This window comes from Lygodium microphyllum, chromosome 29 (genome assembly GCF_053477565.2).
Source record: "Lygodium microphyllum isolate KBCC chromosome 29, Lygodium_microphyllum_v1.1.10, whole genome shotgun sequence".
In the NCBI taxonomy this organism is placed as follows: Eukaryota; Viridiplantae; Streptophyta; class Polypodiopsida; order Schizaeales; family Lygodiaceae; genus Lygodium; species Lygodium microphyllum.
Genome location: NC_141163.1, coordinates 66,754,180 through 66,826,268, shown reverse-complemented (window position 1 = coordinate 66,826,268; position 72,089 = coordinate 66,754,180). Strand labels below are relative to the sequence as shown.

General features: G+C 42.6%; 1 protein-coding gene across 6 annotated transcripts; it reads right to left on the bottom strand.

Annotated features, from left to right (window-relative positions):
* Positions 1 to 15,232: 15,232 nt before the first annotated feature.
* Positions 15,233 to 52,405, bottom strand: LOC148010735 (O-fucosyltransferase 15-like). Of its 6 annotated transcripts, none has more exons than XM_087672243.1 (11): positions 52,039 to 52,405; positions 51,596 to 51,957; positions 42,430 to 42,519; positions 42,239 to 42,338; positions 42,076 to 42,152; positions 41,774 to 41,862; positions 27,483 to 27,603; positions 27,201 to 27,344; positions 17,740 to 18,143; positions 16,064 to 16,304; positions 15,233 to 15,935 (listed from the first exon to the last, which is right to left on the bottom strand). In XM_087672243.1, exons 1-11 carry the CDS (start codon positions 52,106 to 52,108, stop codon positions 15,603 to 15,605), a joined length of 2,031 nt encoding a protein of 676 aa, XP_087528369.1. In that variant the 5' UTR covers positions 52,109 to 52,405; the 3' UTR covers positions 15,233 to 15,602. The 6 variants fall into 6 exon arrangements, 4 of the variants coding, with proteins under 4 accessions (XP_087528369.1, XP_087528370.1, XP_087528371.1 ...); XR_015689605.1 differs by lacking the exons at positions 15,233 to 15,935; positions 16,064 to 16,304 and adding exons at positions 16,363 to 16,943; positions 17,046 to 17,154; XR_015689604.1 differs by lacking the exons at positions 15,233 to 15,935; positions 16,064 to 16,304 and adding exons at positions 16,363 to 16,943; positions 17,060 to 17,154.
* Positions 52,406 to 72,089: the final 19,684 nt, after the last annotated feature.

The following is a 72,089-nucleotide window of genomic DNA, read 5'->3' as shown; positions in this document are numbered from 1 at the left end:
CATATCATCCAACACAAAGGAATCACTCACCACATCAAAATAGTTGATCGAGAATCATATGCTTCACCTAAACCTTGTATAATACCTACATGTACAAAAAAAACATTTGCATGAATCCCTTTTAACAAAACTACTTGCACAAATCCCTTTTAGCAAAAAATATCTAGATAACTGCATGAATAGAAGCAATACAAAATAGGGCCAATTTACCTATAAGCCGATCTGCTAAAGATAAGATTGAACCATTTCTAATCAAAACCCATTGCAAATGATGGACATAAGAAAACATCAATCATATCAAACATAAAAGTCACCAATTAAATGAATAAATTTTGACACCACAAAATATGGCAGATTTACCTGTAAATTGAGCTACACAATCTCTACTCTACCTTGTGTTAAGTGTTGCAACAATAATTGATCCTTAAGTTAGAACTAGCATCAAACCCTATTGTAAAGATAGTAGAAAAGGGATAATGCAGAGAGGAAGAAAAAGAGAGTGTGTGAGTACGTGGGAGAGAGAAAGAAATGAGCACCTATCCAATCTTGCCCAAATTGATCTCTACAAAAGACAATGTTTCAAGAGTTAGTATTTACATGAAGGTATACTGAAAAAACTGTAGAAAAGAGAAAACATAGAGAGAAAAAGAGAGAGGGAGAGAGAGAGATAAGAACTTATGCAATGTTACCCAAAATGATCTCTGCAATAAAACAACAACAAGGGTTAGAACTAACATTGTGTTGTATTGAAAAGATATTAGCAAAAAAAAAAAACAAACAGAGAGAGAGATTAACATCTTTGCCTCTTGCTCCAAATAAACTCTGCAAGGAAACAACATTTAGAACCAACATCAAATTCTATTGAAAACACAACATAAAAGAGAAACAACACATTGAGAGAGGGGGGAAAGAAAGAAGAGAGATATGAGCACCTCTATCTCCTGTCCCAAACAACCTCTACAATAAAACAACAACAACAGTAAGAAACGATATCAAACCCTATTGAAAAAATAGCAAACAAGAGAAAATGCAAAGAGAGTTGGACACGTGTTTTGCCCAAAATCTGGAGCTGCATGGAGAAGAAAGTGCAGAGGTAAGCAGAACGCTCAAAACCCTAATTACTCTCAATAGCAGGGAATTTCAATGGAGACAAAATTTCACGAGTATAGAGAAGAGAGGGAAAGTGGTCTGTTGCTCAACTTTTGGGTCAAACTGATTTCATGAGAGGGACAAAAACTGAAATTGAAAATTCTCCAAAAAAAGGGGAGAAATACGAGGTGAGAGAAACAAGTCAAATTTTTGTGAGAAATGCGGGATCTAGAGCATGGCAAAGGCGGAAGCTATGGAGGATGGAAGGAGAAGTGTGGACTCATGATGGAAAAGACATTATTTGTCACACAAGTGAATTAGGTTCCAAGATTGAGACTTGGACTCATAAACACAATCTTGTGTATGTGGACAATAACATTGACACTTCACTGAAAAGAAAAGAGTACTATCATTGCATTTTGAAAAGGAAGCAAGTACAATGCTTTATAGGAAAGTAGGAAACTGCAGTAGGCACCATTGTGCATATGGGATAGGTTAGCCTGCATATCCTTGACCCTGAAGCTCCATACAAAGAGGCTGTTTGAGTGAGTGTGATTGCTGATTCTCAACACCCCTCCTCAATCACAACTAGAAAGGCACAAAGTGTGTAGAGACTGTAATGAGAACCACCTGCAAAGTGTGGGCACACCACAAACATGGTAGACACCAGAGGCTGTTGCAGAAAAGGCTAAGTGTGGGCACCAAAACATGATGGACATCCAGAGGCTGTAACAGGGGTCTCACAAAGTGTACAGGGACTGTAATGCCAAGTTACATAAGGAGTTTACAAAGCTTATGGTAGGAAGCATTAGGGCAAGGAAGTACAAGGTTTTTAAAACAGTCTATCAGAGTTATGAGAGTAGAAGGACTGATGAGTCTTGTCCTTCCGATCTTGGTGGTCTTCATCTTCATCTTCTTCTTCATCTTTTGGTCCATGGTCTTCTTCTTCTTTTACAGCCGCAAGATAGGCCTTTTGGGACCTCTTCCTAGCATGACAGAACTTTTCAGTATGCCCGGTCCTTTTGCAGAAGTCACAGAAGAGCGGTTCCTTTTTACCTTTGTATCTGTTGTTTACATATAACATTTGTTCATCCTTTGAAGTGCTGGGCTCTTCTTTGCTTTTAAGTTTCTTTTCTTCTTCTAACAGTGATGCCTAGATATCAACAAGTTCAGGATTTGGCATGTTGATTAAAGTTGTTGATACATTATTATATTCAGGAGGCAAACTCTTAAGTAGAATACCGATGCAAACATCTTCATCCATTTTAATGTTGATTCCTGCAAGTTGGGTTAGGAGTCCTTCCATGTAATTGAGATGTGTGGCAAGTGATGTGCTAGACTTCATTTCAAGCCTGAAGAACTCAATCAGGAGACCATACTTTGATGATTTAGATTGTGCACCAAACAGGGTGTCAAGTCTTTTCCATGTATCCTATGAGGTCTCACAGTTATCCACATGGTGGATATAACTGTCGTCTAGCTCCAGTTTGATAATGGCCTGGGCTCTGTCATCATTCTTTTGCCAAGTAGTTGCAAGGTCCGCGTCCCGAGGTTTCTTCTCTTTGCCATTTATGATGGCCCAGAGACCCTTTTTCATCAAGATGAGCTTGATGCGGGTTTGCCAGGTGTGAAACCCAACTCCTTTGAATCGAGCATTTGGAGAGTCTTTTCCCATGTTGAGGTTGCAAGATCAGCAGCAAATCAACACCAGAATTCTGAGATTTTATCAGTAGAAGAGCAGAATGCAGTGTGTCAAGAGACACAATTAGTGATAGTGTGAAAACACACTATGTCAGTGTTGATGTTGAGCTTGATTCTTCCTGTTCGGGATCATTCGGTCGTTCTTCAATCTTCTCAGGTCACACACTATGTCAGTGTTGATGTTGAGCTTGATTCTTCCTGTTCGGGATCGTTCGGTTGTTCTTCAATCTTCTCATGTCCTTCCCCTCCTTGATTTGATGCTAGGTCAATGGATTAGAGTGACAGAGGCTTGGGTTGAGTGTCAGGAGAGAGAAAAACTGAGGAAAAAAAAGCTTGAGAAATTTTGGCTATGGTGGAATTAGGGTTTCTAAGACAGGGGCCTGGTTTTTTCAACATTGCAGGAGCTATACTTGATCATTTTCAAAAATTTTTACATGCCTAGGAAGCTGACTTCATGGGCTATCAAAGCCCCATGATAATCGTCAAGATCGTGGACTGTATGAAGCACGCAGGCACGTCGAACAGATTCGGCGCAGTTCAGGACAGGTTTCCGCGATTTCCGCAATGCTTGGGTCAGGGCGTAGCAATGTGATCGATTTTTGTGCCAGGATGAAGCGCCTTGAGTAGAAGAACAACTCCCTAGAAGAAATCAAGAGCTGAAGTGGCCTGGTTGAGAAGTTATTGAAGCTCCAAGTGAGGTAGGTCCTGTCTGGCTATGGCAGACACAGAGCAAAGATTGAGAATTTTCACAATGCTGAGCTCCAGCTGGTCAAATGTCCTGGATTGATGTGATACAGGGAAGCTTTGTGAGTTGAGAAATACTTTTCCAGAAGGAAGCTCCAAGAGATTTGACCTGTGGAGTGAGATATAAGCAGCTCAATCTGACAGGGTGCTGCTGGCTATGGCTGCCATGGAAGCTTCAGTGAGAGTAGAGTTGGGAGATGAAGTCATGAGCTAACATTGAGGCAGATTGAGGTTGAGAGGAATCAAGAGAGGCTGGAGAAGCAATGCCATGCCCAACTGGGCTCTGATACCATGTGAGAAATGCGGGATCTAGAGCATGGCAAAGGCGGAAGCTATGGAGGATGGAAGGAGAAGTGTGGACTCATGATGGAAAAGACACTGTTTGTTACACAAGTGAATTAGGTTCCAAGATTGAGACTTGGACTCATAAACACAATCTTGTGTATGTGGACAATGACATTGACACTTCACTGAAAAGAAAAGAGTACTATCATTGCATTTTGAAAAGGAAGCAAGTACAATGCTTTATAGGAAAGTAGGAAACTGCAGTAGGCACCATTGTGCATATGGGATATGTTAGCCTGCATATCCTTGACCCTGAAGCTCCATACAAAGAGGCTGTTTGAGTGAGTGTGATTGCTGATTCTCAACAATTTTGTGTACTATTCATTCTCTCTTTTTTTAAATCCCCCACTACCCCTTTTTTTAATAGAAAACCCAAGATTTGGAGAGAGAAGATTCACCCTCCATGGATGTCAACATCTAGCCTTCCTATTGGAAAATCCAAAAGATCCACATCTTAAACTATATTATTTTTAAGGACCCATTTGTGAGCAAATGGGTTCATTTTTTTCCTAATGATAAGGCAGGCCTGATATTTCTTGTATAAGACATGAAATGGTATTCACCGGTACTTATCAAGAAAAAGAAGAATAATCAAATTTGGTTTTGTGTAGATTTTACGAAACTCAATAAACAAAGAGTCAAACATTACTATCCACTGCCATTCATTGACCAGATTCTAGATCAATTTAGCGGATAGGGATATCTACTCATTTATGGACTACTTTGCTAGTTATAATCAAATGGCTATCATAGAGGAAGATAAATTGAAAATGACATTTATCACTATATTTGGTACATTTGTATATCATGTGATGGCTTTTGGATTATGCAATGCGCTAGGTTCTTGGCAACATATGGCTAATAAAACTTTTGGTAATATTTCCCCAAGGAAGCTACAAGTCTTTATTGATGATTTGGGGGTAGCCACTACAAGGGAGAGATAGTTGATTATTCTAAGAACATGTTTCAAGTAGTGTAGGTAGTTTTGCATTGCTCTTAGCCCAAGAAAATTCATCTTTGGAGTGCTCTATGGATTGCTATTGGGCCATATGGTTATCTCATTGGTGGCTAATATTGCAATTGATCCTAAAAAGATAAAGGCTATCGTTGCTATGAGTCACCACGTACTCCTAAAGAAGTGCATAGCTTTTTGTCATAAGTTATATGTGGTTGTTTGGGCTTATAATACGACATTCAAGAGAGCTACAAGCCACACCCCTTTTAAATTATTATATGGGAAAGAGTGTGTTTTACCTTTGAAGATTGAGCTACCTATAGCAAGGTTTGCTCTAAACCATTCTTTGGGTAAATAGGAAGTATTGTAAGAAAGATTCACTTCCCTTGCACATCTTGACAAGATTTGGTTTTAAACCTTGTTACAACAAGAAGTAGGGAAGAAACGGATGAAAATACTTTATGACCTTTATTCAAAGAAGTATAAATTTGCTAAGGATCAATTGGTCTTATATTATGATGCCTATCATGAACTCTTCTTAGGCAAGATGGTCTTTATAAGATTATTTGTATAGGGAAAAATGAATCTACATCCCTTTTAGTGGATTTGCAAGGAGTAGAGTTCAAAATTAAAGTAAATTTCAATAAATTGAAGCCCTATTATGTATAGGGGCTAACATTGGACTTGGTGCCTTTGTAGGTGCTTCTTTAAGATCTAGCTTAAAATTGTAGTGGGTATCAAGACTACTGGATGGAAAACATCATTCCTTATCTTGAGCATCCATATTTAGAGAAGCGTTACCACCAAGGCAAAGTGATCATATGAATCTTACAATCATTGTCATATGATTCTTACTAGTGTCCCTATTGAGTTTAGTGATGAGGAAGGAGAGATTGTGTCAAGATTGTGGGAGAGAAGGAAGGAGTCTCACTTGTAGCTTTCTTGCTTGCACAATGGGGGAATACACACAAGGGTGGAGGCTGAAAACAGTTTTCCTCTTCTTAGTTGTGTAAGCCAAAAAGAACTCAAGTACATAGAAATAGAAGAACCCTATATATGGGTCTCAAACCAAACTCAACTAACTAAGGTGGCATACTAACTGAGCCACGAACTAAAGTAGATAAGGATAGGTGTCATCTAGCTATTATTAATGGGCGGTGTACCAACCGCATCTACAACTAACAAGTCGGTGACATAAATGCACAACGGTCACCTTGGCATATCACGAGTGGAGCTCGATATCTCAACACTCCCCCTCGAGCTCAATCCCAATTCCTGCACACCAAGCAGGTCTCTGAACTTGCGCAGCTTGTCTGCGCCCAATGCCTTCGTAAATATGTCAGCTACTTGATCCTCTGTGCTGACATAAACTAGATCAATAAGACCTAGTAAAACCCTCTCCCGCACATAGTGATAATGCACCTCAATGTGCTTTGTTCTAGCATGATAGACTGGGTTATTTACCAAGTGTATACTACTCATGTTGTCACAATAAATGACAACTGGCCCATCTGTAGGCTGATGCATATCATAAAGTAGCTTATGCAACCAAGCTACCTCACATGCAGCCATTGCTGCACCCCTGTACTCAGTCTCTGTGCTCGACAAGGCAACTGTAGGCTGTTTCTTGCTGCTCCAAGTGACTGCAGCACTCCCAAAAGAGAACACATATCCACTGGTAGATCGTCTATCAGAAATATTACCAGCCCAATCAACATCAGTGTATCCATGCAACTGTATCTGAACCCCAGTTTTATAAATTAGTCCATATTGCAATGTGGACTTCACATACCTGAGTATACGTCTAGCCGCATCCAAATGCGGTTTCCTTGGAGCCTGCATAAACTAACTTACCAAACCAACAGCATAGCTCAAATCTAGCATGGTAATAGTCATATAAATCAAACTTCCTACTATGCGTCTGTACATAGTAGGGTCTTCCAGAAGCTCACATGCATCTGCACTCAGCTTCACATTCTGCTCCAAAGGAACTGAAATAGGCTTACAGCCTGTCATCCCATATTTGGACAGCATGTCCAATCTATACTGCCTCTGCAAGAGTTGTATCCCACTTGGTGATCTAATCACCTCAATGCCCAAGAAATAACGTAACTCTCCCAAATCCTTCATCTCAAACTTCTACTTTAATAACATTTTCACATGAAGGATATCTTCATCACTGTCACCTGTCATAATCAAATCATCAACATAAATGACAAGTAGCATAATATCTTTCTCTATTTTTCTCACATAAAGTGAGAAATCTGCCTTGGAAATCTGAAAGCCAATAGTGACAAGATACTGTCCTATCTTGTCAGACCATGCTCTAGGTGCTTCCTTCAAGCCATACAATGCTTTCTTCAACTTGCAAACAAACTCAGGATGAACAGCATGCACATAACCTGGTGGCTGCTCCATATATACCTCTTCTTGCAAATCACCATGCAAGAAGGCATTCTTTACATCCATCTGATGTAAAGACCATTACTTTGATGCAACCATAGCAATGAATGATCTTACAATTGCCATCCTTGCAACCGGACTGAATGTTTCTTCATAATCAATGCCATATGTTTGTGCATACCCCTTGACTACTAATCTTGCCTTGTATCTGTTCACAGAATCATCTGCATTGTGCTTCACCTTATAAACCCACTTACAGCCAATTGCATTCTTACCTTTAGGCAAAGGTACAAATTCTAATGTACCATTTGCTTCCAAGGCATCCATTTCTTCATCCATGGCTTTCTCCAATTTTTCTTTTCCCATGGCTTACTCAAAAGAAGTGGGTTCTGGTTCCTGTATCACTTTGACCATATAGGCATAGTGATTGGCTGTAAATCTATCATATTTCAGCCTATCCATAGAATACCTAGCTCTAGTAGACCTGCGCAAAGTAGGTTCACTCCCAGGTGCTCTCAAAACATCCTTGGTCTTTCTTACTCCAGGTGTAACAATAGAATGAATACCCAACTCATCATCAATGCTCTGTTCTGAGCCAGTGGATTTACCATCCACATAAGAGTGACCTGCATTCACATCAAACATGGACTGATCTACCTTCTCTTTTCCTTTTCGTCATACCTGAATACCACTATCTGCATTGCTTTGAGAAGATTCTCCTGATCTCAATCTGCCTGTCCATGGCGAAGAATGTGAACCATTGCTAGAGGATGCTCCAAGTCCACTAATATTTTGTGACTACTGCTGTGAATTCTGTGCAGCATTACCATTTTGTGCATCTACATCATCAATCACATTTACTGGTTTATACTAGCTACTCATCTCATCAAAGACAACATCTCTGCTCACTGTAAACTTACGAGTAGAAGGGTTATAGCATCTATACCCTTTCTGCTGCAGAGAGTAACCAATAAAGATGCACTTCTCAGCTTTTGGATCCAACTTGGATCTCAACTCATCTGGCACATGAACATAGGCAATGCAACAAAAAATCTTCAAATGAGAAATATCTGGTTTCCTACCAGTATATCTCTCCTATGGAGTCATCCCATGTATTGTTGCAGTGGGAGTCATGTTCATTATGTAGACTGCTGTAACAACTGCTTCAACCCAGTAAAAATCTGGCAAGTCTTTTTTGTTGAGCATGGCACGAGATACCTCTCCAATATGCCTGTTTTTCCTTTCTGCAATTCCATTTTGTTGTGGGTTATGACTACATGAATATTGCTACTTTATGCCATGCTCCTACAGGAACCTTGCAAACTCATTTGAGAGGTACTCTCCCCCTCCATCTGACCTTAGGCATTTTATTTGCAGGCCTATTTCTTTTTCAACCATAGCTTTAAGAGTTTTGAAATACCCAAAAACTTCACTTTTCTTTTTCATAAAATACACCCAAACTTTTTTACTATAGTCATCAATAAAAGTGACAAAATAATGACAGCCTCCAAGAGATGCAGCTTTAGTAGTCCACACATCAGAGTGGATTAATTCCAATGGCTTCTTACTCTCTTGAACATGTCTAGGAAATAGTTTCCTTGCCTGTTTTCCAAATTGACAGGCTTCACATACCTTATGCATTTCTGCAACCTTGAATTTAGGCAATCTTGCAACAATATTTTGGGCATGCATTGATTTAAGTCGTTGTACATTAACATGACCAATGCGTTTATGCCAGATATCAATATCTGCAACTACACCGGTCCCATGTCCAAACATTGCTGCACTCAATTCATGCATGTCTGCATCCAACGTAAACATTCTGCCATTCTTCTTTCCTTTTGCTATCAAGCAACCTTTATTTTTCATATCCTCAACAAAGCATCCATGAGGATTAAATCTGACCTGCAAGCCCTGCTCAACCATTTGACCAACAAAAACCAGATTCTTGGTGATATTCGAGACATGAAATACATCGGACAGGTATTTCTTTTTCCCATCCTGCATAGACAAAGGAATTTTTCCAATCTGCACAATAGGATGTGCAGTATCATCACCAGTCTTCACAAATCCTGGTTTTTCCATTTTTCTTGCATCCTCCATTCATTCTGCATGACCTATCATGTGGTTTGATGCACTTGAGTCAACATACCATACATCGTTGCTTTCTTCTGCACTTGTCACAGAATTATTCATGTGCTGCACCATAAACAAATGCTCATTTCTGTCATCACCCTGTCTACTAGAAGATGCATAATTCCCTTGTTGCAATTTTTCATTCATGATGTCATTCTGCTTTTTATAGTAGTCTTTAGCCATATGACCCGTTTTACCACAGTAGTAGCATTCAACATTACTGTTTGCATTTTGGCCTCTTTGCCATCCACCACGACCTCCTTGGCTCCCCCTGCCTCTAGAGTTACCACGTCCTCCTCCATAGGACTGGTTTTCTTGAGTTTGCTGCATATTCTGATTTCTACCACGGCCTCCAGATCGGCCTCCTCTACCTCTGCCTCTACCTCTTCCAGTATTTGAGTAGAAGACATCCTCTTTTGAAGTTCCTCCTGAAGAAGATGCACCACCATTTCTCTGCTCCTCAAAAATTAGAAGAGCAATCAACTCCTCAAAATCAGGAAATATTTCATGGACGGAAATGGATGTTCGGAACTGTGCATAATCCTTTTCTAGACCATTCAAGGTCACAGAAACTAAATCATCATCTTCCACTGGCGACCCAATGGAAGCAAGTGCATCTGCAATCTTCTTCACCTTCATGTGGTAGTCATTGATGCTCATATTTTCTCTTTGCACATTGTGCAACTCTTGCTTGAGCTACATTTTCTTGGCTTGCGTATTTGTGCTATACATTTTTGACAAAGTATCCCACGCCTCCTTTGGCGTACTTTCATCTTGAATATGCACAATCATAGAGTCTGAAATGCTGATAGACAGCCAGTACATAACTTTCCTGGCTCTCTCATGCTATGCTTTAAATACCTGCATTTGCTGTTGATTGGGAACATCAGGAAGAACTGGTTCTTCTTCATTTTCTGCAACGAATTCCCAATATCCTTTTCCCATAAGGAAATTCGTCATTCTAAACTTCCATGCTTGGAAGTTGTCTTGTCAAGCTTTTCAGTGACAATCTGTGAAAGAGAATCAGACGCCATTACAGAACACTGCAAAAATTTATGTCTCTCCAAAGAACACAGCTTCAGCCTCACAAGGGAAAATCAGCAAAACTGACGAAAGTGGTATTTGACCACACAGTCACTTCCTAGTGACGATTTTGCATCAACAGGCAACAAGGATGATTCTGTAACTCCCAATGTCTCTGCGCACAGGCATACGATGCAATTTGTACAGTAACTTTTCACCGACCTATAGAACAGTGGTCGCACAGCATAAAACTGGGCCTTTTCCTGAGTGCGTGCAGAAAACTTTCGCCTCCAAAACAAGCCCCGAAATGGCCTCTTGCTACACCGAGAAGGGCGTCTCAATCTGAGACAATGCACTCTTGCACTTTCCGGCTGTGCTACCTGCAGAGACTTGCTCCCAAAACAAAAAAATGGAAGCAACACTGGTCCTCTTACCAGAATACCACGAACTTGGTTTGCTTTCTTGAGCTCCTTACAATGAACAAGGCTCTAATACCATGTCAAGATTGTGGGAGAGAAGGAAGGAGTCTCACTTGTAGCTTTCTTGCTTGCACAATGGGGAAATACACACAAGGGTGGAGGCTGAAAACAGTGCTTGTGTTACACCCCCTCTCTCAATCAGATTTTGACTATCATAAGTACAAGTAGGTTGATTGCCACGGCAGGTTACATCGATGAAGCCTGGATTATATATTATATTTTGATGGAGCTTCTTGAGACTTTGCTAAGCATGTGAGTATTAGGGTTTTCATTAAAGATCCCCATCATCAAGGGGTTTTATAAATTGAAGTGTATTTAGGTGAAAGGTGAGAAGGATCAAAGCTTGCACGGGAGAGTTATGGCAAGAGAGAGAGACTTACAATGTGGAAACTCCAACAGTCACAATGTGTGACTAGCCTTCCCTTTATTCATCTGTCACAAAAAGAATAAAGAATAAAGTGACGGTGACGGGCGCCCGCCGTTGCCTCTAGTGTGTAGGCGCGGGTGTTGTCAGTGTAGTAATACATAGGTGGCTAGGCAGAGGCACCTTTACCCCCAACAACCTCCCACTTAAAGGTGAATCTGCCCCAGTGAGGAGTAAAAAAAAAAAGAAAAGATAATACATGTACGCATGTACAATAGTATGAGGAAAGACATCATCTCATCCCATGCCCATCAATCTCCCGAGGAAGGCAAAGAGCTCCGTAGAGAGGCTTTTGGTGAGTAGATCTGGAGGATTTTGGTCAGTTGAGATCTTGACAAGGTCAACTGACTTGTCCTCAATGACCCCACATATGAAATGATACCTCACCTCAATGTGTTTCTTCTTTGCATGGAAGATCAAATTCTTGACTAACTAAATAGCACTCATAGAATCCAAATATAGTGTAGGGATAGCATCAATACCAATATCATGAATCAAATGGCCTAACCATATAGTCTCCTTGCAAGTCTCAATGGTTGGCTGCAACATACTCGGTCTCAATGGCGGAAAGAGCCATATACTTTTGCACCCTGGACATCCAAGAGACAGCACCTCCAACATAGGTAAACACATAGCCAGGAGTGGACTTCCTACTATCTGCATGTCCTACATAATCAGAGTCAGTATACCCCACGACTCCTATATCCTAGCTACTGTAGCATATGCACATATCTACAGTGCCCTTCATGTACCTCATGATACCCTTCATGGCATCCCAATGTTTCTAGCCAAGTGTAGCCATATAGCATGCCACAACACCAATTGCAAAGGCAATATCTAGATGAGTGGCTATCATGGCATACATAAGACTGCCCACTACGAATACATAGGAAATATTGGCCATCTTTGCCCTCTGCTCATTTTTCTGCAGACAATCGGCCTATGATACCTTCACATAAGAAGGCAATGGACAATTAATAGGCTTCACATCCTGCATGCAAAAAAGCTCAAGGACTTTATGAATGTACTTCCTCTGACAAGTACTAGAGTCCCTGATGCATGTCACATCTAATACACATATCAAGTATGTGAGAGGCATGTCCCAGATCTTTCATCTCAAAGCTCTTCTTGAGCTGAGTCTTAAGAGCATCTAGCTCATCATGAGCTTTCCCTACTAATAGCATGTCATCCACATAGAATACCAAAATAAGCAAAGAATCCATTACGAGCTTTCTTCATGTAGAAGCACGGATCCATAGCACTATGGTTGTAGCCCTGTGACTGCATAAAAGCATCAAAATTATGGTACCATTCCCTAGGTGCTTGCTTCAAGCCATAAAGACTTTTCTTCAACCTACACACTAGGTGCTCATTGCCAGGCTCTGCAAAGCCCTTAGGCTGCTCCATGTAAATCTCATAATGCAAATCCCTATGTAAAATGGCCATCTTGACATCCATGTGATACAAGTCCAAGTCAAGCTGCATGACTAAGGCCAAAACCAAGCGAAGGGTGATCATCTTAACCACAAGAGAAAATACTTCATCAAAGTGAACTCCATGCTTCTGTTTAAAACCCTTAGCAACAAGTCTTGCCTTATAAGCCGGCTTGGGGTGTCCAGGGGTACTCTTCAACTTGTACACCCATTTGCATGGCAGAACCTTCTTGCCACTAGGCAAGGAAACCAAATCCCAAGTCTCATTCTTATGCAAGGAGTCTATTTCAAACTGCATAGCCCTCTTGAGGAGTGACTATCATCCCTGCACATAGTCTCATCATAAGTGAAAGGCTCTCATATATCTGTAACCAAGACATAATGCATCGAGGACTGAAATCTATCAAGGGGACATCTATCTCTAGTAGAATGCTACAATACATGCTTTGATGCCTATCCAATATTCTACCCAACACCCTAGCCATGAGTACATGCTGCTGCTGCAGGCTATCTAGCTGGCTGTATGGGAGCTCGTGGCTCCTCTTGAAATATAACCTTGCGTATCTCCACTATCTTCTCAGGCTACCTATGCATCTTGTCTTCATGGAAGGCTACATCATGGCTGAAGATGATTTTCCACGCTTGCGGATCCCATAGATGGTAACCCATCTCTCTTGCATCTCTATAGCCAAGAAATATGCATTTAACACTCTTAGGATCCAACTTGTTACGCTTATCCTTGGGCACATGGCAAAATGCCTCACATCCAAAGACACGTAAATGTGCATAAGAGAGAGGCTTTCCTATCCATACCTCTACAACCTAGAAATCAATGGCACTATAGGGCGATCTATTAATGATATGCACAGCAGTTGTAACTACCTCAGTCCAAAAGTGCTAGGGTAGGCCTGCATGGATAAGCATATTGTGGACCCATATTGTGAACCCTCTCATGGATGGTCCTATTCATCCACTCAGCCTTACCATTCTACAGAGGGGTGTAGAAGACGGTCAATTAATGCTTGATACCCCTCTCATCACATAATTGCTCAAAAGCACGTGAGACATACTCACCCCCATTATCTGTCCTTAGGCATTTCAGCCTATGCCTAGGCTGGTTTTCTGCCAAAGCAAGCTATCTTTGAAAGACTACTAATACATCACACTTCTACTTTATGGGATAAGCCCATACTTTATGTGAAAAATCATCTATGAAAGTAACAAAATACTTCGCACCACCCATAGATTGACAGTGGATGGACTCATAGACATCAGAATGAACCAAAGCTAAGGACTCACTCATGTGTGACATACCAAACTTCTTATGCGTAGACCTAGTCTGCATGCCATAAAGACAATGATTACAAGAATCAAAATAAGAATAGTCAAGGAGACGGTAAGTACTACAAACCAGAAAGCATTTTCATTCTCTTAACAGACATGTGCCCCAAACGAGCATGCCAAAGAGATACATGAGATAAAGACCTCACAAACAAAGCATGATCAACTATAGATCCGGAAACAACTAAGGGGTAGAGGCTACTAGTCTTGGCACCTCTCGGAAACACAAGCCTGCCACAAGTAATTTTCCGTGAAGAGTCTCCAAAAGAAACATGGTATCCTACACCATCAAGCTGTCCAGTGGACATGAGACTGTGTGTCAATGCATGTACATGACATACATAATGCATAACAAAACTACTACCAGAAGAAACTGCAGCCTAACATCACCAATGTCAACAATCTCAAGAGATCTATCATCACCTAAGCGACTCTTCTTAATCTTTTCAATCTTGTGTGTAGATCACAGAGATGGGTGTGATAACCAATACCAAGCCGAAATGAGAGTTTTCTTAGATAAACTTGAAATGATTAGATATTAACTTGTAATCCACAAACATTCTGTGCCTAGACTATTGCCATATCTTCATAGGAAGGCTAAGGACACTTTTTTGATATATTAGAATGTTAACCTTAATACAATAATTTCTCCAATTCTTGTAAGATTTATTTTTGGGTCTAGAGTTAGCTAGGATTAGTATTCATGTTTGACATTAATAATAAGTAGATCCCCAAGTCCATGTGATCTACTGGATCATAATTATGGTAGAGGTGCCCTAGAATCCTAATGCTAGAGTGGGGTCCTCTTAACTCTCTCAAAAAGAACTAACTGGACTGGTGAATGATCTGGGAGAGTCTTACCAAGTAATGATGCCCAACAAGTGGCCTCTGTTGCAAGCAAAGTCATCCACATAGAACTAATCGATCCTAGAGAAAGTTCTACCTTGTGCTGCGTGTCTCCATGTGGATTTGCCAACTCTATTGTGAACCTTTTTGCATATTTTCTTCATTGTAGTAAAAAACTTTCAAGTTAGCAATTTTTTTCTAGGTTGCTCCTTAGCTGAGTTCAATTTGGAGTCACCATTTTGCATGTGTGGAAGAGAGAGAGAGAGAGAGAGAGATTTTGCACATGGGCAAGTTGAATTTGCAAGGACAAAATTTAGGACGGTTTGACTGATCTCTGAAACTGATAATTGATTATCTTGCAAATTGTGTTATAATTACACCATCATGGTAATTTGAATTCGCATGGATAAAATTAGAAGATATGTCTAGCAGGTTTCTCGACTTTAGATAATGATTGATGATTGTGCAACTTGTACTACATTTTGTCATGGCATGTCACTGACGTGCGAATGGCATGATCTAGATGAAAATCATTTTGCACAAGCAGGCAACCTGCTCAATTCATTCAAACAAGAACTGAGAGGCAAAACTGAACATACATTTGATCATGATCCTTTTGAGACTACATGTGGCAATTATCTTGCACATGCACATTGGATCCAGAGGACACTATATATTTTTGATTATGGTCTTTTCGGACCATCTGTGTTGCTTTTCCTGCACATGCACTCTGGACATCTTGGATGCCTGTACACACTTCTAGCTATTGGACGCACAGTAACCTTTTTACTCTCCTTTATGGTCTTTCTTACTCGAGTGCTGAACTCTTGCCATTCAATGGTCTTATTCTTAGCAAAAATAGCAGCTAAGCGCCGTTTATTAGGCCGGATAGTGGGGAGCAAGCCCCCACCATAATAAATTCTGTAACCAGAAACCAAAGAAGAAAACTGACTGCCTGAATCTGTCATTGCAAATGCATCTGCTGCAGCACACACAATAAAGTCGAGGGCGGCTAACTGCAGCAAAAGCACATGAAGTAATCTCTCAGGCATATGTACATATGGAGAACTACATGGGCTAGCACCTGATCTACATTTCTTTCAAAGTCAACCCGAGTTCTTGGGATGAGCTGTTGGATGCATACCTGGGATGAGCTGTTTATTAAGGGTCTCAATTCTTCAGGAGTTAGAAGGTCCTCCTTGGTTACTAGATTTGGGTAGAGGTAAGTGAGGGCAGCCATCCTTGCTGAGCTGCCATAAAATTCAGCTCCTGCCAAGTAAACACGGGTGGCTCTCTTGAATCCTAATGCTGCAAGCATCAAGACAGACTCCTCTGGCATTAGAGGGCATTTTCCATGCTTTCTCAATTCAACCGCTGTTGGTAATCTGCAAAGGTAGCAGTCGCAGTCAAAACATCGGGTCTGAGTAAAATACATGAAGATACTTTTGTGATCATTAAAAATTGACAACTGCACGTATGTCCCAAAGAAACTGAGAACTACAACAAACTGCCACAAAACATAGGCATTGGACCAGCATAGAGCCTAAGACGGGTGTCAATATTATTCATTTTGTGAGCCATTGCTTGGGTTTCACTGATGATGTGTGGTAACAGTCTTTGACTTCATATAATTTATCACACATCACACTCTCCACAGAGTGTTGGATTAAAACTCTAGAAGTTATAAGAAGATAGCCAAAAGCAAGCATCAAACAAGCCCATCTGGTTAACAAGTGCAAGCTCTTATGATTTTGATTGAATCTATAACTTCCAAGCGCTTCCCACCAAACAATGTTCATTGCATTCTGCCCCAAGTGCCTCAATCTGTCCCCAGGCATAAAAGCACTGGAAAAACCTACTGAAGATACTGTGCCCACCTCTTGCCAGTATGCACAGAACTGTTTTTCTTATAATATGGTACTTGGGTATCTTGAAACATCAGTTGAATCTGATGATATCCAACACACCCCAGAAAAAAAGGTGTGTTTTGCATTTGCTCCAGATTGCCTCTAAAAATCCCTGAGCTGAAGAAAGTCAACAGATGGTCGTGTGTAGTCAGATTTGACGATGTCAAGATCATCAGCATACTTTACTTCTCCATAAGATTGACACTGCATCTAACCAACCAATAGATTATCACCAATGAATATAAGGCCATGGATGAACACAGCAGTAAGATTTGACGATGTCAAGATCATCAGCATACTTTACTTCTCCACAAGTTTGACACTGCATCTAACCAACCAATAGATTATCACCAATGAGTATAAGGCCATGGGTGAACACAGCAGTAAGATAAATCTCACTCACCTGTTTCAGTTACTAGACATCGGACCAAAAAAAACAAGACAAGTTGCACTGTACTGTAGCACTAGATGGCACTACAGGGCAAGCTCACAAGAATGTTAATAGAGCATTCAACCACACAATGATTTGGCTGCCTTATTAGATTTATAATTCCCTTGGGTATTATGTACCAATCAAGAAATCTATAAATCTTCCAACTTCTGTCCCTGTCTGTCTCAGTGATATCTTACTACAGATGGGCAATAAAAACAGGAATAGAGTCAATTTTATGCATTATGTGCAGTTCCCAGCACTGCAGATAGCCTATGTTTACTGGTAGTGCAATACAGCTAGAACAGCCAAGTACCATTTTTGTAACAAGTGAAAATGCATTACATGCAGTTGAACTCCATGCAAAAGAAACAAAATTTCATTCACCAATTCAATGCACAGATTGTAAGTCTAAAGTAGGATCAAAATAAGATAATAAAATAAAATTTACCATAATTTGAACTGAAAAGGCATCAAACTTACTTTCCTTTCTTTTGGTAGGTCCAAAGTGTTGGAAAATGAATCTCCCTATATCGTTCTAATTCATGTCGCTCTATCTCCCCACCTCCAAAATCGCACATGGAGTAAGCAGCCATGTCAATCTCAAACCTTAGATGCAGCCCTAAATACCTGAATGTTCTTTTTCTCACATTGTGGAAAAGGCCTTTTGACTCCAAAATATTCTCTCCATTGTTCAAAGTATCCACAATCAGATGACTGATGACTTGAGTCTGTGTATGGTTGGCATAACCTGGTATATCTGGTTCATCCAACACAGGGCCCCATCTATTGCTTTGCTCCCTCATTCTTTGAATCAGCAAAGCTGCAATTTTTTGGATTTGTGGAGTGAACTTCAGAGCATGAAAGTTGCATTTGCACCTAAGCCTCTGCAAGCGAAAGAAAAAGACAAAAAGCTAATTTAGCACCTTCCCTTGCAACACTGAAGAACCTAGTTGGTGCAAGTTCAAAGAGGATCACCTTTAATATACTTGAGGAAACAATTTGGAGAAGAATGGCTACATAAGAACCCCAAGGATAAACTGTAGCAAGTTTGATACCGATGAAATAAAAGACTTAGAGCAAGACATACATATGCTCTCAATAGAGGATTAAGGTTGTGGCCCATTGGATCCTCTAGGGTTGTGACTGATTGTGACAGTTTTGGAATTGAGACCCGGACCTTGAGACACGAATGATGGATGGCTGAAGATATAGAGCATAGAGGAAGCAGCCTATAATAAACTAGAGTGGGACACTTGGGAGTGGGTTTGGAGAGATCCATTTGTAAAGACACCAAAGGATGTCCCCCTTATTTGGATACACCGCTATATTGGGGAGGAGGGTCTAGATGAGTAGGATCAAAGTGGTGTGGGTGGGAACTCAGCATTGGACTGCACAGTTGAATCTGTTATCATAATAGAGGATAATTCAGCCCCCATCATCTAGAGGCCTAGGACATCTCCCTTTCATGGAGGTGACGGGGATTTGACTTTGCATTTCTACAGAACAAGGGGGTGGGCTAATCCCGAATTTGAATCAGGTGGGACTTGAATTTTCATTGCGTTATCTTACAGGCATTGATGAAACTTATATCTATCTCCCTACCTTGCTGTTTTTTGGAGGATATTGGAGGATTGCTTTAAACACAGAAAAAATTCACTCTTTCTAGAATCTGTGGTTAGTAGCACACAAGATGGTACTTGGCTTGGTTATGGCCCTTGCATTAGATGCATGACAATGAGAAACTAGGACAAATTTGTAAAAATAGGAGTTCCTGCTGTTTTTTTTCCCCTGACTAGTCAGCTTTGATTTGTCAATTTTGACTGAACAACTCTTACTGGATAAGTTGGGGCAAGGGGGTAAAGAAGAGATAGGGAATGTGGGACATAGAAACTCTCTAGAACCCCTCCACATTTAATGAAACTTAGTAATTTACTGTTTTTGGGCTGGTTTAAAGAGCTAATCAGTGGGTAACAAATTTTCAGCTCAACACCCCTTCTCAGGCTCAAAACTGGAACCAAGAAGGGATTGGAAGAAAAGCTCAAGCCTAGCTTTACCCCAAGGCATTCCACCCCAAAGCTGTGAGGGCATTAGACAAAGGATGCACATTGGCTAACCAATGGCCTATCAAGACTACAGAGGCAATGATTATCTTACCAAGGGAGTCCAAATAGTGACCCTAGACAGAACATGGCATTGGACAAAGGGTGCTTGTTAGCTGCCATGTGGCCTACCAAGTCCTGCAAAGGCAGATGGAATTGCATCAAACTTTGTTTTTTTGGGTGGGAGAATAGATGGTTTGCGGCTTGTCAAGTAACTGTGCCTGGTGGGAAGCATGAAAAGGGATGGTTAGATCCAACACATCACAAAACAAACGAGCTAACCCAACCACTCGAGGGTTTCAATGATAAGGGAGAGGGTAATGAAGGATGGTGAGGTGATGGTAAGGTGGTGAAGAACCACCCGTGGAGACAACTCAAGATTTGCCTAGGGATACTTTGCACAATGTGATGCATAGAGTAATGCTACATAATGAGAATGTGCATGCAACAAGTGCCACTTGGACAGTGTCTCTCGTGGGGAAATGATTCACTTGCCTAAGCATCCTTTACAAGGATGATACAATCATGCACTGCAAAGAAGAAGGGGGTTGGGGGGGGGCGAGATGGAGGGAGGGGGACACAGATATTGAAGACAAGTGCTAAAACCTATAGAACACCATGGAAGGGTAGGAACCCCCTCTCAACCTTGGATGTGGATGTCAAAGGAGGAAGAGGAGCCTAATGTCGGTCTTCTTGTTGTGTTGAGAACCATGATAATGAAGATGAGGATGAAGCACTCCCATCGGAAGAGCAAGGTAGAAGACACTACCATGATAGTATTAAGAGAGATGTTGCATGATCTGCCTCAAGAGGGAAAGCCTCTATGCTAGTAGAAGAGCAAATCTCCTAGGAAGATGAAACAATAAAATGAACGGTGCAAAACACAGGTTAGAAGTGAGATGCTTCAAAGAAAAGTAAAACAGAAAAGTAAATCTAAATATGAATTATGTGCAATGAATGTGTGCATGTATGAGTAAATGCAACAAAAGACTAACGAAAGAAAACCAAAGGATGTGGCCACCATCACATTCTTCCATCAGCAGGTCTCTGCCAATGAAACACATGACGAGGTGGGGAAGGGTGCCTAGGGTGGGGCACAATAGGAGACCCTGAATGGATACAAAGAGTACAACGGGTGAGAAATGAGCATACCAATCAACTAATCCTTTTAGGGGTACTGAAAGAATCAAGATATGGGCTACTGAGGCTGTCCATGTGCCATATGTCTAGTACCAATTGTGCTAGAAGGAGCAGATGGGGCAGCAGCAAGAGGCATAGCCCCACTAAAGTATCTAGTAGAAGTGGATACAATTGGAGCAATTTATTGTGGTTTTCGAGGTGGGAGACCTTGGGCCTTGGTACGACACTCCTCATCCACATGGCCTAATCTTTGGCAGCAGTGTGTGCAAAACTTGTTCCTTTTAGGAAGAAGTTGCTAGATGGGTTTAGTTTCTTTGTTTCCGTTTGAGGAAGGGGTGTCACCCTTGTTTGAAGTTGCCTTTGCATCCTGAGAATTCCTGTTATCTCCATTTTTCCCTTGTGAAGAAGAGGCAACCAGACCCCTTTTTGAATAAAAATGTGGGGAGGTCTTCTCGTGCACTTGATCATGCAGCCTTGCATAATGCAAGAACCGATATTCAGACTCATAGAAGGTTGGCAACTGGAGCAATGAGATGATGTGTTGGATGAAGTAGAAGTACTTTTTAGGAAGCTTGTTAAAAAAGAAGGTGACTTGATCGCCATCTGACTTCGATGAGCTAGTAGTGGCAAACTTAGTGAAAGTAATCACCGACATTCAGTCAAATTGACTTTCAAAATCATCCCCTTCCTTAATGGAAAACTCTTGAAGCTCAAAGTTAAGATTGGTACAATGAGTGCAATCTCACGCCACATAGCAGTTGATAAGATGACTCCAACACTCAAATGTGAGGGAAAAATGCTGTAATTGAGAGTGGAACGCAAGAAGCAACCCCTACATTGTGGGCTCTCCTTGATGGATGTGATCATGGTGACTTAATGGAGGGTCTAGCATAGGCTTTAGAAAAACGACAAGGTCCCAAAGGCCCCGAGATTCAAGCACTTGTTGCATGAAATTCAACAAAGTGGTGAAATTTGTGTTAGAATATCAGAGTAGCAACATGGAAATGTGTCATAAGAGGGAGAATTGAGCTCAACGTACAAGAACAAAATCTTGCTTACTAAGTTGCTTATAAAGTACAACTAGTACACTCTCTCATCTACATTGAGAGTAACCCTTGGCCATGTATATATAGCCTTGATGGAGCTAGAGTTAGGGTTTCCCCTGTCCTCTAGTCCATTCACACCTCACCTTCCCTCGTGCACCCTTGCTTACACAGGGTTCCCATGCTATACTTCTAACACCCCCCCTCAATGCCAAGGTGGCATTGGATTACACAACATGTAAATGATTCCGCCTTGCAATGAATCAATGGGATGCCTTTATAAAGTAGGCTACAAGGATGTTTATGGAAAGATGATACAACAGATACTAAAAATGGCGGTCATCAGGTGCTTTGGAGACATAGTTGGGCTTCGATTCTTTTGGTGCTTCAAGGAAGTTAGGACATTTACTGGTGATATGTTCTGTTTGCTTACATTTGTTGCACTTCATCTTGTTGGATATTTTTTCCAGCAATTGCTTACAATATGTCCCTTTTATTGCAAAAGGAACATTTAGTAAAAACAATATGGACTGAGAGTTGATCATGGGTTGTTGAGGACCAAGGTAGGTGCTAAGCTAGTGCTGCCTTCCTTTTGATTTCTTTTCTTCTCATCCAAACAAGATTAAATGACACCTTCAAGTGTAGGATTTGGTACATTTGTTAGAGTAGTTGCAAGAGTTGGAAAAACGTTTCTTACAGCTTTTAAAAGTATTGCAATGGCATCTTCTTCAGCCAACTAGAGCTTAGACTGAAGCTAATTGGGCCATCAGTCCCTTCATGTGGAAATTGAACTTTTCCAAGTCTTCTCCTTGCTTGTATTCCAAGCTGAAAAACTCATTTTGAGGAAGATTTTGGAATTCTTTGCTCTTGCACTATACAATTTCTTGAGCTCATCCCACTTCTCCTTTTACAGTTGCAAGTTGACCAATATGGTGGATTAAGAATTCATCCAGGTGCAACATTTTTATGGCTTGGGATCTTTCATCATCTTCTCCATCTATAGGGTTGGATGGGTCAATGACTTTGGGGTTAAGGCAGTTATCATTGCCGTACACTTGATTAACCAATCCCCTTGCACTACTATTGATTGCCAGGTTGTAGAGGAGGTATGGATTGGGAAACCTCCATCCTATGCTCATTTGCACATCTTTGGTTGTCATGCATTTTGCCATGTTCCCAAGGATAATCACAATGAGCTAGATTCTAAGTCCATGAAATGCATTTTTCTTGGTCATGGGGATGTAGGTGAGATGGGCTATCGCCTATGGGATCTGCAAGCTCGCAAGGTTATCCTCAGCCATAATGTCGTTTTCCATGAGGAAAAGATGCATAAGCAGCCTAAGTAGGTGGTTGAAATACATAGAGTGATCTTTTAGGAGGAGCCTTCTGCTCCCATACAGCCAGATAGACATCCTGTAATAGCTGATGCTCCAGTGGCCTAGGCCTCGGCTACTATGCAGGATCAGCTTGCTTTGAGATGCTCTAGCAAAACTAGAGGTCCCGCTAAGTACTTTACTCCCTCCATGGATTATGTTATGGTGACAGATGTAGGTGAGTCTCTCTCTTATGATGAGACCATACATAGAGATGATAGTCACTCATGGGACAAGGCTATACAGTTGGAGTTTGACTCCTTACATACTAACTATACGTGGGATTTGGTACTTTGCCTGGTGGCAAGAAGGAATTGCCATGCAAGTGGGTATACAAGATGAAAAGTGTCCCTGGACACCCCAAGTATGCTTATAAGGCTAGATTGGTAGCTACGGGTTTCAAGCAGGAATATGGTGTTGACTTTGATGAAGTCTTTTTTCCTATGGTCAAAATGATGACCCTATACTTGGTACTAGCATTGGTTTCTCAGCTAGATTTGGACCTTTATCAGATGGATGTAAAGACGGCTTTTCTACATGGAGACTTGTAGGATGAGATCTATATACAACAACCCAAGGGCTTTGAAGAAAAAGGAAGGGTGAAGAAAAAGGAAAGGAACACCAAGTGTGCAAATTGAGAAAGAGTCTTTATGGCCTTAAGCAAGCACCTAGGGAATGGTACAACAAGTTTGATGCTTTTATGCATTCATAGGGATATAACCGTAGTGCTATGGATCTGTATTTGTACACGAAGAAGGCTCATGATGACAGCCTTATGATTTTGATACTCTATATGGATAATATGCTTATTGTTAGGAGAGCTCATGATGGCCTAGATGCCTCGAAAACTTAGCTCAAGAAGAGCTTTGAGATGAAGGACATGAGACAGGTCTTGCATATTTTTTGGATATGCATCATGCACGATCGTTCTAAGGGGCTCTTTTATCTGTCACAAAAGAAGTATATCCAGGGAAAGTCCTTAAGCAATTTCATGTGCAAGATGGTAAGTCTATTGGTTGTCCTCTACCTTCTCATGTGAAGGTTAGCCGGGCCAATTTTCCACAGTCTAATGAGTAAAAGGCTGAGATGGCCAAGATCCATTATGCCTCTATCATAGGCAATTTGATGCATGCCATGATAGCCACTCGTCCTAATATAGCATTTGCAAAGGCAGTTGTAGCACACTACATGGCTACTTCTAGCAAACAACATTGGGATGCCGTTAAGGATATCATGAGGTACCTGAAGGGCACAACAACTATGTGCGTATGTTATGGTAGCCAAGATATAGTAGTTGTGGGGTACATTGACTCTGATTATGTAGGACATGCAGATAGTAGAAAGTTTATCTCTGGCTGTGTCTTCACCTTTGTCAGAGATGCTATTTCTTGGATGTCTAGGGTGTAGAAATGCACAGCCTTGTCTACTATTGAGGCCCAATATGTTGTAATCACTGAGGCTTGCAAGGAAGCTCTCTAGTTAGGTCATCTGGTAGTAGACCTTGGTATTATTGATGTGGTCTCTACATGCATTCAGATTCTATGAGTGCTATCTACTTAGCCAAGAATCCGGTCTTCCACACGAAGATGAAACACATTGAGATGCGTTACCACTTCATTAGAGAGGTCGTTAAGGATAGGTCTGTTGATCTTATCAAGATCTCAACTAACCAAAATCCTGTAGATCTGCTAAAAAAAGTCTCTCAACGGAGCATTTTTCCTTTCTTACAAAGTTGATGGGCGCTGGATGAGATGACGTCTTTTCTCATCTTATTGTACTTATATACATTTATACTTCGTCACTTTTTTCTTGTTCTCTCCTCACTAGGGACACATTCATCTTCAAGTGGGAGGTTGTTGGGGGTAAAGGCATCTTTGCCTAGCTGTCCGTGTATTACTATACTGATAGTACCTGTACACTTGTACACTGCAGGTGGCAGACGCCCATCACTGTCACTTCATTATTTATTCTTTCATTGACATTTGAATAAAGGGAAAGCCGGTCACACATTGTGACAATTGAAGTTCCCACTTCTTGTCTCTCTCTCTCTTGCTCTTGCTCCTTCCACCATAGCTCTTGCTTCTTCTAACATGCTTCCACTCCGGGCTCACTTCCTTTAGTAATGTCTCCACAAGAGGGAGAAGAGAGCTCAAAGTACAAGAACAAAAATTTACTTTCTCAATTGCTTATGGAGTACAACTAGTCCACTCTCTCATCTACATTGAGAGTGACCCTTGGCCATGTATATGTAGCCTTACTAGAGCTAGGATTAGGGTTTTCCTTATTCTCTAGTCCATTCACAACTCACTTACCCTCATGTACCCTTGCTTACACAAGTTCCCATGCTAACTTCTAACAAATTGACATGTTAAAACAAGTCTTATCCATAAAGGCATTCTTGGCCATTGAAATAGAAGTGGTAGTGCTAGGAGATGGATAAGGTGTGTAAGGGGGGATAGGGTAGGAGAGTGGAGCACACTTGGGACAGAATCCCAGAGTTTCCACTATGCATATGAGAAGTATGCACAATGGATCCAAATGGGGTATGGACTAATTGGGCATAGTCATAGTGACCACATGAGTAGCCAGCCCATGGAGGAGAGATAGGGACACATGAAGTAGAAAATGTTAATCCCTGCATAGGAGTAACCCAAGGAGTGTGTGATTGTGCACCATAAGCAAAGAATTGGAATTCCTATATTTGGAAGCTTGATGAATAGGGAGGTGAGTGACGAGGGATAGTGAGGGGGATGTCCATCATAGTTGTCCTAGGGTGAAAAGAAGTGCTCGCATGTGGGTATATGAAAGGCATTGTGTTAAAGGGTGGCATTCCCCCTAGCAATGTACCATGGTGCAAGGAGGTAGTGAAGTGAGGATAGATAGAATACGAGGTGGAGAAAGAGAGAGTGCTAGGAGCAGACAAGGAGGATCCAACTCCTAATGTGCCGGATGCAGAAGTGAAGTGCAATCCTAGGTTTTGGAATGAAGAAGAGAGGAAATCAAAGTGTGGATCAAAATAGGGTGAGATGGGAGGGATTTGAGAAGATTGATCTACATGCTCAAATGAAATAAAAGATGTAGATATACCTATTGAAGGATGTCTACTTCGAGAGTCCCCTATATTGAAGTTTATATACCGAAAATCATCCAAATCCTACACACCAAAAGGAGAAATAGGAGAGGGTTTTGATTTCTACGACTCAAAAGGTGTCTGAGACATGAATCAATTATGCGTTGTTCGTGTATCTTGCAAAAACCAAGTCTCCACAATATCCGCAAGATACTATTTACAAGAACACCGGCTCTAGTAACATGTGAAGATATGCTAGGGTCTGCACTGAGGAAACACAGAAAGCACAACCACAACTGAAACACAAAGACTTCAATAGTGGCATGCAATACTCAAACCCTAAATGCAAAATGCAAAACACAAAACACAAACAGAGAAGAGAGAGAACTCTGAAGTGAATGAATGAATGTTGTAAATGAAGGAAAGAATGTACAAGATGCTCAGGGGTAGGTAGAGTTGTCCAATAGCTGGTGGCTCTCATGGAAGTGGGCTGAGGGAGGTGTCGATGTGTATCATCCACCGGAGACAGATCCTGAATGCAGTAACCACTAGTTGGAGAAGAGGCTAATGAAGAGAAGTGTTGAAAACATAAAAACAACCTAATGAAGATGATGGCAGCTGATCATTGGCAACAATGGGAGGCTAGGTGATAGCATAGACCATATAGCAGCAGTTGCTGGGGGCTGGACAGCTAGTGAAAGATGGTTGATGGAAATTTGCAAGACAAGGATGGGATTGATTGGTGGGAAAACTATCTATTCATAGACATGGAAGGATGCTCCCAAATTAGGGTTTTGCATGTGGAACATAGAACTCTCTAGAACTGCTGCGTGTTTAATGAAACTTTTGGCAATTTACTGTTTTGGGGCTGTTTTAAAGAGCTAATCAGTGGATAATGAATTTTTAGCTCAAAAAAAGGTGTTGCTTTGAGTAAATTCAGGATATTCCTTGCCGATAAAGGCAGTGAACTAAAAAAGTTCAATTAGACATACTTAAATTTTATTTTGGCCTGCAATTTTACCAACCTCTCCCTCTTCCTCTCCCCCCCCCCACCCCCCCTCCTGCCCTACCTGTCAAGATCATTGTATCCCATAGATTCTAGCCTTATCATGGTGTGTTATTTCAAAATATGCATGTGCCAATTGTATCCCATAGATTCTAATCTTATCATGGTTTTATGGATGTGTGAAGGCTACTTTAGAGCTGCTGAAGATACCTGTATGTTGAAAGGTATTGGATCAAAAGATAATCTGTGTCCAAACCCATAAAAATGTACTACACGATTACGCAAAAGTATTGGTAAAATATAGGTTTTATAGAAGGCTGTTTTTGCCTCTTTTGCAACATCCATGTCTGTGACCTGCAAACACTTCTACAAATAAAAGACAAGAACATACAACAAGAGCACATAACAAGAAATTGTGCATATTTTCAAATGCCATTGGAAAACACAAGAAAAACATTTGACCTGAGGCTGCATTTAATAATTGACTCTTACAAAGCTTCCAATCGCTTCAAGATCAAGTGAACGCAACTCTAGAGGAAGATCGCGAACAATTGTAATATCATTCTTCAGATAGTCAATAAAAAAGTCTTGTTGATAGATATCTCCAAATTGACTGCATGTGCACACTCAAATATCAGGTCACTCCCTCTCAGTCCCTCTACACACCCAATCTCTCTGTTTGTAAAGATTCATTTGTACATACAGGCACATGCACATGTAAGCATATGTACACAGATGGGTGTGTGTGACACGCATAGCATGCATGCACACACAGATTCTTGTCTTTTTCTTTCGCATTCCTTGTTTTGTTAGTTAATAACAGCGCTCAATTTAAGGTTGTTCATTTACCACTACAATCGACACAATGAAAAACATATGCATTCTATGATGTCATCCAAAAATCTGTAAGTGATTAGAAAATCTACATTGCAGAAATTCGCACAATTTAGTGTAATACAACAAAACTAGCTAGATAGATGAGATGATATCAATAACTCACCGAGCCATCATGTACGAGGGGTAATCCAGCTCCTACACAAGCCCGGTGGCCAAGGCATAGATAATACGGGGGTTAAGACAGCTCTTGCACATGCCCACCTATCCTAGAGGCCATCTTCCCCAAATAGTGAGTGACCCCTAGAACCATCGAGAGGACCTTAGGCCTTGGCCCAATCCACAACAAGCCATCTCTACCCAAAACTTCTTGAAATTTACAATATAAAAGTGATGTCAAGTGGAGGAATACAAGATCTTTAGTGGAAAAGAGATCAGATTCATTAGATGGTCAAATTGAAATTTCAACATAGGCTACTGGTGAAAGAAAACGGGTATGTTCTCATAAGTATGTTTTCATCAAACTGGGTCTTCCACCCATATCAAACATCATCATTTTACTATTGTACTGTCATGGCCCATTGCCTAGATTGAAATTGTCCCTATGTTAAACCAATTTTCATCAAGTCTACCACACGAGGAGAGGATCAAACATTAGTGGTCTCTCCAACCCATCTGTCCTAGGCCTAGGATCTGAACTATCAATAGCATAGTCCTTTGTCTCATCATGACACGTATGCAAAGACTAGAACCCATCAAGATGTCTTTGGCAAACATGATAGGAATGAGACAGTGAGGTGGGGCCCATCCCATAACTGGCATGGAATAGGAATGAGACAGTGAGGTGGGGCCCATCCCATAACTGGCATGGAAAGCATGATAGAGTGACAGTCTCAACATAAGCTATCACATGATAGGAATGAGACAGTGAGGTGGGGCCCATCCCATAACTGGCATGGAAAGCATGATAGAAGCGACAGTCTCAACATAAGCTATCACATGCATAGTATACCCCTTCTTGAGTCATCCAACATGCAAAGTGGTGTGTGAACATGTATGGTATCCTCTACATTGACCTCAACTTGGTACTTGCCTTCATATTCAACACAAGGTAGGTGGGGCTTTCATCAAATGGTCATTCTGTTGGTTTTAGGGACTGCAATGAATATCACGTCTCAGCATGGTTCTTTATAGTGATAAGCTTGCCTTGCATGATGACTATCATGATCGAACCATAGGTTGGAGCATCTCTTCACGCTTCTCATTATGAATATACATCATAAGCATGTCATACGTCATAAGCATTGTCACCTCTACCTGGGGTAGCATTCATGCCATCCATCTTGTGGCCCTCCCTTGGATTAATAACGATGTCATCCATTCAAGAGTAGTATACCTATACTATTCAAGAGTGGTATACATGCTTGTGAAGGGACATAGGTGCTGTCCATGATTTACTGCATGTGCAGAATGAGTATCCACCTTCCTTTACAACAAGACTCCTCAAGATCCGCACATGATGTCCAAGCTACAAATGGCTCCCAAATGAACCAATGAGTGGTTGTTAATCACTTAGTGATGTTTGTCTTGATTTATTGGAACCATCAAGTGGAAGTAGGGCTGCCTTCTTTTTTTTCCTTGGGATCTTTTGCATACCCCCAAATGTGAGAAAGTTGAATCAAGGTGGGATAACCTGGGGTGAAGTGTAAAATTTCTGGTGGCTCGCAGCCCCACAGTAACTTAGACTATAATTCAGAAAAGTTAAAAAATCCTCAGAAATTGGACCTTCTATCACACCAACGGTGCATTGCAAGCAAGATTGAGAATAAACTAACACGAGATAATTGGTTTTCTCACAAACCTTGATTCCAATATAGACTAGGGAGTTGCTTGGGCTTAAGATCACCTGCCCAGCAATTTTTAACTATGATTGCCTCTATCCAGAGCAAGTATGCCTTGAAGGCTTCTTCTTCAGAAGGGCTTTCAAAAATGTTGACCACACCTTGGCAGAGATTGGAGGCCCTCATTGAGATGGAAAGAACAGTTTTAGTACTTATTGCTAGAAATCTAGTCACATTGATGATCAACGTCAATCAAAGGTCAAGGGTAACCCACATCATCTCAAAATGCCACGTCTAATCTAACTTTATCCCCATCCAACTATGGTAATACTATTCCATAGAGGCTGAGAAGGGGTCCTGAGTCCAATCCTAAAAATCTATCCCAAGGAGGTCACAACATTTCTCCATTTGAAACCAGCCTTCAGATAACTAAAGGGTACTACAATGCTAACTTAGTAAGCACAAACAATGTTACTTAGTAAGCTCAAACAAAATACTCATAGAATGGGATTTAGAATGCTCCTAAGGCACAAACACCAATTGGCCCCAACTCTGGCACCCCTTGCGACATTTCTTTAGATTATGGAGAAAGATGACATTTTTGCATGCAAATCACTAGTCCAATACAGATTTTTTCTATAGATTGACTTCTATGGATAGCCAATAACCTTCAAACCATCACAATTGGAGTCGATACAAACTCTAGGTACCCTTAACGGCTCATCCCTTAAGCCAGCCTGCTAGCCCTAAAACTGCAGCAGCAACTAGCCACTGAATTGGTTCCAATCCTCAATGCATCCACATAGAACTCCATCCAATTATGCCCTAATGCATTTGCCCACATTTGCTCTTGCCAATATTGGCTTTTGAAAAAATTGTCCCAATTCCACTCTAAGATGTGCCAACATGTGTTTCATTGCTGAATAGATCCATAGCGATGAATGCCTGTCCATGAAAAGTTCCGCATATCCAAACACTCCTGTATATCCACATGCAACAACCTATTCGGCATGCTCTGATCTGCCTTGCCCTGCTGAAACCCTCATTCAGCCATAAATCAAAAAATTCGAATTCAGCACTGATCAACAAGCTCTTGGGCAGCAAAAGAGAGAACTCAATGCAAACAGTTGCACGGATGCTTTGGCGGACCACCTTCATGCTGATCCAGCTTGTTCTATTGCCATAAAATTTGATACCTCCTGCTCCAGACAGCAAATCAATGGAGGAGATAATGGGTCCAAGCTGATTCAGGTGGAGAAATGGCTGCATACAGCTAGCACGATGCTGTCCCATGCTCTCTTGGACTTCTCTCAGCATGGCTCCAAGCTTGCATGCCAGAATGAGAGATGAAGAGAAAGATTGGTGAGTTACACTTGCCCCAAAAACCATGCAAAAATATCCCATGTTCTTGCCTTCTTAGAAAATTTTGGAATTGCCAAAACTTTCATTGCAAACTTGTTCGGGGGTTCTCCAGCCATCTCAATCTGAGAAGTGCTGTGTTTCCATCTCTCCAGAGCTGATGACCTGACCAGGTGCTCCATTTTCACACCCCACCAGCAGGCGACCTATTTTCCAGCCTCCATAGGCTCATTAGTGCTGCTTTTTACTGCTGGACTCCATAGGCTCTCTACTCCAACTGACCCTCAGCTGCTGCATGACATCACTCTCAACTCCAATCTGCTTCATCTATATTTGGTGATATTGCTACACTTGGGAACCTGCATTTCCCTGATGATGTATCCTATGCTGTGTTTTTTCGACATATGTTGGTGACATTCAGGCCGTGTATCATTCTTCATGGGGTGTGTCATTATGCCTTTGTGTTGCTTATGCTGGCATGTCATCTCACTCTGCATCAAGGACCTTGCGACTTAGCAATCATATCTTGTCAAGCCCATTTATGTCATGGTTATAAGAGTAAAATAAGCAATGTGAAGCCTGCTTACGTCAGAGATTGGAGACCCCATGAGAACCCATACTTGGGTCCTGTGTAAGACTGCAGTGGGATATCTTGGATGCCATGGTTATAAGAACAAAACAATCAAAGGATGATGCTTTCAATGGAGGACCTAGCGGATTACTGATCATGTCTTATTGAGCCCCTTTATGCCATGGCTATAAGAGCAAATAAGTAGAGATCATTTGCCACTTGGTGCCCTTTGGAGATGTTCACTTTGCTCAGAACTAATTATAAGATCTTGCAAAGGTAAGTAGTCTTGAGCGAGACCCCCTAGTATAAGTCCTCATCAAGTCTCCAGCCACTCTCAACAACCAAGACCAAGAACAACAAATCTGAGCAAAACAAGAATTATTCTATGGAGCCATAAGAAGACTATTGCCCAAATTGGATCTTTCCAAACAATCCTATTCGACAAAATTTGTCACAATAGGTCTCTCTACAATAACCTAATCCTTAATTTGCCTGCCCGTCGCGCTGCTGCCCCGCCCCGCCATCGCGCCAGCTCTGCCCCCCATCCCCCTGCCTTGCTCCCCCTGTGGCACACTGTCCCCACCTTGCTCCCCCTCGTGGCGTGCCTGCGCCGGCCCCCCCCCCCCCCCCCCCGCGCTGCCCCTACCTCCTCCGCCTAGCGGCCCCGTCCAGCAGACCCACCACCCACGCTGTGCCTATCGTGAGCTGGCCATCTGTGGCGTCCAGCGCCTCCCCCACCATCCTCCAATTGCTCCCTCCATCTGCAGCAACATCCCCCCCCTCCGGTAGCAAAGCAACGTGATTGGTAGGTTCTCGACACGGACGCGCAATGGAAACTTCTGGTCAGACGCCGGTGCATTCTGTGAGTGCCCCCCAGTCAAACACCTTGCGCATCGTCCTCTCTGAGGAACAGTTCTTAGCAATCCACGCCACATAGCTGGAGCTGAAAGAAACAGTGATCTTTGGTCAGATCGTAGGACACTCCCCATCTAGGGCCAACTTCGGGATTGGCTTCAATCCACGTTGCACATTGGCATAGCGCAGATTGCGGAGGCAGTTCTCATGGGTCAAGGGATCTTCATGGTTCGACTCACCTCTATGGATGCAACTCGTGAGCTAGTGGATAGCTCACCCTATGCCTCCACGAAGGGGGTCATTTACATGGTTCCCTAGTACAATGGCTTTACAGTAGAGGCATTCGCGCTCCATAACACGTTTCTTAGACATCCGGTCACCTTACTTTTCCCCGGACTGGTAGTAGAGTATCGCCAGTTAGTGGAGGACTTTGGATGTCTCATCGGCAGAGTTCTTCATCCCTCCTTCACAGATGCAATGACAGCCACAGGAGTCCCAAAGGTACGGGTGGCTGTGAAAGATACAAAGGACATACCAAAGTTTCTTGAGATTGTGGCAGTCAAACACTTCTTTAGGCAACAGGTTATTGTGACTGGGCAGCCAGGGCAATGCCTGCGATGCCATGAATTTGGGTATCAGGCAACAGATTGCACGTGCTTCGGAGCCAAGGCGGCTCCGCCGATAGGCCTACAGGTGGACGTTGACGGTTTTACACGGGTCCAGAGACGACAGAGAGGGAGATGGCACGGGGGGGGGGGGGGGGGGCAATCAGCCCCTTAGACACAGCCACAACAGCAGGGAGCAGGAGGGCGAGCAACGGACCCTCGACAGAGCACCCCGCAGCCCCCCCTGCTCGTTCCACCCAACAGGACCACAAACTTGCACATCTACCACCCATGGAGGCGTCACAAGCTACCTCACCCGAGATCCAATAGCACCCCCCCCCGCCCCGACCCTAGCCCATAGCCCCCCCCCCTTCCAGGGCCACTGCCCCCCCACACCCGCCTCATACCTCCGACCATCCTACCATCTCCCCGCCAATCAGTCCCCCTGATCCTCACCCAGTATAGGTGACCCCCCTGCCCATCCCTCCCTTCCCACAGGAGGTGATGAGCCCCATACGCCTACATCCTCCCCTCACCAACAGTCTAGCCCCCCCCTCCCCACACAGCCACCAACTCATCTGTCCTTGTCGCCCGTCACACTTTCCTGAGATAGCTGCTACCACAGGAGTTCTTTCCCAGTGGTCCATGGTCCTACTTGAGAGTTGCGGAGCGCGGAGAGTCTCCACTACCTCTGGAGGTGGGGATCTTCATGGTACGCAAGTCAAGGAGTAGTAAGGTCCATTTACTAGCACCATCGGATGGACCAAACTATGCTTTCTTCCTTGAGACCTCTCACTCAAGAGACTGGATGATGACACAGATAGAGGAGGTGAAGGTCAGGTGGCAGACCACATCTCCCAGTGGATGGGAGGAGGACTAGCACTCTTCTCCCAGCAGTGGCTAGGTTGCATGATGGACATTAACTAGTGGGCTGGTGCTAAGGTCCCACATCTGAGCATTATCTTTCGAGCCTCTCCACAGTGGAGAGCACCGATGCATGTGATCGAGGGGCCCCTGGCACAGGCTATCCGTTTCTACTAGTGTACAGAGTCACGCCTTTTAGCCTAGCTGATAGATGCCCTAGTGGTACCACCTGGAGCATCTATCACCCCCATGGTCCACTCGAGGGCCACCATGGGGAAATGGAGTTCACCATCTAGGCCTGTGACAAAGCGTATTTGCATGCCCCATAGCTCTTCTTCTTCGTCAGCAGCTTCCACACCGAACAGATGCCTGTTCGGTCAGTCACAAGTTTCCCTATGAATCTACATCTTGCATCCTGGAATGTGAATAGCCTCCACTACAATGGGGCATGTGGTTCCAGGAAGCTCATTGTTCAACAGGAGTTGCAACCTGCCCTTGCCGGACGGATCAACATCTTACTTTTGTAGGAGCACAAGCTCACCCCTACCCGGGCCCATCGGGTTGGAAAGGTACTCCCAGGCAGTTCACACACCTACTCGGAGTATGCCATCGGTGCCCACAGCAGGAGTGGAGGCGTATGCACCTCTATTTGCCCGAGCCTCACTGCCTGTGTACGTGACCGTAGAATGATTGTGGCAAGGAGGGTTCTATGGATCAGATTGGATATTGGGGACTCGTGCCTTGGAGTACTCAATGTTCATGCCCCTACTGAGGTTAGAGCACATAGCAGGTTTTGGGTGGAGATCGCAGCAAGACTCCCAGAAGTGGACTCCTAGACTGTTGGAGGAGACTTCAACAACCTGAAGGCCCTAGAGGACCAGTAGGGCAGAGGCAGAAATTACCAGGGTATGGCAGGGGAGGAGCAGGAGGCATGGGGGGTCTTCCTCCTCACAGTAGGAGCACGTGATGCTTGGAGAGACCTAGCTTTCCACAGGAGGGCGAGGTCGTTGAACTTCTCTTGGGGATACATGCGGCTGGGCAAAGTTTTGCTGGAGCGGCTAGACAGGTTCTATGTGGGAGAGTGGGGGTGCTCTTGCGAAGGCTAGGTAGGGCAATTGGCAGGCACCACTTTGTCTGATCATTGCCCAGTTCTCCTGACACTGGATGCTCTAGTTTCAGTCCTGGACACATGATCCTATCGGATCCTTGACTCGATCTACAAGAGGGAGGAGGTGAGGAGGCACATTGGGCAGCTCTGGACTAGCCGAGTCGAGCAGGATTTGCCAGGAGGCAGCCCTACAAGCTAGGCAAGCAGCAGAGCTGGGAGGAGGAGAGAGCACTCCGGCGAGACCTAGCAACCACACACAAACTACTCGCAGAGACTAATCCAGGAGGTACCAGGGGATCCCACTCTCCACGCACAAGAGGTGCGTGCACAGGCATCCCTCGCCGGTCTTGAGGATAGGCGCTCGAAGTTTTCGTTCCGTACCTCAGCAGCCTTTTGGGCGCAAAAGGAGGACACGATGTGCACGGAGTTTTTCCAGATGCATCAACCTCGCACCTCAGGAGATCAAATTCGCAGCCTCCGAGATCAGTATGGGAGGATTCGCTCTAACCCAAATGAGGTGATGGAGATTGCCACTGACTACTGTAGACACCTTTTTGAGCAGATAGCGTTGTAGACAGCAAGGTGCTTGTACTATCAGGACGTGGTGAGAGGTATATAGGATGGTGGACCAGGATGTGTTGTAGCAGGCATCAAGTTGTCAAAGAGGAACTGAGTTGAGAAGGGAGATTGACACAACGATACCTGAGGAGTGGCTTGACCCCCCGATCCGAGAGCCGGTGGAGCTTGGCGAGGTATGGGCCACTAGATTTTCAGGAGGTGTTGCAGTAGGCATCAAATTGTCAGAGAGGAGCTGAGTTGAGGAGAGGGAGATTGATGCAAGGATACCTCAATCCGAGAACCGGTGGAGCTTGGCGAGGTATGAGCCGCTAGATCTTCACCAACAGGTACTCCCCTATAGGTGACAAGTAGAGTGGGCGGTGCCCCCTACGGGATTTTTTTCACCGTTCAAGATGGGGGGCGTTTGGTCCTTGACAGAGGGCAGTAGGATGAGGAGATAGTTGTCCTTCCTTGGAGGATTCGTGTGGTTGGTCTTCAAGGAAAGACCTGGCGTCAAGACTCTTATGTGTTCTTGGAGGAGTTCAGGGAGTGGCGCCTCTAGATATGGGAGAGCTAGCCACTTGATGAGCTGGAGTGGAATCTTGGAGAGTGGCTATTGCCAACCACTGCGGTCGCCAAGAAGCCACTGAGGTTCTTGGAGTACATAGCTAGGATTGGTAGACATGTACTGATGCAGGAGAACATGGAGTGGGTGCCTTCGCGTAGCAGATACTGGCGGAGCACAGCATCAGGGATGACTTCCGTCGGACTTTCTGGCGCCGCCTATGGGATAGCTGGAGGCCGAGGAGGATATTGAATTTCCTATGGCTTTTGGCACATGGAGGTCTCATGGTAAGGAGTTGGCTAGCCCAGATGTAGCAAGATGGAGGGTGTAAATGCTGCCCATAGCAGCTTTTGGAAACTCCAAAGCACTGTCTTTGGTCTTGCGAGGCGGCACAGCTCGTGTGGAGAGGAGCATGCCTCATTTTCCGCCGTCTGGTACCCAGCCTTGGATGTATCTCATGGGGAGCTTTCTGCTGACAGGCAGTCAGCCAAGGCCATCACCTTTCGTATGAGGCCGGGATGCAGGACACGATTTTCATCATTGAGACTGGGTCTTGCGCAATGGTCGACTTGGAGGCTTTACCCAACCGCCAGGTACTGGAGCCCACAACAGACCACTCTGAGGTATGGGAGATTATATTAGGGAATCTTACTGGATGGCACATCTAGAAGGCACGCTGCCAGGAGGTTTCTGGCGGGGAGTGCCTTTCAGTATAGGCAACTTGGGGAGCTTTCTGCTGGCAGGAAGTCAACCAGGGCCATCACCTTTCGTATGAGGCCGAGATGCAGGACACAATTTTCATAATTGAGACTGGGTCTTGTGCAATGGTCGACTTGGAGGCTTTACCCAACCGCCAAGTACTGGAGCCCACAACAGACCACTTTGAGGTATGGGAGATCGTATTAGGGAGTCTTACTGGATGGCATATCTGGAAGGCACACTGTCAGGAGGTTTCTGGGAGGTAGTGCCTTTCAGTATAGGCAACTTTGGCAGAGCTTTGGACTTCCAACATCCACTCTCTCCGCAGCCGGTGGGACCAAGTGCAAGACGAGTCTCGAGCTCGTCAGGAGCTCTATTTTCACTTCCTGCGGACCTGGAGCGGCTAGGACCTGTTCTTCATGATGGAGGCAGGCAGCCCCAGATGGCGATACACCCCCGCTCTATGGCTTCTTGCCCTCATCCCCCCCAGACCGTCTTGAAAGGCTTGCATACATGATGTATTTGTGAATTTGCATCAGCTCCAGCTAGTCTGTTGAGCATGAGCACTCTATTGTAATCAGTTTTTTTGAGTAATATAATTAGCCACACTTTACTTGCCAAAAAAAAAAAAGGTCTCTCTACAATGCCTCAAATCGTAGCACGTAAGCTCAAGATGCTTGACATAGAACGACTCCACCCTATGCAAAAACCACATTTCCTATTTGTAGATGGAACGATCAACTTCAGCAATGGCGTGATCAATAGATGTTGACGATGGATGATCCATATCAGCCAATGTTTCTCCTACTTTTCCTGTGTCTTGACAACATTTCTAATGAATAATTATTGGTGTATTAAATCTAAGAATCTTGGCCCAAAACTTTGGCTCACACCCAAATTTAACAAATTAAAAGAAACTTCTAAGGTTCATTCAAGCAAGGTTAATTAAGCATGTGCATAAACTTATTATTGATTTCTTTTTTCACAAAAATTTATTAGTTCTATTTTTCACTCAAATTAATTAATTTAGTTTTTAAACTCATAGAACCTTAATCCATGTGCAATGTCTTGGACCTGCCAAAAGAGAGAGTTCCAAAGATAAATCACATCCCCATGACATACCCCCCTTGAAAAATGGCAAGCACCTTCAATCACATCTGAGCGTGACAGAAACATGGCAGCCATATATTGGCAATAGATGCAATCAAGTGTTTTGTGTAACATTTGCAACTATTACAGCCAGTGTAAGTCACACACATACTCCAAAAAATAAAAATAACATTCTCTCAACCAACAATTAGCACTACGGTACTCGTAGCTGTAGTAAGTACTCACATGAATTGTTGAATTTCATGGCCACTCATCATAGAAGTCCCAAAGTAGATGTACTGCCAGCCAACAGGACCTTGGATGAGCATATAGCATCACCAAGCGACTTCTAGATATCAGAGCCAATCTATTTATGAGGAAGAGGAAGCATTACACCCCTCTTAAGCACTAGGCAATGCTCCAGTTCAACACTCTATTGTACATATCTCAACCCCAACCAAAATGGGTTCTATTTGAAATACCTAGGAAACAGCTGAGGTAAAATTACTAGGTCACCCTCTTCAATCCACTTTGCATCTATCAGTGAATAATTTGGGCACTCACCATATAGAGGCATGAAACGTTACCTCTTACCTTTCTTTCATTATGTGATGTATTTATTTATGAACTAAGATATCCTCAAGTTCCTCAACCTCTAGCTGAAATCTTGTCAAGCATATCCTTTCGTACATCTCCATTGAAAGCTCAAAGAAGACTCAAATGAAATGAATTATGAATCTTCTAGTAATCCAGTAGCTTCAACCAGTAAGCCACATCACTAATATTTTCTCTCACTGAAAAGGTCCATCGCACCTCATGCTTAGCATAGGGAATAAGCACTCCTTTCCCTTCATCCAATCACCCTTTCTGCAATGACAATTTGCGACTCTTATGCTTTTCCTATGACCTTTGAAGAGCTTGCTTTACTTTCTTGTACACTTCATCTATATTTTCAATATGCTTATCTGTCCAAAGGATTTTATCCTTTGTCCATAAGAAAACTCCACCAATGGAAAAACTTGTTCCCACGTGGTCTTATGCTATGAGACAAAGAAGTACTCGTATTTTCAAAAATTCATTTCCAAAAAAAAGTGGTAATTTGTCAATCTCTATCACCACTGATAGATTGCAGCATAGCAACACTTGAAGATGTTATACATGAACAACGTCACCATATGGTCCTCTTTTATCTACCTTCCTCATAGAATGAAATGTGCTTGCTTATGGAATGTGTATATGATAGCCTGAATTCCATTATTCCCTATAGGTGTCCTATGAAGATCAAAGATAAGATCTGTAGCTATATTCTCCCATGGTCTATTTGAAAAATTCAATGGATGCGCAATCCTGGTGCCTTCTATTGGACATACTTAACCTTCTTATATATAATGCATGTACTCCCAAAGGTTTCAATATCACCCCTCAAAGTTGGTCAATAAAAGAAAGACTCTGTTGCTTTCACTATCACATCAATACCTCAATGCCATGCATACAATGGAGCATGGCTTTCAATCATGCCTCAAGCTTTGTTACACAAGTGACCATGCACCATAAGAAAATCATCTCTATGTGAATAATGCTCATGATGCTAACAATCAATCAATTGATCATAAATCCTTCCAAAGGCTTCATCCTGTGCATGAATGATCAGCAAGTGGAATATTGACAAGAAGTTGTCTCATCTCATATACTTCTCAAACAACTATTTCAAAGTCTTATGAACATCCTAAATTAAAAAAACAGCACTTGGCAAGTGGTACTACCACATTGAAAGAGCACAATCGAAATTTAACCTCTCTTTCTCATAAATCTACAAATTCTTTTCAGCAACATGGAATTACCCCCTCAATGGCCATAACATGGCCACCCTACATGAGAACTGCACCAATGATGTTCCCACATACATCACATGGTACCACAAAATCTTTTCAAAGATCAGGAAAAATTAAAACCAAATCCAAAGTAGGCTTTTTCTTCAACTAATCGGAGGCTGCAATCTTTTTTTCAGCCCATCTCAAAGGCACTCCGTTCTTCTGCACTGTATGAAGAGGAGTAACAATGTCTGCAAAATGGTAGATGAACCTCCTATCGTAAGAACACAATCTAAGGAAACTATATACATCATGAAGAGTCTACAAATATGGCCAAGTATGAATGGCCTGCACTTTAGTTGAATCCATCCTAACAACATCCTTAAAGACTATATGCCCCAAGAAATGAATCTCTTTCAAGTAGAACTCACTCTTCTTGTCATTAATGACTAACTTGTGCTCGAGAAGTTCCTAAAAGACTAAAGCCAAATGCTTCCTATGCGCCTCTATATTCTTTGACTAAATAATGATTTCATCAAAGAATGTTCCTATAAAGGATCTATGCTAATGAAAAATCATGTCCATCATCCAATTGAATGTTATTAAAGCATTAGTGAATCCAAACAGCATCGCTAGAAACTCACACAAGCCAAAAGTTGTCCTAAAACCCTTCTTGTGCACATCTTCTTTTCGAATGCATACATGATGATACCCACTTTTCAAATCTATCCGTCACCCTAAAGCTACTCCTAACAACCTCTGAAGAAGTGAATAATGGATAACTAAAGCTCCGTTAAGGGTGGTATACACCAAGAGGCTCTAGTTATTGGAGACTAGTTGGCATTGGGCCTTCCAAATATGCCACCTTGTGAAGCTACTAATAATCCTCCACACCTCAAATTGCAACACAATAGCCTTCAATACCTAGCAGCTAGGCAAATCCTTCTTGCACACAACTATGCATGAGCCAACCTTGATGATGAAGATCATGTCATGCATTTGTGCCTTGTAGAGTCAGTGGTATCCTTGACTAACAGATTGCCAACAAAAAGCCCCCCAAAAGATACACCCAAGGCTGGGCTCTACTCAACAAAGTAGTCTACAGCCTCCTTTCCACTCCCACTACATAGCCTCACATGATCATAGAGAATTGCTTCAGAGTCTTCACGTGCTACTATGGGAAATGTTGGTAGACCTCATGCTATTGCATCTAAACCAACCAATTGCCAATTGCAAGACCCCATGTCCCACCAACCATAGGAAGTAAGAGACCCTTCTCAGCCACTACAATCCCATAAGCATCACCAGAAAGTCTGGCCAACAAAATCCATGTCACTATGCTCTGCGGGGTGTCTGTTGCATGATGGAACCAATCCATATCATCCTACATTGAGATATGTTTGCCAATCCAGGCTATGTAGGTGAAGAAACTCATTGCTTTTTGTGAACAGACCAACTCCACTCTCATTCCACCTCATCCAAGGCCCTATCCTCCAAAATCCAAAGTGTTCCAAAGTGTCAAGCTACCAAGACTTCCCTTGAAGTCCTATGACTTCGATCCTCCTCCAAGGAATGTTTGCGAAAGCTAAGCCCTGCTCCTTTTTCCTAGTCCTAAACAGTATGATGTGCACAGTAGGCCCTTGACTCCTATAAATAGGAATCGGCTGCCCTAACCCTGAAGTGTCCTTAGTGCATTCACACTAAGTCACTCCATGACCACTATGACCAATGTCACCAGCACCCATCCAAATGTCCAAGAAATGTAATAGGTAGAGTAGGATAGGGAAGGAAATATGATTTGGATAGGGTGGGCGATGCTATGGTGAAGCTACACCTCAGTGATGGTCTCCATTATACTCCAAGGTATGGCCGATATTCCTAGAAGGAGCTTCCAAGTCCACCCACTTCGTGTGAGTCCTCAAACCACCAATGTGCGCAGATTAGTTAGAGAAAACGTAGTAGGCTAACCATACTTTGCATTCAAGCATATTTATTAATACAAATTAAGATTATAGTAACAAAACCTGTTATCTTGCCACACACTGCTGTACAAAAATTTTGGAATAACCAAAGTTGCATTGAGCAAGCGAGCTACTGCCACAGCATTGCAAATCTGTGACATGCACATTTAAGAAGCATGTTAGATGTTATCGGGCAGGATACTAACTGGTGAAATCAAGGATGATAAAACTTCAACTGAGAAGCTTCAGGATTCTAAGGCTAGTGAATCATTGTAAAAGTCAATTTCTGAAATGTATAATCACAACTACTATTTCAAAGGTTCTTTTGTGCAAACAAGAAACATAATACTCTTAAACACACTTACAGCAACCCTCTGCTGATTGAGACCACCATTTGCGCTGACCATAATGTATCCTGTATTGGTTTTCTTGGAATATGATGCTGGAACACTCAAAAAATAAGGGTTAAGGAAAAAAAATTAGCATTATAAAACAGCCAAGATGCAAGTGTTCTGAGATAAAACTCACAACTCATTTCATTGTCAAGGTCATCAGAGCAAGGTTTCCAGGCAGAAGTTTCATCATAAGGCTCCTTCCACGAGTCATCTGGTTCACTCTTCAGTTCACCCTTCAAACAATTCGCATTGGAGTTCTAAATGAGAAAATGTCAACTTGGAAAAAAAACTCTTTGAAAATACCAGATGTATTGAAAACCAAACCTCAGCAAGAGCATGTGCAGCCAAAGTGTAGAGGTGCTGAAACATAATATGTAGTGGCCTTTGATGGTTTAGAAGCCCATTTCCCTCATCCTAATCAAAGCAAAATGAACTAGCTCAAATAATTTTCTGAAAAAAACAACTACAAGAATGAAACAGAACTTGTAGGGGCCTTGATGAAAGCCCATTTTCCTCATCCTAACAAAGCTACAGTGTGAGGTTACACTAGGCTTTGCAGAGAAAACATAGCGAGTGTACGAACACAACTAAATGAGTTTAGACAAAACACAAATGAAGAAGAAAAGATGAATGAATGCTGGGAACTCAATGAACGAACCAATGCTGATATGATACAGTGGATGCTCAAAGAGTGGAGGGCTATCCAACAACCATGGTCTTTCATTGGAGTGGGATTAGGAAGAGTGTTGTCTTCCTGAATGGATCCCAAGTGCAGCAAATCACCAATGCTCGATGCTGAAATATGATGGCCATCTGGCAGCAGTGATGATGGAGAGGACCATCACAAGCAGCAGTTTCAGACAGACTGTGGGAAGAATACGATGAAAATTAATGGAGCAGCAGCAGGACAGCAGCCTGAGAGCGGAAACACAGCTACGAAGAGGGCTGGAACTGCAACCTGAGTGGTTGCTTCTTAATGAACATGATGTGTGTAGGAGACCAAACACAACAGAGGTGAAAACTGAAAATGGGAACGTGATAGCTGGCATGGAAATGAAGCAACCACAAGGACTGGTGAAGGCAGGAATGGACAACAGCCAGCTGGGTGGCAGCTCTTGGAAGAAGAGGACAGCAGGGCAGCAGTCTGAAAGGTGAGAGGAGATGATGATGATGATGATTGACGACGACGACAGCAACGACGATGATGATGAAAGAGGGGAGAGAATGCTGGTGATGAAGAACAACATAGCAAGGACAGGTAGGATGGTTGGCAGTGACATGTGGCAATGAGGAATGAAAGTGGTAGTGAACAATGGTTCCCTTTTATTGAACATTTTGAGTCAGTCATCCTACCAAAATTCTACACTCTCATTTTAACTGAAATATTCTTTTAAGAATGTTTTAAGAGCCAGAAAAATATGGTTAATTAATGGTTTAATGCTCCCTTTATGGACCAACAAAGGTGATTGATGAGAGTGAAAAGCAAGCTCTGAGTCCTGATTGAAAAAGTTCCACCCAAAAGAGACCAAGGCATTGGACCAAAGATGTCCTACACAAGGGCCTACCAAGTGTGAGAGGCTGAGAGGATTGAAGCTAAACTGAGAGAGCAGTAGACAGTGTGGAGAGTGAAGCATGACACCCAATGCAATAGACTGAAAGAGTGTAAACTGAAAGTACAAAGTACAACCCTTAAACCTTAGGGTTGTAGGGGGTGTTCACACCCGAACATGATAAGTGCTCATAAGTGTGTAACATAGACACATAGGAAAGAAGAGAATAAGTATGGGGGAAAAAACCTCTCGTACTGAGAATAAAAAGTGCCCCAGTGTCCAACTAATCACCGACACTCCTCTGTGAGCGTAGGCATGAGTGAAACCCAACAAACCCCCCTGGAGTGAAGAGTGATCAAAAGTACAAGGATCGTCTACTACCAAAGGAGATCAAATTTAAAGCATTGTGAAATGCTTCAAATTTGTCACGAGGAAGAGCTTTGGTAAAGATATCTGCCACATTACTAGTGGTAGGACAAAAGACAAGGCTGATATCACCTACATGTAGCCTCTCTCTAACAAAGTGATAATGTATCTCAATGTGTTTCGTGCATGCATGAAACACTGGGTTCCGTGCCACTACAATGGCACTCTGACTGTTAGTGAACAAAGAAGTAGGCTCCATAACAGATACATCCAGATCAGCTAGCAAGCGTCTAATCCATACACATTCAATTGTGGTAGTGAAAGCTGCCTTGTATTCAGCTTCACATGACAATGTGACAATAGTGGAGCCAAGATATGCAAGATGAGCCAAGAAAGAAACAATTGGCACTAGTGGAGTGATGTGAATCATAATCACCAGCCCAATCAAAATCACTGTAAGCATGTAACTGCAATGGTCCCCCCTTGGCATAAAGCAATCCAAGAGATCTAGTACCCTGCAGGTAACAAAAGACACGCTTAACAGCTTGCCAATGTGACATGCGTGGCTAATGCATATATCTGCTCAAGGCTAAAACTACAAATTGTATGTCTGGCCTAGTGTTGCATAGGTAAATAAGGCATCCAACTGTTGGAACATATGTGTGTATATCAAACAAATCATTGTCATTATGTAATGACAACTTTAGTCCAGGTTCCATTGGTATACAGACTGACTTGCAATCTTGTAAGCCAAACCTCTCAAGAAGTTTACCAATGTATCTTGACTGTGATAAACCAATACCTCTAGCATCATGTATGAACTAAATGACCAAGTAATAATGCAAAGACCCCAAGTCTGACATCTCAAAAGTTTGCTGCAAATTTTGTTTAAATGCTGAAATTTGATTTGCATGTGTCCCTATAAGCAAAAGGTCATCAACATTTAGACAAATTATCAGCATGAATCCCCCCTTTACATACGTAAACGGTAGACTCAGATGAGCTTTTGATAAACCCTTGGCTAAGTAAAAAGGCATCAATGCTTGCATACCAAGCTCTAGGAGCTTGTTTCAAGCCATATAAAGCCTTTTTGAGCTTGCAAACCAAGTGTTCGGATCTCTCAACTACAAAACCAATGGGCTTGTTTCAAGCATATAAAGCCTTTTTGAGCTTGCAAACCAAGTGTTCGGATCCCTCAACTGCAAAACCAATGGGCTGCAGTACATATACTTCTTCATGATTCCCCATGTAAAAATGCAGTTTTAATATCTAACTGATGCACAATCCATCCATAATGGGCAGCCAAAGCAACCATAGACTTAATGGTAGTCATTCAGAAGGTAGGAGCAAATGTCTCCTCATAGTCATTGACTTTCTTCTGTGCATAGCCCTTAGCTATGTCTGCATAGGGCCATATATATCTTAATGCACTAACTGTAACCTGGTTGTGGCTCTAAAAGCAACATCACGGCGAAACGAAAAACAATGCATTTTTCCCAAAATACATCCTTCGCACAAGTACTCAAGAGGTCTCTCCAAAAGAGGTAATCCATCTAGCATCTGTGTACGTTGCAAGAGCATCAAGCTACCATAATTCACATGCCCCATACGAGCATGCCATAACTCCGAATATAACATAGCAGGAGTAAGAGTAGATGCTAAATATGTTGATTGATCAACTGAAAGAGTATCTAGCTCATATAACCCATGACATAAAGTGCCAGTCAAGATCAAAGTCGTGTGTTCCTTATCTCTCAACATGCATCTATCATCATCAAAGGTGACCTGCAATCCACAATGTGCCAAAGAAGAAATAGAGAGCAAATTCTTATTTATACTTGGCACAAACAAAGTATCCTATAGGCGGAGAATAGAGCAATCAATGGCTGTGAGAAAATCTCTAAATTAGCCGCCTCCTTCTCCTATTTTCATGGCTCAGATGGCACTTCAAGGACAAGGTGAACCAAGTCCAATTCCTATTCCTGCTCCACTGCATCCTCCAACTCCACTCCAAGCTCCTGCCCCTATAGTTAGAGTTCCGGTTTGTGCAGTAGCTCCAGTCCAGAATGTTCCTATTCAAGCTCCTTTGGTTGCTACCCTGGATGAGGTAGCTCAAGTTGACCAAGGGGATATTGAAGATTAGCTACAAAAGTGAGTTCAAGTCCACATTGCATGCCATGTGTTGGGTGCTGGTCAATGAAACTGCTAGGTGGACCAAATGTCAAGGAGGCAGGAGCCGTGTATTACAGTCGTGTCTGTTAGGATTTGCTGAATGAGCAGAGCAGTTGTAACTGCACACAATGTAATGCAATGCAATCAATGTAATGCCGAGTGCAATCTAATGAGCAATCTGTTCTATGCCTCAGTAATCTCTGTGCAGTGTGGTTCTAACCATATGCAATATAATGCAATGCAATCAATGTAATGCTGAGTGCAATCTGATGAGCAATCTATTCTGTGCCTCAAAAATCTCTATGTATTCAGTATGTTCTGTGCTTAAACAGTTCTTGAATTGTGCAATGACGTAATATTCCTTAAGTAATGCAATCCTCTATGTGAGGTTCGGGTACATCGGATTCCTGTGTTTCTTAAGCATATATGTTCCCAATTACGTAAATATCGGAAAAGAGGCAAGAACCTACATATTGGTGCTTCATATTGAGATGCTTTAATATTAAGCTAAAGATGCAGTGATATGCTTAAAAGCGTAAGTCCTAAGAAGGAACTTAGTCAATAGCCCCCATGCAATTAGCCTGAATTGCTATTTGTAGAATGAGCTGGAGTACCCTAAGCATGTACCAGCACACCTTATCCCAAAGGACCTAGAGAAATTTAGCCTAAGGAAAGGGTCATTCTTACATCCTTGGACATCTAAATGGGCACTAGTAGCCATGGTCATAGTGGTCATGAAGTGACTTAGTGCAAATACACTAAGGATACTTTGGGGTTAGGGCAACCAAGTCCTGTAAATAGGACTCAAGGCCCGGTTGTGCACATGGTTGCGTTATCACCACTCTTGGATTCTTGGCCTGTTGGTGGCTAACACACCCGTACACTGAGACAGTGTGGGCTGGTGGTATGGGACGCTAGTTCTTGGTACGTGGTCATGATCCATAGTGCTGCTAGCTCCCATGCTCAAGGGTGAGCTCGTTTGGCTCTATGGCTAGGAAGTGAGCCTGGTGTCTAGTCCCTTCATATTTGTGAATATAGCTTGTATTGTGTCTCACGTGCAAGTTGGATCTTAGGTGGATGCTTTAGCCACCACTGTGTGTGAAGATATGCTAGGGTTTGCACTAAGAAAACACAAAATGTACAAACACGACTAAAACACAATAACTCAAAAAAAAAGTGTAAAAACACAAAATAGAAAGAAGGAACTCCACAAGGAAATGAATGAAAGCTATAAATGAATGAATGTCTATGCAAAATGCTCATAGGCAGAGCTGCCCAACAGCCGATGGCTCTTGTGGGAGCAGGCTAAGGGAGATGTTGGAGTGTGACACCCATTTAGATAGATCTTGAGTGCTATAACCAGCGATCAAGCTATAGGAGTGAACAAGCAGCAAAAATGGAGCCTGTATGAGTGTATCAGAGCAAACTATGACCTCCAGAGCATCACAACAGCAGGGTGGTTGATCAGGCTGAAAAGACAGCTGTCTACCAGGGCTGAAATGGATAGGGCAGCGGTAGGGAACTGCCAGTTAAGGCAATCGAGGAAGTTGTCCAACATGTAAGAGTGTGATCGGCAAGCTGTTGTCAGGTTGTACAGAAATGCAAGCTAATCTGGTCCATGTAGAGTGCTGATATCAGCAGGCTCATGAGAAATACAACCTGTTATCAAAACTGGGTGCAATGACGGAAGCGTAGAAGACTGCTGTAATAGACTGCATAACACGAGATAAAAGAAAATAGAAGAACACTGAAAAGGAGAAAACTCAGAGATATGTTTAGGAAATGGAATCCATATACCAAACATGAAACAATCATCTACAACGAGTCACTAGCTGTGTGAACATTGGCACCGGCTCCTTCTCTCCAACAAAACCTACACTAGAAGTTTGCAAGTGAATGATGATTGAGGAGGAGGAAGCCCACAAATAAATAGGCATAAAATAATGCTGAAAATGCATCAGGTCAGTCAGCACCATAATGGCCTAAAAATACAATCAGCCAGCCAAGAAATGCCAAACACTATAAAAATTAGCACCAAAAAATCCCCTATTTAATAATTCCCTATGCCCAATTAAAAGAAGAGGATACCAGAGCTTCTTGGAAAGTTGAGAATGTGGAGAAGTCTTTTTGTGGACTTGATCATGCAACCTTATGTAACACAAGAATTGACATTCATACTTGTAGAAGGTTGGTAGTCAGGGTAACAAAATGACTTGCTGCATAAAATGGAAGTATAGGAGGCAACTTGTTTAAGAATAATATGATCTAATCATCATCTAACTTTGGTGAGCCAATGGTGGCAAACTCGGCAAGTAACCACACTGGCTTGACTTTCAGATCATCCCCTTTCTTAATGGAAAACTCCTACAGCTCATGATTGAGATTGATACATCGATTGCAATCTCTCACCACATAACAGTTAATGAGATAACCCCAACAAATAAATGCTAGGGAAAAGTATTGTAATTATGAGTAATCCCTAAATTAACTCGACATTTTCCTTAGCATTGCAAACCCTCCATTAACAGATATGATCAGGGCAGCATAGCCTCCAAACTGACTACCATGTCCCACAGACCTAAGACTCATGCACTTGTTGCATAAGATTTGCATAAGATTAGACCAAGTTGTGACATGCGACTTGTTAAAACGAGTCTTATCCGTAAAGACATTCTTATCCATAGCAACTCAAGTGTGCCCAACTTCTAAATGATAGGCTACCTATCAATATCCTCCTGGGTTCTACACAAGGAAGAAGGAAAGGATCCTTTGTAGCCAAGTGAGTGCTCTAAGATGGGCTGAGAATGCCCTAGGTAGTGCTTGAAGACAATGAAGCATTGCCTTTACTAATTCAAAGTACTTGCAGGATTCTCCTGTACCTGGAGTTGGGTCTGGGATGCATCATTTGGGGGACTGCTCTATAAAACTGAGATATGTGGCATTTTCTTCATCATTGAGTCCAAGAAGTTGTAAAGAGGAAGTAAGAAAGAGTCACAGGGGCTGTGAAATCCATCTTACGGAAGGCTGCTAATTCATCTTATAATGGGCTTGCAACCCTGCATGCCCTCTTGAAGAAGAAGCTTCAAATGTCTGCTCACCTGGAGTAAGCCCTCTGAATAACAACTTGCCCACAAGGGCATGGGTTTGATACTCCAGATGAATGATACCTAGGCCACCCTTCGACCTATACCAAATGATAGTCTGTCAAGCCATAGTTCCTCAACCTGTCCAAGCTACACCTGACGGGACCATATATTAGGTCGTGCATGAAGTCCAAAAACACCAAAGGAGAGCAACACACCAGACAGCTAGGACCCAGTTGAACACTAAGACTCTACCAGCCAATGAAATGTGAGCAATGCTCCAAAAGGTCAATTTCCATGGTATGGAGCCTGGCACCAGGACAAACTCTTGCACTTCCATGATGTCAAGTCTCACTTGGAAACCAAATTACCAAATAGTCTGCGGCAACTCACCCACTTGCAACTGAAATGAGAGTCAAGACCCCATGGTCCAGATTTGTGAGAATACCAATTGACTCATACCTGTTGATCTTCAAACTCGCCATCATACAAGAAACTTCCAGGACTAGAAGTAGCCTCTCCAACATCAGAATGCCATCTGGGTTGTTTTGTTTGGATATGCCAATTCTGAAAGCACTGTCTCACTCTCAATAGGAACCTCAAGCAACATAGACTTGTGGCTCACGTGGAGAAAGTAATTCATCTGCTCTACCAAAAAGCAGGAAAAAGTACGAAGCAACTGGACAGTCCTGCTTGACTGATCTCTCCAATCAAAGCTCCTTCCCCTCCCTACCTCCCATCAATGATCAACCTTAGTACAATTGTCTGACTTGTACAAACCTGGCACTGCCCACTACTAATGCAAAGGCTGAACAAGCCATGGTCCCTTTAGGAAACCCTAGCAAACTCCATTGTGGGCTTTCTCAGAGTCCATGAGAATGATAGCTATACTCTGTCCAAATGTTGGGTCTAACTCTGTATCCTCAAAGAAGGTGAAGATGGTGTCCCAAACATGCATATGCTAGATAGAAGTTGTCTCCATTACATGGAATTTCTGATTGTTGTAACATTTATGCAGTATTGGCATTAACTATGTTGCCTCGAGTTTGAGTATTAGGTCACCTGGAGTTTGTGTATTAGCCTCATTTGAAAGTTGACAGCTCTCATGTCATAATAGACATAGAAAACATGTTTTCTGATTATTTAAGTTTTATGCAGTAGACACACTAGTTAGATGGCTCTGAGTTTCAGTGTATTAGTCCAGTTCATACATCATTGGTATACAAGGTTGAGATGTAGTAACAAACATAGCAGAATACATTTCTGATAATTCAACAATCATGCAGTAGATGCATCAATTAGACAGCTCTGAGTTTCAGTGCATTAGTCTTGTTCTAAGTCATCAGTATACAAAGTTGAGTCCAGACATTACCAGCTTCAATACCTTGGTAACACCCCAGACTAAGTGTAAGTTTATTATGTCATACACAATGGACTTGAGGGTTGCAAAGCCACAGAGAAGGACTATTGCCCAACCTGATATAAGAACTAGGATAATTACTCCTTCTTAAAGCACATATTTAACAATACCTCCTTGTCAAAGTCTATAATCAACACATTTATGTTTATGTTGCATATCAATATGACTGGCTCTGTTGCACAACTCTGGCCCATAAACATATTTCTTTCAAGCTACAGATCTAGTGTATAACACACCACTAAATGCCTTTGTATAAAGGCAGTTCCTGACCTGAGTTCTACGACCAGGTTGCCACAGAAAAGAACCATTGCAACAACTTGAAGTAACATCTAAGAGAATTACCCCTTCCTAAAGCATGTATTTAACAAAACTTCTTTCAAAATGAATCCACCATCAACACGTGTATGTTGGATTTGAACATGACCGTCTCCATGGCACAACTGCTTGGCCATGAAAATCCTTCTTTTAAGCCATAGCTAGATTATAGTTGGTTATAACACACCACTAAATGGCTGTATAGAAAGGCAATTTCTGACTTCAGTTCTATTGACCTTTGAACTTCATCCTTGAAGCAACATCAGCCCAAAATAAAGATGGGCATAATGCATCTATGTTTCTTGCGTAGAAAATGAGTCTTCTTTTCTTGGAAGTATGCATAGTTTCTAATATTCCCTTGCTGCTTAGATCGACTGTCCTGATTTTGGCAAGTGATACACGAATTGACCCACTCAAGCAAGCAGAATCACATAGTAATAGTAATAGTACTATTATGGAAATAGAATCCAGTGTAAATGTGTGGCTTCACGTGGCTTCAACTATAGCCATAGTTGAATCTAAGCAGACCTGTAGAAAATAAAATTATTTGACTGAAGTTTATGAACACTGCCTAGATCTCATACCAGGGCCAAATTAGTGGGCAGGTCCAAGCCATCATCTGATGTGGATGCAAACTTTCTGAAACATGTGAGAAACCAACAATCCAAGATAAAGAAAGCCACAAGCGATGAGGCTAAAATGACAAGAACGTTCTTAGTACGTCTGCTATTTGATCCTCGGTGCTGCTTCTTGGGCCTGAGCATGATTGGATTGTCAAGCCCACGAATTTGCGGCACCGGCTGGCATCCGACATGGGTGCTTTCCACGAACCGACGATGAGAGAACGAGCTCGGGCGAGGTTTTGCAGATCTCTCTTGCTCCAAACCTGAGATCGCTTCTGTTGGTGAAGACCCACCATCGACAAATGAAGGCCCATATGAGCCATCTGCAGCAAATGGAGACCCACCTTACCCACGTGATCCACAGCATAAGAAGAAGACCCAGATGCGGCTATATGAAGTCCCACCTGCAGGATTAAAGGAAATCACATCTGCAGAAGAGGAGGTCAGTGCTTTCGTTGATGATGAATGCTCCATCCTGAAGGAAATGTGGAGGCAACTGCAAAGAGACAAATGCTCATGATCTCCCTCCTGGTTTTGATCGGTCGATCGATCGATAGAGAGAGAGAGAGAGAGAGAGAGAGAGAGAGAGTGGTTTTGATCGATCGATAGAGAGAGAGAGAGAGAGAGAGAGAGAGAGAGAGTGGTTTTGATCGATCGATAGAGAGAGAGAGAGAGAGAGAGAGAGAGAGTATGTGTGCGTGTGTGTGTGTCGTGCTGGAGAGTGGTCAATCAAAGAAAACGTATGTTTTTGGGCCGTTGCACAAGGCGCACTCAGGCCGAACGTGCAAGTAAGAAGAATTTCTATATCGTAACGTGAAAGGTTTGCATGGTCTTGCGTGTCAGGTACGCAAAAGGGCAACTAATATGCAACACTAATACGTCATTACTTAAGGGCCATTGATTAATATGTAATGTAACGTAACACTAATGTATCATTGCAGATGCGCTTTGTTAACTCAGACTGCATATGACGAAGAGAGCAATTAATTGCGTGTTTGGTTCCCATTCGTCAACTTAATGAATGAAGGGCCCTTAATGTTTCACATCGAACCATTGCAAACTGCCTTAATAAGTCAAACTTCATATAACGAAGAGAGCAACTACATACTTCAATGTTATTTTTGCATCTTGTATATATTAAAAGTAATGAACCGAATCTGAACTTCAAAGCACCAGATAGTGCTTGATCCAACATGTCAACTCCACAAATTTCCTTTAATTTTTTTAAATAAATGCCAATATCATTGTCTAACAATTTACGACCTTGCAATTGTGGTGGCAACTCAATGATGTTCCAAAAGAAGAATTTGGCAATTTAGCAGTGTGTCTCTCTCTCTCTCTCTCTCTCTCTCTCTCTCTCTCTCACCAAGGCTTATATCTCTTCGTCTTCTTTCTTCTTTTCTCTCTTATGTTTCTCTCGTCCTCTTCAAGAGAGTCTTGGTTAGTTTGCACCAAGGCTTCTCTTCTCTTTGTTGTCTTCTCTCTCTCTTTTCAATTTATCGCAAGGCCTTATCTCTCATCTTTGTCTTCTCTCACTCTTTTAATCTTCACCAAGGTTGGTCTCACTACAAGATACAGGCCTTGCACCGACGTTCAAAGCGACAATAATATTCATTAAAAAACACTACAAGATATAGGCCTTATACCGACATTTAAAACGACGAAAATGCAAACAACAAAATTTGCCCCCGTTGTCGCAAAAAGCGTCGTTATTGGCGACGCCATAGAACAGTTGGTATTGGCATTGCTATCAGCGTCGGTATGGCATCGCTATCAGCATCACATACATTTTCTATGTATTAGTGATACCCTGTCATGATTGTATCAATCGCTTTTTATGCGATCATATATTTATTTCATGTATCAGTTTTATGATTTCAGTATACATTGTTTCTGTTTGTAAGCGCATTGTACACAGTAATGCAAAAACTATTTTGTATGGCTCTGCTCTACCACAAAAAAAAAAATTCCCTGTTACCGTCGCTATTAGCGTCACAAATTTTACTGCTCGCGTCACTATTAGCGTCGTTATGCACGTCGCAAACCATCGCTATCAGCGTCGGTATTGGCGTCGCTATCAGCGTCGCAAATTTTACTGCTCGCGTCGCTATTAGCGTCGTTATGCACGTCGCAAACGTCGGTATTGATGTCGCTATCAGCGTCACAAAAATAATTTTACTGCTCACGTCGCTATTAGCGTCGTTATGCACGTTGCAAACCGTCGCTATCAGTGTCGATATTGGCGTCACTATCAGCGACGGTTTGCGACGTGCATAACGACACTAATAGCGACACAAGCAGTAAAATTTGCGACGCTAATAGAGACGGTAACAGGGGAAAAAATTTTGTGGCAGGAATAAATACATGATCGCATATAAAAAGCGATTGGTACAATCATGATAGGATATCACTAATACATAGAAAATGTCTACATAGATCAGGCGACTCAAAAATGAAGGTGTGTGAGCTCCAGGGATCCAAGGGCGAGCTACGCATCCTCATCCCCCGAAAGCTCATCCCGCCGCAAAGGAGTATCGAACGGACTCTGCAGAAAAAGAAACAGCACATCAGTCCACCATACAATAATGCATTCAAATATCTCATGGTAACTATGGACAAGAAAGATGAGTGACTTACAAGGCCGCCGTGTCTATACAATCGATCAACCAATGCCCTAAGACCGTGCCTCTCTGCATATCGAGTCTCAAGGCTAGTCGGATCGCGATTTGTAATGGAGTGCTGCAAAGAAAACAAAATGCTAACTGTTAGAAATATGATTGTCAGTACAAAGAATATTTTTAAAAAATAAACAAGCAAAACAAAAGAAAAACTTACAAAGTCCTCCAAATATGCCCTGTCGCCGCCACTCCCAAGATGATGGACCACTCCGACCTCGAGTCGTGCCCTCGCCGCCTCACGCTGCTGACTCCAACATCCTGGAGAATCTACAGCCTCCTCCCTCAGTCAGCGCCAATCGTCTGCATCTAACCACTCTGGCTTTGTAGCCCCACTCTTGATTGCCTTGTGTGCGTCGGATCATCTATGTGACATGTATGCACGCATGCAATCCATCATCCAGCCCGTAGAGAATCTATCTATTGCGGCTGGCACCGGAAACTCCTCGTGCAAGGATGCTACTATGTAGTCCTTGCTCCCCTCCGGTATGTTCTTCCAATGATCCAAGAGGTTGTGCTGAAAAACTTGTTGGCACAACTCTCTCATGCGAGCCATCACCCTTCTTTCCTCATCATTCATGATGATGGCTTCTGACCTACTATCGACTAGATATCCATAACCCCCAGGAGTCTGCCTAAGATGGATCCTCTCCCATCTGTGTCCACGCTCCTGGGCATATCAAGGAGACCCCTGTGCATCCGGTGTACCGACGGGGGTAATATCTCTCGAAGTGGCACCCACAGGGGTGCCACCTGCTGCTGATGGCTGCGCAAAAGCCGGAGTAACTGGAGTAGACATCCCCACAGGTGTGACAAATCCTGGAGGTGACGCAGCTCCAGCTGAACGACGAGATGGAGACACTGCGTCCATGTCTCCACAGTATCCACCTGAGCCACGAGAGTAAGGAGTCACACCTGTATCCTGCATCGACCGCAGGCTCACTGCCTCTATATCTCTGCAGCATCCACCTGATCCCGATGCACTCCCTCCCTCTGGCCCAAGTCGTGAGCGTCGAGATCGTCTGCTCGAAGCCGAAGCATTCGATCGCGCTGAAGCACATCTAGCAGAGCGCCTTGACGAAAACCGAGACAGCTCCTAGTCTGCCATCTCTCTAAATCTGGCGTTCTGGTCTAGAGACATGCGTGCGAAGATGTCTTGTAACTCCTCATCGCTCATCCCTCGACTCATCCTGAAAATGTCACTTGCATAGATAAAAAATGATGTTAGAATAATCAATTTAAATCATACAAAGCACAGTAATATAAATCATTTAAAAAAAATCTCACTTAAAATGCATATCTTATGTACCCTTATAAGCGATTGGTTAATGAATTGAGTAAGTGGATGCTCCAAGTATGAAGTATCCTATGGTCCCATATTAATCTCCTGACACAACTCCGCATACACTAGAAGGTTGATAGACATGTCACCACAAAAGAATGAGTCCGTCTCGTTCTCAAAGAATTCTTGGACTCCTGTATTTCCATCATTGTTAGCCGATGTTGGCTCCAAGCTTTCGATAGCCTCTATCCCTTGCAATATCGACCCCTCTATTTGCATATTATCTTCATCTATGCTCGGAACATCACTTTGATCATATACTCTCACACTTCGGGGAGTTAAAGGTATAACATACAACCAACGAGGTTGTCGGGGGTTTGGATAGAAGATTACATTTTCACAAATACGTACAAGAGATTTTAAACCATTGTGACATAAACCATGTCGTAGTACAATTAGCAAGCAAATGAGTCCATGCACATGTTCACAATGGACCGGCAACACAAAGGTGTCGCGTAAATCCGTCCATTTTTTTTCGGAATCTATTTTGAGAAATCCAGATGGACCTCGTCGAGCTGTTGCTCCAGCTTCCCCAAGTATCACTTTGAACCATTGCACATCGAATAGTATCGTGGAGAAGCTACAGTAATCTTCCGTAACAATCACTACAAGGATTTGAGCTAATAGTGACGCCGATTAGCAACAGCGGGTAGTGGCGTCACTATTGGTGTTGCTATTGGTGTCGCTACTAGCGTCGCTATTTGCATCGCATTTGCGATGCAAATAGTGACGCTCCACAGGAAAAAAAAGCGGGCCGAAACCGAGCGCGGTTTCATTTCGTGTTTGCGGCTTGTGTATTTTGAGAGCGAGAGTGAGGGAGAGAGCGACCATCGTGAGAGAAGGAGAGGAAGAAGACTTGCCGCTGCCGCTGCCATTGTTCGCGAAGGAGAGGAGGAGCCTTCATCACAAAGAGGAGCCACCCCACACTCGCCATATCTCATCGGTGAGTTTCCCTCTCTCTTTCTTTTGCTTGTTTAAGGTTTAAATCACTTTCTCTTTTGCTTGTTTAAGAGAGGAAATGAGAGAGAAAGAGAGGGAGAGGGAGAGAGAGGGAGAGAAAGAGAAAGAGAAAGAGAGGGAGAGGGAGAGGGAGAGGGAGAGGGAGGGAGAGTGCATTCTCTCTCTCCCTCTCCCTTTTGCTTGTTTAAGGTTTAAATCACTTTCTTTTTTGCTTGTTTAGAAGAGGAAATGTGAGAGAAAGAGAGGGAGAGGGAGATAAAGAGAAAGAGAGGGAGAGGGAGAGGGAGGGGGAGGAAATGAGAGAGGGAGATAAAGAGAAAGAGAGGGAGAGGGAAAGGGAGGGAGAGTGCATTCTCTCTCTCCCTCTCCCTTTTGCTTGTTTAATGTTTAAATCACTTTCTTTTTTGCTTGTTTAGGAGAGGAAATGAGAGAGAAAGAGAGAAAGAGAGGGAGAGGGAGAGAGAGGGAGAGAAAGAGAGGGAGAGGGAGGGGAAGGAAATGACAGAGGGACAGAAAGAGAAAGAGAGGGAGAGGGAGAGGGAGGGAGAGTGCATTCTCTCTTTCCCTCTCCCTTTTGCTTGTGTAATGTTTAAATCACTTTCTTTTTTGCTTGTTTAGGAGAGGAAATGAGAGAGAAAGAGAGAAAGAGAGAAAGAGAGGGAGAGGGAGAGAGAGGGAGAGAAAAAGGGAGGGGAAGGAAATGAGAGAGGGAGAGAAAGAGAAAGAGAGGGAGAGGGAGAGGGAGGGAGAGTGCATTCTCTCTCTCCCTCTCACTTTTGCTTATTAAAGGTTTAAATCACTTTCTTTTTTGCTTGTTTAGGAGAGGAAATGAGAGAGAAGGAGAGAAAGAGAGGGAGAGGGAGAGGGAGAGGGAGAGAGAGGGAGAGAGAGAGAGAAAGAAAGGGAGAGGGAGAGGGAGAGGGAGAGGAAGGAAATGAGAGAGGGAGAGAAAGAGAAAGAGAGGGAGAGGGAGAGGGAGGGAGAGTGCATTCTCTCTCCCCCTCTCCCTTTTGCTTTTGGAGAGTGTTAAGATATATTGTGAGAGGGAGAGGAAATGCGAGAGAAAGAGAAAGAGAGGGAGGGAGAGGGAAAGAAAGAGAAAGATAACATATATTGGAATGATAGCATATCCATGATTATGGTAATGGTATCCACTTTGCTTTTCTTATAGGTACCATTACATCGACTCCTTAAGAGGGCTAAAAATTAGTCATATACTTTATAAAGTCTAATTAGGAGATTTAAGATGCACGATAATAGACTTATCGATAATGGTATGCAATGTGCTTTGCCATGGGCCACGTACATTGGTGACTCTTTAAGATGGCTTAAAATTGGTCATGTCCTTCATAATGTCCAAGTAGGGGATCTAATTGTGATATGCATAATTCATTGTTTTTGTATTAACTTTATAGGCATAACAAATTAGAAATCATGCCAACTAGTCAACAGAAGGACTAAAAGAAAATGATACCCTAGCTAAGAATCCCTTAAATTCAGCATAGGATATTTTCTCTCAGGTCTTATGACTATGAGTAGAATTGATTGAAACAAATTTTATTACTATAGTTGATAAATTTCATAGATGGCATTAATTTTAATACGCGATCCTAGGACAAAAAAACCACATTTCTAAGATTCTTTTTGTTGAGACTGATTTATTATTAGACTAAGAGATCCTCAATGATGCTCATAAATGGATTACTTATACTCAAAGCTCTCTAGTGCAGTTTTTTACAATAACGAATAATTATCTACCGGGACAAACAAATCCTTGAGCATGATATAGGGCCGAGATATAACATCAATAAATCTCTCAACTACTATGTACAATGCAAGATTTATGGTCAACTTGCAACTTGACATACATCTCCATAAAGCTATCCATTTAAGCCTCATTTGCTGTAATGTAGATAAGATGGAAAACGAAGAAGGTCTTATTGTTCAAGATCGCGAGACGTATCTTAATCAGCGTGTCCCATGTCCTTTCTCTCAATGCAAGTTGGCAATTAGACGAAAACACCAATTGTCTATAGAACACGTACGACGATTTGGCGAGTTTCAATCTGAGATCATTGATCAGACGATTGCAGATTTTCAGCAAATGGTAATTTGAAGTTAATATTAATCATGCATTATACTTGCAAGCTAATTGAAAACCATACACAATAAGATTGGGTCTTGTTGGCAAATTTTCTATCCAGGGGGCGATGTCTTGACCCAAGGGGGAGTGCACCCTTTGCGGCCAATTAGAAGAGTTTGTGGACGTGCGATGGATGGATTGCAGGAGCCAATCCACCACTCGCTAGGCCCATCTATACCATTAATGCCAGAGGAGACAGACAACCTTCCCGACCTACCTACAATCTTGGAGCCTGAGATGGAGGCAATGATCGATGCATTGATTCCCATGGATGTCGAGACATCTGACTAGAGAGGAAGCATCCATACCATTATATGATGGGTGCCGAGTATCTCGGTTGAAGACATTGCTTGCACTCTTAAGTGTGCAAGTAAAATACGGGTGGAGCGATACGAGTGTGACCAAGTTATTCAGGTACCTTGCACATAGGCTTCATTGATTTTTTTTTTTGACACTATTATTACAAACATTTGTGCTTTTTCAAGGTGTTTTATGATTTTTTTCAGGTTATTGAAATATCATATATTACCACATGCAAATACCATGCCTGAGTCTCGTGATGATGCATGACATGTTTTACGGAAGCTTCGCATGGACTACAATAACATCCATGCATGTATCAACGACTGCATACTGTTTCGAGATGAATACGAGACTATAGAGACATGTCCAAAGTGTGGTGCTCACAGGTATCGATAGGACTTGCAAGGGCCTGTTGAGATATCGAGCTCCACTCATGATACGCCAGGGTGACCGTTGTGTATTTATGTCACCGACTTGTCACTTTGCAGATGCGGTTGGTACACCGCCCATGAATAATAGCTACATGACAGCTATCCTTATCTACTCTAGTTCGTGGCTCAGTTAGTATGCCACCTTAGTTAGTTGAGTTTGGTTTGAGACCCATATATAGGGTTCTTCTATTTCTTTATACTTGAGTTCTTTTTGGCTTCCACAACTAAGAAGAGGAAAACTGTTTTCAGCCTCCACCCTTGTGTGTATTCCCCCATTGTGCAAGCAAGAAAGCTACAAATGAGACTCCTTCCTTCTCTCCCACAATCTTGACATGGTATCAGAGCCTTGTTCGTGGTAAGGAGCTCAAGAAAGCAAGCCAAGCTCGCGGTGTTCTGGTAAGAGGAGCAGTGTTGCTTTCATTTTCTGTTTTGGGAGCAGATCTCTGCAAGGTAGCACAGCCGGAAATTGCAAGAGTGCATTGTCTCAGGTTGAGACGCCCTTCGCGGTGAAGCAAGAGGGCAGTATATGCTGCGGGTGAGGGCTTTAGCCCCTCGGCGACCTTGTTTTTTTTATTTGAGGCCATTTCGGGGCCTGTTTTGGAGGCGGAAGTTTTCTGCACGCACTCAGGAAAAGGCCCAATTTTATGCTGTGCAGCCACTATTCTACAGGTCGGTGAAAAGTTACTATAGAAATTGCATCGTATGCTTGTGCGCAGAGACATTGGGAGTTACAGAATCATCCTTGGTTCCTGTTTATGCAAAATCGTCACTAGGAAGTGACTCTGTGGTCAAATACCACTTTCGCCAGTTTTGCAGATTTGCCCTTGTGAGGTGAAGCTGTGTTTTTTGCAGTGACAGAATTTTTTGCAGTGTTCTGTAATGGCGTCTGATTCTCTTTCACAGATTGTCACTGAAAAGCTTGACAAGAACAACTTCCAAGCATGGAAGTTTAGAATGACGAATTTCCTCATGGGAAAAGGATTTTGGGAATTTGTTGCAGGAAATGAAGAAGAACCAGTTCTTCCTGATGTTCCCAATCAACAGCAAATGCAGGCATTTAAAGCATGGCATGAGAGAGCCAGGAAAGTTATGTATTGGCTATCTATCAGCATTTCAGACTCTATGATTGTGCATATTCAGGATGCAAGTACGCCAAAGGAGGCATGGGATACTTTGTCAAAAATGTATAGCACAAATACGCAAGCCAGGAAAATGCAGCTCAAGCAAGAGTTGCATAATGTGCAAAGAGAAAATATGAGCATCAATGACTACCACATGAAGGTGAAGAAGATTGCAGATGCACTTGCTTCCATTGGGTCGCCAGTGGAAGATGATGATTTAGTTTCTGTGACCTTGAATGGTCTAGGAAAGGATTATGCACAGTTTCGGACATCCATTTCAGTTCGTGAAAGATTTCCTGATTTTGAGGAGTTGATTGCTCTTCTAATTTCTGAGGAGCAAAGAAATGGTGGTGCATCTTCTTCAGAAGGAACTTCAAAAGAAGCTGTCTTCTACTCAAATACTGGAAGAGGTAGAGGAGCCGATTTGGAGGCCGTGGTAGAAATCAGAATATGCAACAAACTCAAGAAAACGAGTCCTATGGAGGAGGACGTGGTAACTCTAGAGGCAAGGGGAGCCAAAGAGGTCGTGGTGGATGGCAAAGAGGACAAAATGCAAACAGTAATGTTGAATGCTACTACTGTGGTAAAATGGGTCATATGGCTAAAGACTGCTATAAAAAGCAGAATGACATCATGAATGGAAAACTGCAACAAGGAAATTATGCATCTTCTAGTAGACAGGGTGATGACAGAAATGAGCACTTGTTTATGGTGCAGCACATGAACAATTCTGTGACAAGTGCAGAAAAAAGCAATGATCTATGGTATGTTGACTCAGGTGCATCAAACCACATGACAGGTCATGCAGAATGGATGGAGGATGCAAGGAAAATGGAAAAACCAGGATTTGTGGAGACTGGTGATGATACTGCACATCCTATTGTGCAGATTGAAAAATTTCCTTTGTCTATGCATGATGAGAAAAAGAAATACCTGTCCGATGTATTTCATGTTCCCAATATCACCAAGAATCTGGTTTCTGTTGGTCAAATGGTTGAGCAGGGCTTGCAGGTCAGATTTAATCCTCATGGATGCTTTGTTGAGGATATGAAAAATAAAGGTCGCTTGATAGAAAAAGGAAAGAAGAAGGGCAAAATGTTTACATTGGATGCAGACATGTCTGAATTGAGTGTAGCAATGTTTGCACATGGGACCGGTGTAGTTGCAGATATTGATATCTGGCATACACGCATTGGTCGTGTTAATGTACATCGACTTAAATCAATGCAGGCCCAAAATATTGTTGCAGGATTGCCCAAATTCAAGGTTGCAGAAATGCATAAGGTATGTGAAGCCTGTCAGTTTGGAAAACAGGCAAGGAAACCATTTCCTAGACATGTTCAAGAGAGTGAGAAGCCATTGGAATTAATCCACTCTGATGTGTGGACTACTAAAGCTGCATCCCTTGGAGGCTGTCATTATTTTGTCACTTTTATTGATGACTATAGCAGAAAAGTTTGGGTGTATTTTATGAAAAAGAAAAGTGAAGTTTTTGGACATTTCAAAACTCTTAAAGCTATGGTTGAAAAAGAAACAGGCCTGCAGATAAAATGCCTAAGGTCAGATGGAGGGGGAGAGTACCTCTCAAATGAGTTTGCAAGGTTCCTGCAGGAGCATGGCATAAAGCAGCAATATTCATGCAGTCATACCCCACAACAAAATGGAATTGCAGAAAGGAAAACCAGGCATATTGGAGAGGTATCTCGTGCCATGCTCAATGAAAAGGACTTGCCAGATTTTTATTGGGCTGAAGCAGTTGCTACAGCAGTCTACATAATGAACATGACTCCCACTGCAGCAATACATGGAATGACTCCAGAGGAGAGGTATACTGGTAGGAAACCAGATATTTCTCATTTGAAAATTTTTGGTTGCATTGCCTATGTACATGTGCCAGATGAGTTGAGATCCAAGTTGGATCCAAAAGCTGAGAAGTGCATCTTTATTGGTTACTCTCTGCAGCAGCAAAAAGGGTATAGATGCTATAACCCTTCTACTCGTAAGTTTACAGTGAGCAGAGATGTTGTTTTTGATGAGATGAGTAGCTGGTATAAACCAGTAAATGTGATTGATGATGTAGATGCACAAAATGATAATGCTGCACAGAATTCACAACAGCAGTCACAAAATATTAGTGGACCTCGAGCCTCCTCTAGCAGTGGTTCACATTCTTCGCCATGGACAGGCAGATTGAGATCAGGAGAATCTTCTCAAAGCAATGCAGATAGTAGTATGCAGGTATCACGAAAAGGAAAAGAGAAGGTTGATCAGCCCATGTTTGATGTGAATGCAGGTCACTCTTATGTGGATGGTGAATCCAGTGGCTCAGAACAGAGCATTGATGATGAGTTGGGTATTCCTTCTATTGTTACACCTGGAGTAAGGAAGACCAGGGATGTTTTGAGAGCTCCTGGGAGTGAACCTATTTTGCGCAGGTCTACGAGAGCTAGGTATCCTGTGGATAGGTTGAAATATGATGGATTTACAGCCATTCACTATGCATATATGGTCAAAGTGATACAGGAGCCAGAACCCACTTCTTTTGAGCAGGCCATGGGAAAAGAAAAATGGGAGAAAGCCATGGATGAAGAAATGGATGCCTTGGAAGCAAATGCTACATGGGAATTGGTACCTTTGCCTAAAGGTAAAAATGCAATTGGCTGTAAGTGGGTTTATAAGGTGAAGCACAATGCAGATGGTTCTGTGAACAGATACAAGGCAAGATTAGTAGTCAAGGGGTATGCACAAACATATGGCATTGACTATGAAGAAACATTCAGTCCGGTTGGAAGGATGGCAACCGTAAGAGCAGTCATTGCTATGGCTGCATCAAAGGGATGGTCTTTACATCAGATGGATGTAAAGAATGCCTTCTTGCATGGTGATTTGCAAGAAGAGGTCTATATGGAGTAGCCATCAGGTTATGTGCATGCTGTTCATCCTGAGTTTGTTTGCAGGTTGAAGAAAGCCTTGTATGGCTTGAAGCAAGCACCTAGAGCATGGTCTAACAAGATAGGACAGTATCTTGTCACTATTGGCTTTCAGATTTCCAAGGCAGATTTCTCACTTTATGTGAGAAAAACAGAGAAAGGTATTATGCTACTTGTCATTTATGTTGATGATTTGATTATGACAGGTGACAGTGATGAAGATATCCTTCATGTGAAAATGCTATTGAAGCATAAGTTTGAGATGAAGGATTTGGGAGAGCTGCGTTATTTCTTAGGCATTGAGGTGATTAGATCACCAAATGGGATACAGCTCTTACAGAGGCAGTATGGATTGGACATGCTGTCCAAATATGGGATGACAGGCTGTAAGTCTATTTCAGTTCCTTTGGAGCAGAATGTGAAGCTGAGCACAGATGCAGGTGAGCTTCTAGAAGACCCTACTATGTACAGACGCATAGTAGGAAGTTTGATTTATATGACTATTACCAGGCCAGATTTGAGCTATGTTGTTGGATTGGTAAGTCAGTTTATGCAGGCTCCAAGGAAACCACATTTGGATGTGGCTAGACGCATACTCAGGTATGTGAAGTCCACATTGCAATATGGACTATTTTATGAGACTGGGGTTCAGATACAGTTGCATGGATACACTGATGCTGATTGGGCTGGTAGTATTTCTGATAGACGATCTACCAGTGGATATGTGTTCTCTTTTGGGAGTGCTGCAGTCACTTGGAGCAGCAAGAAATAATCTACAGTTGCCTTGTCAAGCACAGAGGCTGAGTACAGGGGTGCAGCAATGGCTACATGTGAGGTAGCTTGGTTGCATAAGCTACTTTATGATATGCATCAGTCTACAGATGGGCCAGTTGTCATTTATTGCGACAACATGAGTAGTATACACTTGGCAAATAACCCAGTCTATCATGCTAGAACAAAGCACATTGAGGTGCATTATCACTATGTGCGAGAGAGGGTTTTACTAGGTCTTATTGATCTAGTTTATGTCAGCACAGAGGATCAGGTAGCTGACATATTCACGAAGGCATTGGGCGCAGAGAAGCTGCACAAGTTCAGAGACCTGCTTGGTGTGCAGGAATTGGGATTGAGCTCGAGGGGGAGTGTTGAGATATCGAGCTCCACTCGTGATATGCCAGGGTGACCGTTGTGCATTTATGTCACCGACTTGTCAGTTGTAGATGCGGTTGGTACACCGCCCATGAATAATAGCTAGATGACAGCTATCCTTATCTACTCTAGTTCGTGGCTCAGTTAGTATGCCACCTTAGTTGTTTGAGTTTGGTTTGAGACCCATATATAGGGTTCTTCTATTTCTTTGTACTTGAGTTCTTTTTGGTTTCCACAACTAAGAAGAGGAAAACTGTTTTCAGCCTCCACCCTTGTGTGTATTCCCCCATTGTGCAAGCAAGAAAGCTACAAGTGAGACTCCTTCCTTCTCTCCCACAATCTTGACAGGGCAAACCATCCCTCAAAAAGTTCTCAGACACTTTTCGCTCATCCCCCACATAAACCACATGTTTCGCACGCCCGGCATGGCAAGCTTCACAATGTGGCATGTGCAGAATAGGTCCACGGATGGAGTTCAATAAATATCAGCGGATTCGCGCACATGGAGCCACATTGACTGTACCTTCCCAGGCTTTGCATGAAAGCCAAGGAATCATTGGCTCGGTCTCGCAATGGATGGTGTGAACCCATTCGGTCTGCGCTCAACTTCTTACAGTGTGTGGCCTATAGTGCTTGTCAACTACAACATCCCTCCATGGCTTTCTACGAGGAAAGGACATCTCATCCTTAGCTTGCTCGTCCCACGCCGCTACAAAGTAAAAAATATGGATGTGTATCTTCGTCCATTAGTCGATGAGCTTAAGATTTTGTGGGAGGAGGGGGTCACTGTGCAAGATATGAGCAGGCGCGATGGTCGGTAGTCAGCCAACATTCGAGCCATTCTCATGTGGACGATGCATGACTTTCCGGGATTGGCAGAGTGCTCAGGTGAGCAGACCTCCGTTCTCGCTGGTAATATCTATATTTTATCTCATTCAATCAAGTATTCACTAGGTCGTGGCTCGCCTTACAGGTCTGGTTACCTTAGGTTATCATGCACGTCCATTGTGTGGGCCACAGTTAGACTCCCGAAGGTCATGAACCATGAAGAAGATGGTATATCAAGGGCACGCCGCTTTATTGCGAGAGGATCATGAACTCAGGGAAGGTTTTCTTGGATGACCTCCAACACGTATGAATGCTGCAAGCTGGTACGAGCTGAAAATGGTAAACCCGGAATCACAAGATATTAGTGGACCTGGAGCGTCCTCTAGCAGTGGTTCACATTCTTCGCCATGGACAGGCAGATTGAGATCAGGAGAATCTTCTCAAGGCAGTGCAAATAGTGGTATGCAGGTGTCATGAAAAGGAAAAGAGAAGGTAGATCAGCCCATGTTTGATGTGAATGCATGTCACTCTTATGTGGATAGTGAATCCAGTGGCTCAGAACAGAGCATTGATGATGAATTGGGTATTCCTTCTATTGTTATACCTGGAGTAAGGAAGACCAGGGATGTTTTGAGAGCACCTGGGAGTGAACCTACTTTGCGCAGGTCAACCAGAGTTAGGTATCCTGTGGATAGGCTGAAATATGATGGATTTACAGCCACTCACTATGCATATATAGTCAAAGTGATACAGGAACCAGAACCCACTTCTTTTGAGCAAGCCATGGGAAAAGAAAAATGGGAGAAAGCCATGGATGAAGAAATGGATGCCTTGGAAGAAAATGCTACATGGGAATTGGTACCTTTGCCTAAAGGTAAGAATGCAATTGGCTGTAAGTGGGTTTATAAGGTAAAGCACAATGCAGATGGTTCTGTGAATAGATACAAGGTAAGATTAGTAGTCAAGGGGTATGCACAAACATATGGCATTGACTATGAAGAAACATTCAGTCCGGTTGCAAGGATGGCAACCGTAAGAGCAGTCATTGCTATGGCTACATCAAAGGAATGGTCTTTACATCAGATGGATGTAAAGAATGCCTTCTTGCATGGTGATTTGCAAGAAGAGGTGTATATGGAGGAGCCACCAGGTTATGTGCATGTTGTTCATCTTGAGTTTATTTGCAGGTTGAAGAAAGCATTGTATGGCTTGAAGCAAGCACCTAGAGCATGGTCTGACAAGATAGGACAGTATCTTGTCACTATTGGCTTTCAGATTTCCAAGGCAGATTTCTCACTTTATGTTAGAAAAACACAGAAAGGTATTATGCTACTTGTCATTTATGTTGATGATTTGATTATGATAGGTGACAGTGATGAAGATATCCTTCATGTGAAAATGCTATTGAAGCAGAAGTTTGAGATGAAGGATTTGGGAGAGCTGCGTTATTTCTTGGGCATTGAGGTGATTAGATCACCAAGTGGGATACAGCTCTTACAGAGGCAGTATGGATTGGACATGCTGTCCAAATATGGGATGACAGGCTGTAAGCCTATTTCAGTTTCTTTGGAGTAGAATATGAAGCTGAGCACAGATGCAGGTGAGCTTCTGGAAGACCCTACTATGTACAGACGCATAGTAGGAAGTTTGATTTATATGACTATTACCAGGCCAGATTTGAGCTATGTTGTTGGATTGGTAAGTCAGTTTATGCAAGCTCCAAGGAAACCGCATTTGGATGCGGCTAGACGCATACTCAGGTATGTGAAGTCCACATTGCAGTATGGACTATTTTATGAGACTGGGGTTCAGATACAGTTGCATGGATACACTGATGCTGATTGGGCTGGTAGCATTTCTGATAGACGATCTACCAGTGGATATGTGTTCTCTTTTGGGAGTGCTGCAGTCACTTGGAGCAGCAAGAAACAGCCTACAGTTGCCTTATCCAGCACAGAGGCTGAGTACAGGGGCGCAGCAATTGCTGCATGTGAGGTAGCTTGGTTGCATAAGCTACTTTATGATATACAACTGCCTATAGATGGGCCATTTGTCATTTATTGTGACAACATGAGTAGTATACACTTGGCAAATAACCCAGTCTATCATGCTAGAACAAAGCACATTGAGGTGCATTATCACTATGTGCGGGAGAGGGTTTTACTAGGTCTTATTGATCTAGTTTATGTGAGCACAGAGGATCAGGTAGCTGACATATTTACGAAGGCATTGGGCGTAGAGAAGTTGCGCAAGTTCAGAGACCTGCTTGGTGTGCAGGAATTGGGATTGAGCTCGAGGGGGAGTGTTGAGATATCGAGCTCCACTCGTGATATGCCAGGGTGACCGTTGTGCATTTATGTCACCGACTTGTCAGTTGTAGATGCGGTTGGTACACCGCCCATGAATAATAGCTAGATGACAGCTATCCTTATCTACTCTACTTCGTGGCTCAGTTAGTATGCCACCTTAGTTAGTTGAGTTTGGTTTGAGACCCATATATAGGGTTCTTCTATTTCTTTGTATGACAGTTCTTTTGGCTTACACAACTAAGAAGAGGAAAACTGTTTTCAGCCTCCACCCTTGTGTGTATTCCCCCATTGTGCAAGCAAGAAAGCTACAAGTGAGACTCCTTCCTTCTCTCCCACAATCTTGACATGGATCTCACATAAAGAGATTAAGACATCCTCTATTGAATCCGCGAGGCGGGGAGCAGTGGAGACAGTCTATCTCTTTGAGAAATACCTGTCCACTAGCATGCTCACGATACAAGTCCACCTTCTTGTGCATCTTGTGGACGAAGTGGAGATTGCTGGACCTGTCCATACGCGATGGATGTTCTTCCTGGAGCGCTTCATGAAAACCCTGAAAGGCTTTGTGCGACAATGAGCTCGGCCAGAAGGTAGCATGGCCGAAGGTTGGTTGGTGTCAGAGGCGTTAGTGCATATCTCACAATGGCTACCAATGATGGAACCAGATAATGAAATGTTATAGACGCTGAAGGACGATGATAGACTGACTGGAGATGTGGTGGTTGAAAATGGGGTAGAAAAAGGAATGGATGCCTCAATGGAAGAGAAGGTGATTCGCTTTTGTATGTTGCACCATGCCTCCATGGAGACGTGGCTCACTAAGTACCAAATTGCAAGGCAAGATCGAGAGGAAGCGCAAGCTGAATTCCGACGTAGTACGCGTCATCGATCGATTCGATATCCCGAAGGCATGGAGGAGATGCCGCCGTTTATGTCAACACGATGGTTGCATGGAGCCTTGACCGCAGCATCCAGCGAAGGGACAGAGGTCTCAATGGAGGAGTGGAAATTCTGGAGGGGATGTAGTCCAAAGGTGATGAGGGATTTAGAATATATCGTATCTAAATTTTATATGCAACATCTAATTTGAGTGTTTCAATGTACAATACAAAATATATAGTGCAGCATGGTCGCGCGGACGACATTTTCGCATAGAGCGTATTAACAAAATGCGCTCCACAATGGACTGTGGTGTCATGGCAAGGTTTGAGCAAGAGAGCCGGCGACGAGCAATGGATCTGAACACGGTTGTGGATGAGATGGAGTATTTTGGGAACTTGCAAAGTATTATTTCGATGGATTACCGTAGCTTCTCCATGATACTATTCGATGTGCAGTGGTTCAAAGTGGTACTTGAAGGAGTTGGAGCAACAGTTCGATGAGGTCCATCTGGATTTCTCGAAATAGATTCCGAAAAAAAATGGACGGATTTGCGCGACACCTTTGTGTTGCCGGCCCATTGTGAACAGGTACATAGAGTCATTTGCTTGCTAATTGTAATACGATATGGTTTATGTCACAATGGTTTGAACTCGCTTTGTACGTGTTTGTGAACATGTAATCTTCTATCCAAACCCCCGACAACCTTGATGGTGGTATGTTATACCTTCAACTCCTCGAAGTGCGAGAGTATATGATCAAAGCGATGTTCCGGGCATAGATGAAGATAATATGCAAATAGAGGGGTCGATATCACAAGGGGTGGAGGCCGCCGCAAGCTTGGAGCCCGCATCGGCTAATAATGATGGAAATACAGGAGTCCAAGAATTTTTTGAGAACGGGGCAGACTCATTATTTTGTGGTGACATGTCTATCGACCTTCCAGTGTATGTAGAGTTGTGTCAGGAGATTAACATGGGACCATAGGATACTTCATTCTTGGAGAATTGTATTACTCAATTCGTTGTTTAGATCTCTTATAAAGATACATAAGATATGCATTTTAAGAGGGATTTTTTAAAAATGATTTATATTAATGTGCTTTGTATAGTTTAAATTGATTATTCTAACACCATTTTTTATCTGTGGAGGTGACATTTTCAGGATGAGTCGAGGGATGAGCGATGAGGAGTTTCAAGACATGATGGCACGCATGTCTCCAGACCAGCTCGTGAGATTCAGAGAGATGGCAGACCAGGAGCTGTCTCGTTCTTCGTCTATGTTGAGTGCTGCAAATGATCTGTTTTTTGGCTGATTTTTGTTGTTTTTGAGAGCTGAATGGTTGATTTTATGAGATGATTGATTGGTTTGGAAGTGGTTTGAGAGTGTTTTGGATGATATTGATTGTGTTTTGGAAGTTCATGATGTTTATTAGTAGAGATATGAGGTTCTGATGATGTTCTGATAGGTTATGATTGGTTCTGTATACCTTCTGTATAGCTTCTGTTTTGTTCTGTTTTCTTTCTGTAAGGAGGGATGGATTGATGACTGATGAAGATTGAGATCTTGTGAAAGCTTATTGAATAGTTTTTGAGAGTTTGGAATGGTTTGAGTATGAGTTATGAGGTTTTGATGACCTTCTGTAGATCTTCTGTAGAGCTTCTGTCTCTGTACTGTAACTATACTGTAGCTGTTCTGGTACTGCACTAAGACTATTCTGTATGCTTCTATATGTGTTTTGATGGATGAGAGTGTAGCTTGAAAAAGTTTTCTAGCCTTGGAAAGATGTGAATACAAGTGCAAAAGAGCTAAAAGAAGTGAAAGAAGTAGCTGCTGAAGACTCAAGTAAAGACTGGAGTGAAGTGACAATAGTGAGCTATGAAAGGACACTGTAGTGGCTCTGGTGACTCTTCATATCAGACATACCTCTTGGGAGGGGTATCCACGACCTAAGAAGGATTATTGAGAGTGATTATAAGAGATTGTAGTGAGGATATGATGTATTATTGATGGAGAGAGAGAGAGAGAGAGAGAGAGAGAGAGAGTCAGAGATAGCCAAATCTATTAAAACAGAGTGATTGTATATGAGAGATTGAGAGAGAAGACTATGAAGATATTGAAGATGAATACTATGTGATGTATTTCCATTCAAAGATGGTGTATTCCTTTGCTTTCTTTGTTATATTGATGGATTTTGTGAAGATATTGAAGAATATGGTTGATTCTATCAAATCCGTGGGAGATCTACATGATGTTGCATGAAGATTTGTTGTGCCTGGTGTTCTTTTCTTCATTGTGATCATATAAAACCTAATAAAAAAGCTTGTTGATGTTACAAGATAGATTTTCTTGCAAGAGAATTCCCTTTTCCTTGGTGTTCCTCTTGGGGCTCCATGTTTTTGGTGCGCAGCCAGGGAAGCTTGCCATCAACAAGGACCAGAAGAGGCTGAAAATGAAGGAAATGGCATTGCCAAGAAGAGAAGAATTCAATGGATGTTTGTAAAGTTCATTCTTCCACTGAAGAGTTGGAATTTCTCATAATCAAAGCCACTTTCCACAAGAAGTTCATCCCACAATGGCGGAAACACATCACCATCATGATGCATGCTCTATGTGGTGGATAGTTTCCTCTTCCTGTTGAAGCAGCAGAAACTTGCATCTTGGTGGCAAACTATTTGGGAACAAACTGAAGAGTAGAAACAGAGAGAATGACCATCCATGGAAGATTTGGCATTCATTGAGAAGTTTCCAGAAAAGACAAGAAGGAAAAGAGTTGGAATTTGTTCGTGGATGCTCAACAGCAAGATACATGGGATGCTTGGTGCAGTGATAATCTTCTGTTTGTTCAATTAGCAACCCACTAGAATTTGGTAGACAGAGTGTTCTTTACAACATACACTCTTGAAACCATCAGAAGCTGCCACTACTATGATGATGGCACCACCACAATGCTTAGAGGTATGCATTTTGACACCTTCAGAACCGAATACCTTCCCCTGTGCAGTGGCATGAAAGCAGAATTCAAAGACATTGAAAAGGAAGAAGTAGAAGAAATGTTGGCAAGACAGTTCTCCAGAGACTGAAGCCTTCTGTTATCCCTCCGTGGAGCACTAACAACATAGTGGAGCCAACCCCCTGATGAATGACGCAATAAAGGGGCAAGCGTTAGAACGAGTCAAGAGGTACGTGAGAAGAGAGAAAGCCAAAATCAAAGTTGAGAATGAGCTCGCAGCAGAAGCCGCTTTTGATGCCTTTGCGGAACTCTTTATAGAAGTCCCAATGGCCAGCGAATGTAGTTCCATTGCCAGTTTTTAAGGGAGAGTACAATGAAGACCCCGATCTTCATGTAGCAGAGTTTATGGTAGCATGTGTGGCTAATAACGCC

Excerpts from the sequence above, each read along its gene's own strand:
- LOC148010735 (XM_087672243.1), bottom strand. The coding sequence starts at position 52,108 with ATGGAGCATTCATCATCAACGAAAGCACTGACCTCCTCTTCTGCAGAT. Across the intron at positions 41,863-42,075 it reads TCAATCAGCAGAGGGTTGCT|ATTTGCAATGCTGTGGCAGT; the intron begins GTAAGTGTGTTT and ends TGCATGTCACAG. Across the intron at positions 18,144-27,200 it reads CAATACCTTTCAACATACAG|AGGCTTAGGTGCAAATGCAA; the intron begins GTATCTTCAGCA and ends TTTCGCTTGCAG.